The following is a 65,918-nucleotide window of genomic DNA, read 5'->3' as shown; positions in this document are numbered from 1 at the left end:
GGGTGTGTGTGTGGGTGTGCTGTGAGTGCGTGTGGGTGTGCGTGTGGCTGTGCTGTGGGTGTGCGTGCGGCTGTGCGTGTGGGAGTGCGTGTGGGTGTGCATGTGGCTGTGCTGTGGCTATACGTGTGGATGTGCTGTGAGTGTGCGTGTGGCTGTGCGTGTGGGTGTGCGTGTGGCTGTGCTGTGGCTGTGTGCCGTGGGTGTGCACCTGTGTATGGGACAGGGAGATGCCGGCCGCCTGCTCAGACTGCAGCCACCGTGGGCTGAACACAGGAGGCCACGGGTGGAAGTTTCTGGAATCCGACCACCTGGGATCAGATAAGAGCCGCTCGGGGAGGCGGGCCGCGAAGTACGGCGGGGGAACAGGCGTTGGGAGGGGGCAAGGCTGAGGCCACGGTGGTGCTGGACACTGTTGGTGAAAAGTGACAGCTGACCCGGGCTCCAAGCAGGTGACCACCCTGTGAGGGCAGAGGCACAAGCAGGAGGCTGCCCCGAATGTGCCGTCCTCCTGCCTCAGCCTCCTGAACGGCTGGTGGCAGGCGTGGCCGCTGCGCTCCGGGATCAGGAAGGCCGGGCAGCCCAGTGATGGGGTCATGCCCAGGCGCTGCGCGGCCAGCCGTGCCGGGGAGCCAACTCCCTCCCAGCCACATCGGCCAAAGCTCAGAGAACCGGGCTGGCCTCTCCCTGGCTCCCTTTTCCAAGAATCAGTCACTACCTGCAAAGGGAGGGACAGTGGCGATGGACGACCCGCTGCAGCTGAGCATGTCCCACGAGGAGGCTCGCAAAGTCTAGGGGGACACTCAGTGAGCAGGGCTGCGGGGGGCAGAGCAGGGTGCTGCCAGGTCAGCAGAGGGCACAGCCGTGCAAAGGCTCCGGGGTCGGGCCCAGGCCCAGGCTGGCGGGTTGGAGGCCCAGGCCAGGTGGCACGGGGAGGTCTGAGCTGTGGCCCGTACCAAGGTCAGGCCAGGGAGGTGAGGCGGGAAGGGAGGCTGTGACCCCCATGCAGACTGGCTCGCTCTGCGAGGGGCCGATTCCAGAGGTCGCGGAGGACGACGGCATTCCCGGGGGACCTGGTGGTGTGCGTGTGAGGTGCGTCAGGAGAGGCCCCAGCGGTGCAGCTGTCGAGGGGGGACGCGGGGAGAGAGGCCATTCAGGAGCAGCCTGCCATCCCCAGGCTCCCTGGGCTCAGAGCTGCCTGGCCCTTCCCGGTGGCCAGGTGGCTGTGGGCGTGGCCCCTCTGCTCCCACAGTGGGGTGTGGAGGACGCAGGTGCCCCTCAGGAGGGGATCGAAGTGCTCCTGGGCTCTCTCCACACAGTCACCCCAGGGAGGCCCCGGTCCCCAGGTGGACCTGTGTCAGCAATTCTGGTGACAGGCTGGAGCTGGCAGACATTAAAGACTGGGTGGGGCGGGGCAGGGGGGCCCAGGTGCAGGTGTCCTTATTTTATTTTGAGACAGGTTTTCACTGAGTAGCGGGGCTGGCCTCCAACGGCAGTCCTCCTGCCTCAGCCTCCGGTCGAGGGGTGGGAGGTGTAGCCCTGCTGCCGGCACATGCTCTATCCTCGCCCACACCTTCAGCTCTCGGCCTGCCAGGTGCCTAGCTGAGGCCTCGGCCCCGCTGTCCTCATGGAGGCTGGTGTCTCAGGGTCCCTCTGTCCCTTGTGAGAAAGGACTCTGGCAAGTGTCGGTGGCATTAGGACGTGGGCTGGCCTGTCCGTTCCCGCTGGTCCACAGTCACAGCTGTGTGCCTCCTGGGGCCCAGTGGCTCCAGACCCTCCACGGCCAACAAAGGCCAAAGTGGGACCAGCCTGGGTGGCCCCGACTAGGGTCCCGTGGGACGGAGGGTGCTTGTGTGCCGCCCCTGTGGCGGGGCCTTGCCTGGCCCTGGGCACTGCTGCGGGCTGGCCCCGGCCCCCAGGCCCGTCTTTTCCCCGCGTCCTGGTGCAGGGCTCTCGGAGGTCCCTCGGGAGCCCGGTGGGTCACCCTGCGGCGTGTGGGCGCAGCCTCCCTCCTGCCCGTCCCTCCTGTTTTCCAAGGCGCTTTCTCTCGGACTCGCGGGCGTCCTCACGAGTCTCTCGGGCTCCGGCGGTAGCTTAGCCCGTGTGGCTGCAGCCCTCAGCTGGCCGCCGGTGGCCAGGCGCCCTCCGCCCACCCTCCTGTGCCCCCAGCTCTGCCAGCAGTGGGAGGGAGGACCTTCCAGGAGGTGTGTGTCCTCTGCGGTCATCGGCACGAGGTCTTCCAGAACCTTCCCCGCTCGCCTCTCAGGCAAAACCGCTGTCCAGAGGGCTGTGGCCATCAGGTCTGGGCGGAGGGAGCGCCATCCTCGCGACCCCGGGGGCTGGCATTCGCCTCGGCCACCAGATGCCCGCGTGCCGGCTCCTGACCTCGGAGGGTTTCGGCCTGGCCAGCAGCGTGTCCAGCAGCAGGGTGCTGCGGGCGCTCTGGAGGAGCCGGCTGTGCCGACGGGTCAGGACAGTCCAGCCTCCCGCTGGGCCGGGTGCCCCCCCCCCGGGGGAGCTGCTGGAGGGCATCTGGGTCGGCTTTCGCTGCTGGGGCGTCCTTTAGAAAAACTCGGGTCTCCCCTCAAGACCATCAGACCTTTTGGTACCCATGTCTGCAGAGGCCTTTGGGGACCCCGTGAAGGAGGCTGGTGTCCATCCTGGGGAGGTGACGGGAGCCCAGGAGTTTCCCAGGACCCGGCGCCTGTGTCCTGCCCGCGGTGCTGGATGACCGCTTCCCAGCCAGGGCGCCTCCCGCTCGGGCAGGGCTGTGGCTCTGGCCCCGACGCCTGGCCCCACCCCTGCAGGTCCTTGCTGGGCCCCAGGTGGCCTGGCAGGGGACTCGCCACTTGACCGAGTATGAGCACAGTCCAGGGGCCCTGGGCGCCTTGACACTGTGCTGCTACCCAATGTCCATCTCCAGGACTTTCTCCGCTTGGTGGACTGAGACCGGGTCCCCTAAGAAGTCCCTCCTGTCCCTCCACGTCCACTTCCTGCTCCTGCGACTTTGCTCCTGGGTCCGCTCGGTCGGCGGAAGCACTGGTCTTCGCCTTGGGTGACAGTGGTTGGTGGTCCTGGGCCCAGTGTGGACCAATCGCTGATGGGGAGGGAGGAGTGGGCACTGCGACTGCAGGTCTGTGGCCAGGTGGGTGGACACCGGTGGACACCTCACTGGACTAGCCTGGCCTGGACGGGCCTTCCTCAAAGAAAGGGAGGCCAGGCCGACAAAGTGGTGTTGTCCTTCACGGGCCCCAGGAGTCAGAAGCCGACACCACCCCGGAGGGGCCGAGGCCACCCCGGGCAGGTTGCAGGGAGGACAGGACACGGCCTTCTCATGGCCAGCACCTTCCACCTGCCCCAGGACAGAGGGAGGCCAGGACTGTTGTCAAGGGGCTTCTGCCGCCAAGTCATCAAGTGCCCAGTCTGCCTGCCCAGCCCCTGCCTGATGGCCACGGGTACCACGGCCAGACAGTGGCCATCTCCGCCAAACCCAGGTGCAGCAGGCTCGGCCTCCCAACACCCCAGGGGCAGTCCTTGCCCCTCAGCTCCCCAGCCCAGGACAGTCCCCGTCCCCCTCTCCAGCCCCTGGGCCAGCAACACGGTGTCCAGGCTCTGACTCTGGCCCTCTGGCCTCTTCTCAGGAGGACACCATGGGGCCCTTGGTGACCCCAGCTTGGGGCCCTTCACTGAATGCCGTCTGCAGAGTCCCATCGTCACAGGGGATGTGTCCGCAGTTCTGGGGATTGGCACCTGGACGCCAGCCGAGGCCCGAGCCAGCGGCACCCAGGGAAATGCCCACAGAGACCCCAGCTGTCCTGGTCTTGCTGAGCTGGCTGCTTGAAAGGGGGCAGTTGTGCCCGAGCCCCGCCTGCTCTCCCCAGGCTGTGGCCGCCGGGAGGTGACCCCTGCCCTCCGTGGGCCGGGCAGGCAGGAGCGCAGTGGCATGCGGTCAGGAGCCGCGGGCAGGACGGCCCCGGTCTCCCTGGGTCTCCTTGCTGGTCCACAGGGACCGGCTTCGGTGCTCCACATTCTGGGTGGTTCTGGATGGAAAGAGTCCCTGGGTCCCAAGTGCAGTGGCTTCAGGGTCACCCCGGAGCCCTCCCTTCTCCCATGTCACCGTCTGGTAGTGGCCCTGCGTCTTCTCTTTATTTTGCAGTCACGCACACACAACACAAAGCTGACCATCGTAGCTGGGCTGAGCGCACAGCTCGGGGTGTGGGCACAGTCACAGTCACGCAGCCGCCCCCAGCACCACCCAAGCGCCCCCCGTCTCCCCACAGTGAAGCTCTGTCCCCTGCCCTCCAGCACCTGCTGAGGCAGGAACCACCAAGGGCACTGGGGCTGAACACTCCTGGGCCTGGGCCCCGCCTGGCAGCAGACCCAGAGGCTTGGCACAGGCCACCCGTCAGGGTCAGCTCTGCCTGGTGCCAGTGTTGTCCTCTTCCACGGTGGCAGAGATGTCTTCAGTACAGGGCAAAGGGCCTGAGGTGGGCACACCAGAGCCCACAGGCTCCACCCCGGCCGGCAGCATGGGGCTGGGCCAGCCTTCATACATGGCTCTGGGGAACTTTCCAGATCCAATCTAGGTCACCCTTCCCAAAATCACACGTGGACGTCAACCCTCAGGACCTCAGCTGGAACCTGAGTGATCCCAGTGACTCGGGAGGCTGAAGCAGGAGGCTGGTAGTTCAAGGCCAGCCTCAGCAACCTGTTTCAGAGAGAGAAGGACTGGGGACGCGGCTCAGAGGTGGGCCCGCACGCGCACACACGAGGGCCCACGTCTTCCTCCTGACTTCAGTTTTACTCCTCCCCGAGGACATCCTGATCAGCTCTTTTTGGCAAAGTCCATTTGAGGCCAGTGCCTCGGTCTGTGCCTTCGGGCTGGCCGGGTGCAGCCTGGCTGCGGACACCACTGCCCACTGGGCCCCTGGCTTCTGTGCATCTCCTCTCCCCTGCCCTCCCTCTCTCTACGGGCTCTCGCTGCTGCCCAGGATGGGCAGGAACTCCTGGGCCCAGGGGCTCCCACCTCAGCCTCCTGAGCTGCTGGGACCCGGGCAGAGGCCGTGGCGCCCGGCTTGGTGCCCTTTGCTTCTGGCGAGAAGCGGCGGCCCCTGTCACCAGCGCCCTCCGGCCCTGACGCCCGCTTTCTTCCCCAGTCTCCTCTGCGTCTTCCCGCTGCAGGGTTCAGCTGAGGAGCCTGTCATCTTCCCGCACCGAGGAGCTTTCTTCCCCCCCAGCTCCGGGGGTCCCCGCTGCTCTCCCGGCTCCGTCCGCCCCGGGTGACCGGAGACTTCTCCCCATCCCCACCTGCTGCTTTCCAAGAGCTAGACCCCCTCCGCCGCGGGCAGCCCGTCTGTCCCCTCTAGTGGGACTTGGTTCTGTTCTGGACTGTGGCTCGGTGGCAGAGCACCTGGTTCAACCCCCGGCGCCCCGTGGAGAGCTCCTGGCCCCTAGAAGCTCTGCCTTGTTTTCTGGTGTCATGTTGAATGTTTTCAGAGTCATTTTGCGTCTGTGAGAATTCTCACGTCTTCCACGATCCCTGGTACTTGATTTCGGAATCGCTAGGACGTCTAAGGCGACTTCCAAGTCGCGGCTCTGCTCCTGGATGCTCCCCCGGGTCGTGCCTGTGGGTCGCCTCCCCGGGGGCTCATTGCTCGCGGCAGGGGTGTTGAGAGGTCACTCCAGCCCTAGTGCCAGTCGTGGCTGACAAGGCCAGGTTGTGAGTCGCTCAGGTGAGAAGTGGACCTGACCTGTGCTGGGGGGTCAAGACCAGGCTCCCAGACCAGGCTCAGCACCTGTGGGGCGGCTGCATCCAGTCTGCGCCAGCTTTTGTTTTGCTTTATTTGTTTTTTGTCCTGGGGACTGAACCCTCGGAGCCACCTCCACAGCCCTCTTTAACACTTTGAGTGGCTCAGGGTTTTGCTAAGTTGCTGAGGCTGGGCTTGACCTTGCGATCCTCCTGTGTCAGCCTCTCCGGTGGCTGGGATGGCAGGCGTGCGTGCTGGTGCCTGGCAGCTGCCCACTTTCACGAGGAAGCCTGGTGGGAACGCTGCATGCCCACTTGGTGGCACATTGGCTGGGCTGCTGGTGTCCTACGTGTGGCGGTCAGAGTCGCGTGGAGACCCTGTGACCAGAGCTGAAGATGGTTACCCTTGGCATAGATGTCTGCTGACCCCAGCCCCAGAAACCCTGCGGCTGCCGGCCTTGGTGATGGACAGGGTGGAGGGGCGGAGGAGAGGGCGCCATGGGCTTGGGCGGCCGGGCGCGCAGAGGCGTGGACTCTGGGAACGTGTGATTCCAGATGGACCGTGTCCGGGCACGACCGTCAGGAGTTAAGGGCTTCTTTCCCTTCCCCAGTCCCAGCTGGAGGTGACGCGACGCTTCGGTTCACTTATGTGTTGGAAACTGGTGCTGAGGGTCCCCGCCCTCGGCCCTGAGCCGCCCGCCGGCCCTCAGGGGCTTTCTGAGTCAGCACCTTCGTGCAGACGGTCGTCCTGTGCACCCTGGGCTGTGGGTCACCTGGTGTGGGCGGGAGGGTCAGGAGCCGTGGGCAGGAGCCTTCTATGCAAAACTGAGCGTCCTCTAGCCGCAAAGCCCGGCCCGGGCACTGACCCAGGAGGTGGTGTGCGTCCTGCCCGCCCTGGCTCCTCCTGGACCCGCCCCTCCCCAGCCCAGCAGCCCAGCGCCCCGGAACCTTCTAGAGCCCTCGTCCCCTCCCTGCCCCTTTCGGGCTGGACGGGCAGTAGTGAGGCGTCCCCCAGAGAACCCCAGTGGGGTGCAGGGCCGTGGCTCCCGGGGTCCGTTCCCGGCCTGAGGGTGGTGGGCAGCGTCCCCGCCTCCACCTCTCCAGGCCGGGGGCCCCCAGTCGTGACACCCCATACGTCCCCAGTGTGGCTCAGGCCCAGGGGACAGTGTCGCCCTGTGAAAAGTCCCTGGCCCAGCTGGGTGCCGGGCGGCCGCACCCGCCATCCCGTGACTCAGGAGGCCGAGGCAGGAGGACGGCAGGTGTGAAGCCAGCCTGGGCCACTTAGGAAACATCTGTCCCCAAAGATAAGAAGAGGGAGGGAGGGAGGGAGCCGGTCCGCCGAGCCCCTCCCAGGCGCCCACAGTCTGGCTCCGGCAGCCTCCCCGCCGCCCAGGTCAGGGCTCTGCGCACAGGTGAGGCGGGGGCTCTCCCGGGGCCACTGTGCGTCCCGCCTGCCCGCTGCCCGCCGGGGGCAGCGTCCCCCACATCCCGGGCGCGAGTACCGGAGGGGGCGGCTGAATCAATGGCGCGTCTGTTCCCTGCTGAATGGGAGCGGCGTCCATTCTGTGGCCAGCGAGGTGACGACAGGACGGTCCAGAGAACACAGGTGTCCTCAGAGCGCCCGGGCGGGGAGGGCCGCGTCGGGTGGCGGTGAGCACCGCCGGGAACTCGAGCTCCCAGCCCCAACCCCACGGGGATCCTGGGGCCTTTGTCCCTGAGACAGCCCCTCAAGGCCCTCAGAGACCCGGCCCCTGTGAGAGCCCCCTGCAGGGTGAGGTGAAGGCCAGGGGCGTGCCCCTTCTCCCTGCCCTCACGTCCACCCTGGGACGAGGTCCCCGACGCAGGAGCAATCGAAGGGACAGCCCCCCACAGCGCCTCAGCGCCTGTGGGCCCCCCAGCAGCCCCACGAATGCCAACTGGACACTCACACCTCGTGCAGTGCCCACCCCGTGAGGATGTGTCCCCTGGGCGGCTCGGGGACATGTTCCGAGATTCCAGCCACCCGAGGTCGCCGATGGGGGAGGGGCCGGGCTCCCGCGGCCTGTGGGCTGCGGGCCTGGGCTGTGCAGGGCGGGCCCGCTGCCCAGGGCCCCGGGACAGAGTTGGCCATTTGGGTACCAGGGACGGAACCAGGGCTCTCGGCCACGGAGCACGCCGTCCCCGCCCTTTTTATGTTGTCTTTTGAGTCGGGTCTCGCTGCGTTGTGTAGAGGTCCGCGGCACGGCTGAGGCTGGCTTTGAACTCGCGATCCTCCGGCCTCGGCCTCCCGAGATGCTGGGGTGACAGGAGTGGCCGCTGCGCCTGGCTGCCCGTCGTGTCTTAGAGACCTTGGTGGGACACCCAGAATGTTTTCTGACCACACAACTGGGCCCCGGCTCCCAGGATGGACACACGGATTTACCGTCCAGGGCCACAGCGGCTTCGACGGGTACCAGGCCTCCCAGGGGCCCGGGGCGCCTCTGTGGGTCCCATCGGGGAAGCAGAATGGGCTTGCTCCCTGGGTTCTGGGGTGTCGCAGGCCAGGAGAGGACTGTCCCGCCACGGGCAGGGCCAGCTGGGGCAGGCACTGGGCCCCACCCACAGGCCTCACCCTCGTGCTGGACAGGGACCGTCTGGGCGAGGGGCACAGGTGGGCAGGATCTGGTGAGTGGACGAGGACGGGGCGGCCAACACTGGCGAGGCCCCGTCCCAGGCTCCCGACCCGCCCAGCAGACCCAGGGCTCCGCACAGCGGCCTGGCCAGCAGGGAGCGCCGGGCCCGGGGGGAGCCGGAGGCCAGGGCTGCCAGTGCTGACCCTCGGGGCCTCACTGGTCCTCCCCGCCCGCCTGCCCACTGAAGGCCGCCCCTGCCTGAAGATTTTCTTTCCTCTCCTTTGTTCTCAGGGCGGGGTGGAGCCCCGGCCTGGTGCCTGCTGGCCAGGCGCTGACCACTGGGCCACCCAGCATCACTCCTTTCCTTGCCTTTGGTCAGGGTCTGCGTGGCCGGTCTGCAATCCTGGCTCAGGCGAATCCCCGCCTCTGAGTATCTGGAACTGAGAGAAAGAAAGGGTTAGAAAGCAGGACTCTTGTGATGGCTCCGATTCTTCATTCTCTAAAAACCAGGGGACACTCTCTCTTCTCTGATTGAAGTGCTACCCGATTCTAGAACTGAAAATAAAGCCAATCAAACTCTTTAAAAAAATCTTTATTTTTCATTTTTACGTGGTGCTGAGAGTGGAACCCAGTGCCTCCCACGTGCTAGGCACGCGCTCTGCCCCTGACCCCAGCCCCGCCCTAAACTCTTTCAAACAAAATACAGATACCAGATTGAGTGGTCACGCCGGTCATCCCAGTGACCCAGGAGGCTGAGGCAGGAGGATGGGAAGTTTGAGAGGCCAGCCTCAGCAACTTAGCAAGACCCTGTCTCAAAAAATGGAAATGGAAGGGGGTGTGTCTCGGGTGCAGAGCTCCCCGGGGTCGCCCCAGGGCTGAATGCACGACAGGAAAGGAGGGCAGGCGGGCGCCCCCCAGGAGTCGGGGAAAGCACAGGTGACACTCCCCTCGATGTCACGGTCTCTGGGGTCGGGCATCTGGCTGAGCTGGGCCCTCTGCTCAGGTCCTCTGTGGGGTCATCGGAGGCTGGACTCGGTTCCTTGGGGTTGGTGGACTGAGGCTCGGTTCCTTTCTGGCTGTGACGGTGGCCCCCTGGGCAGCATGCCACACGGCTTCCTGACCCCACGGGCCACCAGCGTCGTCGAGGCAGCTCGAGGGGCCAGGCTGGACGCTGCTTTCCTGTGGCTCTGCCTGGCCTCGGAGGGGAGGGACTCACCCCGGTCCTCCAGGCAGAGGTGCTGGCCCTGGCCGTGGCCTGAGACTGGCCGCCTCATCAGCTCTCGGTGCGGCCAGCAAGCTCAGGCCCCGTCCCAGCTGGCCCGGCGCCCATGCTGGTGGCCGGACGCTCACCCGGGGAAAGCCACAGCCCGCGAGAATCGGCTCCTTCCTCCCACCAGAGAGCCCGTCGCTGGGCAGTGGGGGCCGCGGAGACCCGCGGGGGGGAGGTGACTGGGGCGGGAGGGGGCGCAGGACTGAGGGCGGCCGGGGAGTCTGCAAAGCAGCAAAGAAGGCTGATGGGGGGCGAGTGGAGGGGACCCAGGGAGGTGGCGTTGGGGACAAGGGGGACGCAGGGAGACGGATGAGGAGGACGCTGGATCTTGGTCCCCGGGGAATCTCAGAAAGGTGGGACGGCGTGCCCCAAATTCCACTGTGGGGAGCCACCACAGGGACAGAGGGAGGAGGGGACCCTCTGGGGACACAGGGCTGTCTGCAGAGGTGGCTGCAGGTCAGGTGCTGGATGCAGAGTCCACTCTGAACACAGAGCAATGGGCGTCACTGGTCCAGGGACAGAGTCTGGCTACAAATCCTTCCCCGGGCCTCCCTTTCCCAGGCCTCCCTTCCTGAGCCTCCCCTCCCCGAGCCTCCCCTCCGAGCCTCCCTTCCAAAGACACGGCTGGAACCCCCTGCCAGGATCCCGGGCTGGACTTGTGCAGCAGGAATGACTAGGTCACCATGGGTGCTGTGGCCCCCTTGCTCTCTGCTGTGGCCCCTCAGAGGACCAGGCACAGCGAGGGTGCTCACACAGCCCGGGGTCACATCAAGGGAGAGTTCAGGGCACAGGGACAGCAAGCGCCCAGGGACGAGGAGGCCGCCCTCCTTGCATCAGCTCATCCGTCCTGTGACGGGCTGAAAGTCCCCCTGCTCCTCCCAGGGCCTGTGGACGTGGCACCCCCAGGGCAGAGGGCTCTGAGGTGGGATCGGGGGAGGCCCTGGGCTGGGGTCACCCAGGGTCACCTCAGGGTCCTCATGGGAGGAGGCAGGAGGGTGAGAGTCAGGAGCCGGGGGACGCTGGGCTGCTGGCCCTGGAGCTGAGGAGGGGACGGGACGACCCTGGGGGGGGGCAGACTGTTTCAGACTCCTGGAGTCTGTCACTGTGAGACGGCCAGTCGGTGTCCCTCAGAGCCACTGAGTTCCTGCAGGGAACACACAGGCCCTCCCCCAGAGGGTGCCCTGGCTGCCCTGGGCGGGGGCTCTGCTCGGAGAGGGAAGCGGCTGAGCTCTGACGGGGTCTCTTCCTGCGGCATCCAGGTCGCGTCCGTCCGTCCGTCCGTCTTTGCCATGGAGCCTGCGGCTGACTTGCAGCTGGTGCCTGGGGCAGCGGAGGACGCGCGGGCTCGGGACTCCGCGGGCTGCCGGGCCGCGATTGCCGCGGTGGCGGCCACCAGCCTGCTTGCTGTCGCCCTGGGAGCCCTTCTGGGTGAGTGGCGGGGGCTGGCCGGGCTCACAGAGCCAGGGACCCTCAGGAGCCCCGCCGTCTCCGGGAGTCCCTGCCCCCCCCAGGATCGAGGCTGAGCCGCCCAGCGTGGGTGGGGGCTGACCCTTGGGCCAGTCAGGGCAGCTCTGAGGACCACTCAGGGCAGCACAGGGCTCCTCTCGGGGCCGATGGGGGGCCTGAGATCTGCGTCCCCAGCTGGGGCTGGGTCTCCCGGGGGGGGAGGTGGGGAGGCGCCAACAGGTCCCAACAGGGTGGTCCACCAGACACCAGGCTCAAAGCTGCAGGGACCTGGGTGGGCGTGACACGGGCCACGCCTTCCCCTGCTGGTGGCTCTCACCCTGCCTGTCCTGGGGTCCCTGAGGGGCAGAGCCAGAGCAGAGAGCTCGCGAGAACGTCCCCACGTGTGCCAGGCCCGTGTGGGGCGGAGCTTGCTGTCCCCCGGGGAGGCCCCAGTGGCACGGGCTGCCTGGTGGGAGGGACAGTGTACCCAAGATGCAGTTCCCCAGTCCCTCCAGCCACGTCCTGCTGCCCAGGGGCCGCCTGTGGCTCAGGGGCCACCACTGGACAGGGCGATCTGGGACATTCTGTCGGAAGGGGGCAGCGTGTGGCCGGCGCGTGATGAGGTCTGGGTTGTGCGGAGGTGAGACCGTCATGTTTCTTCCGTATGTCGATGAAGACAAATAGCAGTTTGGGGAACTTCTCTGGCATGGCAGGATGGTGACCTGCCACAGTGACCCTGTGCCTGTCCCTCCACATGTTTGTCTGAACTGGGGGCAGCGGCTACACCTGCCATCCCTGTGGTTTTGAGAGGCTGAGGCAGGAGGATCCCAAGTTCGAGGCCAGCCTCAGTGACTTAGGAAGGCCCTGGACAACTCAGCGAGACCCTGTCTCCAAATAAGCCTCGGAGGGCTGGGAGGTGGCTCAGTGGTCAGCGCCTGGCTCCAGCCCCAGCTTGGGACGCCCCCTCCCCGGCGTCCCACAGGGGCCCCCTACTGGCCACCGTGCCAAGTGCAACACACTCTGGACCGTGTGTAGTGCGTGTGTGGTGCATGTGTGTGAACGCGTGTGCAAGGATGTGGGTGTGCACACATGTGCATGTGTGTGGACTGCAGGGGTGTGCATTCGGGGAGAGAGTTCCTCACCTGCGTCCAAGAGGCAGCCGCGCTTTGGGCCGCAGTCCCTGGGTCACTCCCGGGACTTCCTGGACGCTCACTGGGGACACTGGACACTTGACGTGGTGTCCTTGGCCCCTCCCTGACGGCTCAGGAGCCCTGGCCAGGCGGGAAGAGCTCGGCCAAGGACCGGGACCCTCGGGGTCACTTCTGCACCTTCCTGAGCCTGGGTCACGGGGGGTCACGGTCACAGCGGGTTGTCCTGTCTGCGCTGCCCGCGGGGCAAGCCTCCTCCCTGTGGCTGCCAGGGCCAGACGCCCCAGGAGCCCCTGAGACGGGGGGGCGGGCAGAGGGGACGCCATGCTGCCCCGTGGTTGCGGCTGTGACCGGCCAGGCTGCTGTGGAGGCCCCCAGTCCCCGTGGGAGGTGCCTCCTGGCCTCTGGTGGCCGTCGTCCGTTCTTGTCCCCGGTCCTGCTCTTTGGGCCCAGTGACTCCCACGGGTAGGACCCAGGTGTTCCTGGAGGCTCCCGGGGACAGTGGCTCGCTCAGGCCCTCGGGAGGCGGTGGGGACTCTTGCAGTCTCCTGGGAACTTTCCCGGGGCCTTGCCCTGTGCCCAGGGGACCTGAGGGCCTGGCCGTGGGCGGCTCTCACGGGCTCTGGGCTGCCGCAGCCCTCCTCTCCACACAGGGCGTCCAGGTGGAGCACAGCGCCGAGCTGCGGGGCATCCGCTACGCCAGCTCCCTGCTGCGGGAGGACTCCGACTACTACCGCACGCTCACGCCCGCGCTGCAGGCCCTGGTGAGGGCGGGAGGGAGGCTGGGGCTGGGAGGCCAGGGGCTGTGCCCTGGGTGGGCGAGGTGGGTCCCGAGGTGGAGGAGTCTGAGCCACTGAGCCCGGCAGGGGGCGGCAGGAGAGGCTGCAGGTCCTCCACGTCTAGCCCCCGAGCCCGGCCGGGCTCCCAGGAAGGTCCCTGGCGCCCGGTGCAGCTCGGGGACGGGGGCTCACTGCCCACTCGGCTCCGCCCCCGCCCGGCGCACACAGGCAGTCCGCACAGGAATGTCCCGGGCGGGATTCAGGGTCCCCCTGCGCCTGCCGCTGCTCACTGGGTGCCAGGCCGGCAGGTCCCTCCTCGCCGGCTCTGGCTGAGGACGCCGCAGGAGGACGGGCGGCGCTGTGTGCCCTTCATTTTCAGGGGACACTTGTTCTGTCTGCACCTCCACTTGGTGGCTCCCTGGCCTTGCGGCCCCCTGAGCTTCGGGGCGAGGCTTGCTGCTTGGCCGTCCCTGCGGGGAGGGGCCGGGCCCACCCTGTCCTCTTGCTGGGCCTCACCTGGTGGCCTCCCTCTCTGCAGTTCGTGAGCAGCTTCCGGGAGACGGAGCTGGAGGCCGTCTGCACGGGCTGCACGGTGCTCAGCTACCGGTGAGTCCTCCTCCGAGGGGAGGGGCCCTGGTGGACAGCCGGAGACCCCTCAGGGCCTGTCCCCACCCTCAGGGACGGGAACGCCAGCGTCCTGGTGCGCTTTCGGCTGCACTTCCTGCGCGCGCTCCGGCCACCCGGCCTGGACCTGGAGGAGGAGCTGCTCCGGCAGGGCCTGCGGGCCAGCCTGCGGGGTCGCGGGGTCCCCCTGGCCGCCTACGGCACCATCGTGTCGGCAGAGCTCACGGGTGAGTGGAGCTGGGGACCAGCCGCTCTCCAGCGGGCAGGACCGCCGGCCAGCTGTGCTCGGGTCAGAGCCACGGCTCCCCTTCCCACGTCCCTGCTGCCCTGGGTCACCTCCCAGGTTGAAGGGACACTCCAGACGCAGCAGCGGCAGGCCTCAGGTTTGCCCTGGGAGCACCGTGGGACTCTGACCCACCCCGTCAGTCACCTCTGCGTCCAGAGGGTCCACACTGTATGTGCTGCCCGCCAGGCCGCCCTGGAGTAGCCACCGTGGTCTGCAGGCTGACCGCCGAGGGGTGGCCGTGCCTGCCGTCACGTGGGGCACGGCTGTGCACACCTGTCACCTGCTACCCGGGAGGCCAAGGCCAGAGGGTTGTTTGGGCCCAGGAGCCCGTGACCAGCCGGGCAGCACGGAGACCTGTCTCTTCCTACATAAGGGAAGCGCTTGTGTTGACTCATTTCACTGGAGCCAAGGTGCCGGCCAGTCCCCCGCAGGGTGCGACTGCAGCGCTCTTTCTGGTGTGTGTGGCCCAGGAAGGGCCCAGGATGGACCGCTGGGCACACCCCTGCCTCGTTTTCTTTATTTAGAGACGGGGTCGGGCTAAGCTGCTTAGCACTCACTGAGTTGCTGAGGCTGGCCTCGAACTTGCCAGCCTCCTGCCTCAGCCTCCTGAGCCACTGGGACTCCCGGCGTGGCCATGCCCAGCCCCACCAGGACGCCGTAGGTGTGCGTCACCACGCTTGGTGTCCTTGTTCCGTTTTGTGATCCGCCTTTCATGGAGCTGGGTGACCCCAGGGCCTGGCAGGTGCAGGCTGAGCTCTACGCTGAGCCACTCCGGCTAGTTCCTGTCCATTTCCCAGCTGCATGTCGCGGGTGAGTGCGGGGGGAAGGCCTCCTACGTACCGGTCATCTGGCTCCAGGCGTCCACTGGGCTCTGGGACCGTGCCTCCCAGGGAGAAGGATCCTACTGCACAAAACAGGGATGGGCGTGGCCGTGTGTCAATAAAACTTTATTGACCATCACAAGCGGGGGGCGGGGCGGGGCCCACCCTGGCCACAGAAATAGGGGCAGACTCAGCACTCGAAAGCCACAGGGTGGGGACGGTCTCTCTGGAGAGTGGACTGGGAGCCATTCCGGCTGCTGAAGGTCAGATTTGTCAGTTGCTGTCCAGGACCTCCGCGGTCCCCTCTGGCTATCCCAACGCGCTGTCCAGGCTGGAGTGACCACACTGCAGCACCGTCCATCAGGACTCTCCTCCGTGGCAGAAATGTTCCCTCTGCCCCGTCCATAAGGCAGCTGCCAGCGCTGGTGGCTGTTGACGAGCTCCCAGGCGGGGGCTGGGCACAGCTGCTGCCCCTGACCCGAGTGGGCAGCTGACCTTCAGGGTGACCTTCAGTGTGAGTTCGCAGGGACACCAAAGAAAACACAGACGGCCTTACCCAGCCCCAGGCGGCTCCTCCACCCTGGTCTCAGGCTCCGAGGGGCCGGGAGAGCGCGGTCATGGGGGACCCTCGTTCTTGGAAAGTTCCATCTAAAAGAGGCCAGGAGGGCAGGGTCACAAGGACAGTGAGTGTGACTCAACCCGGGGTGACTCGACATCGGAAGACACGCCCTCAGCTCCTGGACCAGGCCATGGTCAGGGCCTCGGGGCCTCTCGCGGCAGGACGGAGGGCGCGGGCCTCAGAGCGGCCCCCGCGTGGCAGGGGGCAGGCTGGAGGGGCAGCTCCCGGGCCCTCGGCCACCGCGCAGGGCCACTAAGGGAGCCCGCGGCCCAGCCAGCGCCTGTCCTCTGCTCTTCCTCAGGCAGCCGCGGGGGACCTGGGACAGCCACCGAAAGAGACTTAAAGTCAGGTAGGCGCCACGGTCAGCCCCTCCGAGTCCACGGTGGCACCCTGTCCTGGGTGGCTCCTGCGGGAGGCTCCAGAGGGCCCTGAGGACCGGCCGTGCCGCGCTGGCCGTGCGGAGGTGTCCACACGCGGGAACCAGTTTAAAAGGGGCCGGGGTCACGAAGCTCCCCACGTGGCCTGCCCGGCCTCCGCCCCTGCCCAGGTGCATCCTCCGTCGGGGCCGGGTGGACCCTGGGGACCCTGGGCCATGCCTGGGGACATCCATGGCTGTCAGCAGTGGGGAGCTCCTGGCCAGAGAGGTGGAGACCAGGGACACGGCCCAGCACCCTGCAGGGCCCAGGACACCCCCGGAGGTGGACCGCTCTGGGTCGCAGCACCCAGGTGTGGAAACCCTGCGCTGTCTGAGGACACCCGCCTGCTGGCCCCAGGCCAGGCGCACCCGGGCCTCGCCCCACTCAGCACTGGGCCTCAGGGGGCCGGTGATCGCGGGGCACAGGGCTTCTGGGGGGCCAGGGATCCCTGACCCAGAGGTCTCACCAGGTGGCTCTGTCCCCAGGGAGGCTGAGCCACACCTGGGGACATGATAGCATCACATCTGGGGTGTCCTGGCCGTGTGTCCTGGCAGGACACACCCCAGGGAAGGACCACGGCCACAGAGCCCAGGGTGGTGGCCCTGGATGTCCGGGAGCAGCCCCTGTGAAGAGTCCCGCCGTGGGCATCGTCCACGGGAGGACAGGCCAGCTCAGCAAGCTGGGGTGGAGGCTTTGGTTTCTGGGGTGCGCCTGCGCCCCCCTGGCCTGGCCCCACAGAGGTGTGGGCTGTGCCCAGGGCCTTGCTGTCCTGACCCCCCGTGGGAGACCTGGGCTCGGGAGCCGGCTCCGCCCTGCTCCCCCCTCGGCCCTGGGGGGATTTGTTGTTGACCCGTGGTCTCAGCCCCACGGGCCGAGGCTGGGCCTGGCATTCACCATGTCACCGTGGCCAGCAGCCACCTCAGCCACGTCACCTCCTAGCCACGCCCTTGCTGAGGCCAGGGGGCGCCTGCCCAGGGCCTTCCTGCCCATGAGGAGGCAGCTGGCCGTGGGTACTGCCCCCGGCCCGGTGGCCAGCACTCAGGACGCCTGTCACGGAGACCACAAAAATCACAAACAAGAAATAGCTTATGGGGGGACGGGACCACACTGCCGGTCGCGTCCCTGTCCTCTTTCTAAGAGGGTCACTGGCTGTCCAGAGAGGCCGAGAGCTCAGAGGCGTCTCCTCGGTGGCGGCCCCAGCTGGCCAGCTCTGGGCGAGGCTGGGAACTGGGTCCTTCTCTGCCCTCAGGCCACTGCCCGGGGAGCTCCTTCTCCTGCCAGAGCCAGCAGTGTGTGGACACAGTGAACCCCGAGTGTGACGACAGGGTGGACTGCGCGGACGGGTCCGACGAGGCACACTGCGGTCAGTCCGGCCGGGCTCCAGGGCACGTCCCCGTCGCAGGGCCCACGGCCGACTCTGCGTCCACAGCGCACACGGCACAGGGGCACCCAGCAAGGGAGGGAGGGGGCCCGGGCCCGGGGGGGTCCTGGACAAACTGTGGGAGCCTGAAGGCCAGCAGCTGGACTCGGGAGAATGTGACGCGCAGCCGACATTTTCCTAGCAGACGTAGCCCATGCAGAAAGGTAAGAAAGGGGACAGGGACACTGCACGGGGCGCCCGGGCGTCGTGGGGCCAGGGTTGCCCAGGGAGGTGCGACAGGCGCAGTGGGAAGAGCCTCGCTCGTCACCGTCACCGTCACCGTCACCGTGGCATGAGGCCCAACCGAGCTCCTGCTGCAGGTGGCCGGGTGGGCATTTGCCTACAGATGACGAGACGTGGCTTGGGGAAGGGACACGGGTCGACCCAGAGCCCTGCCCTGTTTCACGACTCCTCAGACGCACGGCCGGAGCAGCGTCACACAACACGGTCCCTAATCTTGACACCATGCGGGGGCGGGACCTTCCCGGGTGCCTGGAGGGACTTCAGGCGTTTGGTGAGGACAGTAACAGGTGGCCCTGGGCCGGCTCGGAGTGGGGCACCTGCCAGCGTGTGTGAGGCCCTGGGCTCCTTCCTGACCCCTCCATAAATTTTTTTAAAACCCTGGACCCTGTGAGCTGGGCGCAGTGGCCACTCGTGTCATGCCAGCGGCGGGGAGGCTGAGGCAGGAGGATGGCAGTTCAGAGCCAGCCTCAGCCAGAGCGAGGCGCCAAGCAGCCAGAGAGACCCTGTCTCTAATAAGGTGCCACCCAGGGCTGGGGTGGCCCGGTGGCTGAGTGGCCCTGAGATCCGTTCCTGGGACCAAAACAAACACTTGGTCCTGGTGGAGCTCTGGGAGGAGGGGCCCGAGGCTGCCCGGCCGTGGGGCAGCGGTCAGGGGAACGGCCCTCGGCCATTGCACCTGTGGACCCTGCGCTGGGTACTGTTGGCCACAGTGGGGGGTCCCCGAGGCCCCCTCAGGTTCCGTGAGCCCCAGCAGGTCCTGCAGCCACAGGGGACCCAGGAAGCCGCCGGGCTCCCTGGCCCTCCCCACAGCGGACAGGAAGGCGGGGGCCGAGGCGGCAGTGGGAGGGCCCGAGCCGGCCAGCGGCACCTCTTGAGCCTGTGACGAGTGTCCACACACACCAAGGCTGCAGCGAGGGCCGTCGTCTGGCCCAGGAGTCCAGGGCTTCTGCTGGCCACTCACAGAGGCCAGGCCTGCCCGGCGGGTCGTGGCGTGTGGGGCGTGGGCCGCAGTCTGCAGGCGGCCTGGCTCCGAGGCCCCTCCCCTGCCCCTGTCCCCTGGTGCCCTTTCTGTGAGGACCGGGCGGCTTCTCCGGCCCCACCCGCACTGACCCCATTTGCCAATGCGGCCACCCTCGCGGCGCTGGGCTCAGGGTCCAACCAGGGCCGACCCGAGTCTCACTGGCCCTGCCAGGGCAGGACCTGGGGGCCACAGGGCGGTGCCGGTCACCCTCAGCGCTGGGCGGGGAGGTGGCAGAGGGTCCCACCTGTCCCCACTCCTGGCACCGACAGAAGGCACCGAGCAGTGCCGGCCGTGGGGACCCACCCGACACTTCCCCTCCAAGGGCCTGTGCCCTGTGCAGGGGGGGACACCGCGTCCTGGGCTCGGGCACAGGAGTGACGGGCGCTGGCCCGCGTGGCCGCCTGTGTCTTGCAGACTGCGGGCTGCAGCCGGGCTGGAGGTCAGCGGGCAGGATCGTGGGCGGCGTGGAGGCCGCCCCCGGGGAGTTCCCCTGGCAAGCCAGCCTGCGCGAGGACCAGGAGCATTTCTGCGGAGCCACCGTCATCGGGGCCAGGTGGCTGGTGTCTGCCGCCCACTGCTTCAACGAGTGAGCCCTGCCCCCTCCAGAGTTGCCATGTCTCTGGGCTGGGCCTCTGTGCCCTCCAACCAGTCCTGCCCCTGGCTCACCTGGCTCTGCGGCTGGGAGGCCCTGGGCGTCCTGAGAGCGTGTGGGCGGTCCCCGTGCATGTGTGTGCGTGTGTGTGGGAGGGTCCCGCGTGCGCTCGTGTGTGTGTGTGTGTGTGTGTGTGTGTGTGTGTGTGTGTCGGGCGGGGCCTGTGTGTCCTCAGCTCTGTCCTGTCCTCCTGAGGCGCTGCCGGGTCCTGCCCTGCCCGGGAGGCTCTGTGGGAGGTGGCGCTCGCCGTGGTGTCTGCGGTGCCTTCCGGGGGCTGCTGTGGACCAGGCCGGCCCGAGGCCAGGTGCTGCCAGGTCCCCTGGTCCCCTGGGTGCTCCCCGGACGCAGGACTGCTGGGCTGCATGGCCGCTGGCTCTTGCAGCCCCAGGAAGGCCCGACTGCCCACGTGCCACCGGCGCCCTCAGTCTCCGAGCCGTGGGCAGCGGCCTCCTGGTGGCTCCCCTGCGTCCCTCTCAGGATGAGCGCGATGGTGGATGTCTGACCCCTGTGGACTTGGCTGCATTCACTTTGGTTTGTGTGCCCACGTGCGTGTGTGTGTGTGTGCATGGGGGTGGTACCGGGACTTGACCCTGCTGTTCCACTGGGCCACACTCCTGGCCCTTTTTAGTTTTTCTATTTTGAGACAGGGCCTCCATAAGTTGCTGAGGCTGGCCTTGAACTTGAGAGCCTCCTGCCTCAGCCTCCCAGGCGCTGGACAACAGGCTGGCCACCGCGCCCAGCCATCGGGACAGCTCCCCCTGAGCCTGTGTGGGGTCCTGTCCTTGGTGCGCTGATCAGGCTTTGTCTCTGCAGATTCCAGGACCCGTCCCAGTGGGTGGCCTTCACGGGCACCACCCACCTCAGTGGTTCGGAGGCCAGCGCCGTGCGCTCCCGGGTGGTCCGGATCGCCAAGCACCCCTCCTACAACCCGGACACGGCCGACTTCGACGTGGCGGTGCTGGAGCTGGCCCGGGCCCTGCCCCTGGGCAGGTACATCCAGCCCGTGTGCCTCCCGGCCCCCACCCACGTCTTCCCGCCAGGCAGGAAGTGTCTCATCTCGGGCTGGGGCTACCTCAAGGAGGACTTCCGTAAGCACCTGTGAGGGTCCTGCGGGCGGGAGGGCAGGCGGGCGGCCACCAGCCTCGGCCTGGGCCAGCAAGCCGGGCACTGCTGTCCTCGCCTCCCGAGGCTCTGCCTTTGCAGACTCCGAGTGACTAGTGGGACTTCCGGGGTCAGCCACAGACTCCGCCCGCCGGGGGCGAGCCGGGGCGGACCCCCACCAGCCCGGCCTCCCCCAGGGGGCACCCCAGCCTCGCATATTTGATTTTAAGGCCAGCAGAGTCTTGTGGGTGGCTGAGGGCCTCTCTGATTTGCTGGGGCCGGCCTTAGCCTTCAAGCCTCCTGCCTCAACCTCCCAAGGGCTGGGAGACGGGCGTGGCCGCTGGCTCAACTGCCGGCTGCTCAGGTTCCGGCAGAGCCCAGCAGGGCGCGCGGGGGGCTTTGCTGGGAACACCTGCCTGTCCTGGGGCTCATCCCCCAGGGACAGGCCTTCCCGCTAGGCCACCGGCCGAGGCCACCTGGTGCCTTCTGGCTCTGGGTCCTGGTGATTCACGATGGGGAGTGCCCCATGGCGCTGGGGGGCGTCCAGGGTCCTGGAGAGCAGCCTCCATGAACCTCAGGGAGGCCCGGCACTGGGTCGGGGAGCTGCCACGGGGTGCGGGGACGTGCGGCCAGGCAGGGCCTCCTGGTGGGCCACCGTGGGCAGCAGGTGCCCTGAAGCCCCCAGCAGGCCCCGGGCGGCTGCCGGTGGCGAGGGCTTGGGGGGCCTGACTGGAGCCAGGCCTCCAGGCCGAGTGGACGGCAGAACAAAAGGGCAAGTCCGAGGCCTGGGGCGCCTCCGGAGAGCCGCTGGCCAGGGCAGTGGCCCAGGAGCCCGGAGCTGAGGCTGCGCGTCATTTCACTTTAATGCATTGAAACCTCCATTTAAACACTGCAGGTGGCCTGTGGCTGCTGCCTTGGGGACAGGTCCAGGGACACAAGACCAGGGCCTCCCACAACCCAGAAAAGCCAGGCAGGACGGGTGGGGGCCGGGCAGGGGTCCCGGGAGGGTCCCTGGGTGAGAAGCCGGAGAGCAGGCCGGCCGACCTGAGGACCAGCACCCGGGCCGAGCAGCCCAGGCCGGAGCCGTGGAGGACAGCCAACTGCATGGCGGGGCGGGTCTCGGCAGGGTGGGAACAGAGACCCAGGGAGCAGGGAAGACATGACAGTGAGGTGCCAGGCAGGACCGGGGCCACCAGCATCTGAGGGGGCGGGTGCTGGGCAGAGCGAGGGGTCGCGCAGACGGGACCAACAGCGGCCTGAAAGGGGGAGCCGAGGTCCCCAGGAGGAGGCTGGAGGCAGAGCCGATGGGGAGGGAGGAGCACCCGACCTGTCCAGGGGGAGAGGGGCCTCTCGGCGCAGCTACCTGTGGCTGGTCTTAGCCGGGTGCTCCCGGATGCCCCACTGACACCGGGAAACAGGCTTGGAGAGGAGCCGGTCTTCAGCCTCCTGGCTCGGGGTGGCTGCTGGGGCACCAGAGCTCTCAGCTTGCTTTTCTCTCCCCATCGGGGCAGTGGTCAAGCCAGAGGTGCTGCAGAAAGCCACTGTGGAGCTGCTGGACCAGGCCCTGTGTGCTGGCCTGTACGGCCCCTCACTCACCGACAGGATGGTGTGTGCCGGCTACCTGGACGGGAAGGTGGACTCCTGTCAGGTGAGCTCCCAGGTTCTGCCCATCCCCTTCCCAGGGAAAAGTGTGAGGGGACAGGAGCTTGTCTGGAGGCCCCCGGTGGACGGTCCTGTGGGGAGTCACTGTCAACCTGGTGGGGATGAGCGTCCTTGGTGCTGGCTGTCACTGGGCAACACACTGCCGAGCTCATCGAGTGCGTGCCCAAGGCGTTGACGCAGCCGTGACCCACGCCCTCATGCTGCCCAAGGCCCTCCGCCCCCATGGACACCTGTTCCCTGGGAGCCTCTCCCCCCGCGTCCAGCTCTCCTGAGCTGTGTGGCCCAGGGCCCTCGAGTCGATGCTCAGCACAGCTGTGGAGCCTGTCCCCGCGTCTGCTCCCATCCCTGAGGGGTGGAGAAGGAAGGCAGCTGTGGCCCCCAGGTCCCCGTGGTGGCTGCGCTAAGAAGGAGCAACAGAGCTGCTCAGAGGCCCGGGCAGGAGGAAGGCAAGGTCCAGGCCAGGCCTCCAAGGAAGGCTGAGCAAGATCTCAGGAGGCCTGTGTGCTGGGCTCCCTGGACCCTGCAGCTGGGCTTGTGGCCTGACTGCCTCCGGGAGCCCAGTCCGTGCTGAGGTGTGCCTCCGTCTCCTAGGGTGACTCGGGAGGGCCCCTGGTCTGTGAGGAGCCCTCCGGCAGGTTCTTTCTGGCTGGCATCGTGAGCTGGGGCATCGGCTGTGCAGAAGCAGGGCGTCCCGGGGTCTACGCCCGGGTCACACGGCTGCGGGACTGGATCCTGCAGGCAACCTCCACGGCCAGCAAGCCACCAGCCCCGGTTGTGGCTTCTGTCCCCACCGCCCCCAGCACTGCCTGGCTGACCAGCCCTGAGAGCCCTACGGTTGACACTCCCGCCCAGCCCATGCAGGCCACCAGCCCTGCACCCCTGGGCTCCTTCATGGCTCCTAAACCACAAGGTAACTCCCAGGCAGAGCCGCAGGCCAAAGTCGGCTGCTATGCAGGGCTGGACTGGCTGGTACTGGCTTTCTGAAGCGCCCAGTGGGAAGGAGATGGGGACCGATTACTGATGTCTGCCATGTGCATAGGAAATTTGGCAGGTTGGTTATCCTCCAATTTTACATTGAAACTTTTTATTTATTTCTTTATTGTTTTTTGGTACCAGGGATTGAACTCGGGGCACTTGGTCACTGAGTCACATCCCCAGCCCTATTTTGTATTTTATTTAGGGTCTCACTGAGTTGCTCAGGACCTTGCTGTTGCAGAGGCTGGCTCTGAACTTCTGTCTCAGCCTCCTGAGCTGCTGGGATGAGAGGCGTGTGCAGTGCACCGGCTCCTGTAGATTTTGTAACCAGTTTTCTGATGTAAACTATGCAGTTCACTCTTTCAAAGTGTGTAGTTCAGTGGCTATTGGTACATTCGCAGAGTTGTGCAGCCATAAGCACTAGTTCCAGAATATTCCAACAACTCAAAAGGAAGCCCACCCCATGAGCAGGCCCCCACCCCCCCAGCTCTGCACCCACAGTTGCACATCCTGTCTGGACTCTCCTGTCACTGGTCACACGCTGTGGCCTTGTGTGTCTGACTCTCACCAAGCACAAGGTCCTCAGGTACCTCCACACTGCAGCTGTGTCACCTTGCTCCTGCCCGTGAGGGTTGCTCCAGATGTGGGTCCCTGTATCATTCAGAGACACCTGGACTGTTCCTCGGGGACAGGATGGGAGGGCGTGCCTTAGCTCCTGGGGGTGTATGTGTAGGAGTGGGATTGCTCTGTTGCACGGTGACTCCTGTGTAAGACGTGAGGACCCCTCACTGAGGCTTCTCCTCACTGAGACCTCGTTCTTTGATGACAACCGTGTTGGGCCCCTGGGAGGACACATCGTACCTGGAGGGCCAGAAGCCTGGGTGCAGAGGCCCACAAAGGCCCCCTGACAGACACTGCCCAGGACTAGGTCCAGCCTTAGCTGACCATGTGCTGACCTGCTAGGCCTCTGAGCCCATGACACCCATGCTGCATCTCACCGTCACCTGCACCTTGTCCCCAGATCCCAGAGAACCATCTCCACTATCTCTGAGCGCCCTGGGCCCCCAATGTGTAGCCTGCTCTGTGGCCATGCGCCTGGTGCCTGGGAAGCCCACGGGGCTGTCACCACCTGCTGCCCAACCCCAGGCAGGACACCTGGGGCCTCCACAGCGTACTTTGCAGAATAGGGTGACTCAGCCAGACGGCCGCACTCAGGCATCCCAGGGCCCTGCACGCCTAGGGTGCTGTGTCCGCAGTGGACAAGGGCACTCGGACCCCTCTCTCTTGTCTCCTGGCAGAGTGCGGGGCCCGGCCTGCGATGGAGAAGCCCACCCGAATTGTGGGTGGGCTTGGGGCTGCGTCTGGGGAGGTGCCCTGGCAGGTCAGCCTCAAGGAAGGTCCAAGGCACTTCTGCGGAGCCACCGTGGTGGGTGACCGCTGGCTGCTGTCAGCTGCCCACTGCTTCAACCAGTAAGGCCCCGGGATCGCCCACCCCCGATCTGACCCTCAGCATTCAGTGCCTACCACCGAGTGCGCACGCGCAAGCCGCGTCTGAATGCTCGGGGCACCTGGGCCGGAGGACTCAGGGCCTGTGGGGACGGGAGGAGGGCGCCTTCCCCACTTGGCGGTCAGCCAGACAGCCGTCCATCTGTGACCCTCATAAAGCCACAGGGCTCTTCGTGATGTAGAGAGCTAAGCCCCAGCGCCTCACTCCTGGCCCAAGCTCCCTGGTGGGGGGCTGTTTGTCCAGCCGCCCTGAGGCCCAGCATGCGAGCCCATCCTTAGCCCCACCCCTCCGCCCTGCCCTCCCTATCCATAGCCCTCCCCCACCTCCCCTGTCCTCCCTACCCTTAGCCCCTCCCCTCTACCCATGGCTCCTCCCCTCCATTCTCCCTACCGGTAGCCCCACTCCCTCACCTACCCCTCCTCCTGCACTGCTCTTACCCATAGATCCTTCCCACCTACCCTCCCTACCCGTAGCCCCGCCCCTACCCTGCCCCACCCACTGTTCCTACCCAGCTCCTCCCTCCACCTCAGCCCCGCCCCTCCCCACCCATAGCTCCTCCCCTGCCCACTCTACCCACAGCCCTGCCCCCTCTACCCACAGCCCTGCCCCTCCCATAGCTCCTCCCCTGCCCACTCTACCCACAGCCCCGCCCCTCCCCACCCATAGCTCCTCCCCCGCCCACTCTACCCACAGCCCCGCCCCTCCCCACCCATAGCGCCTCCCCTGCCCACTCTACCCACAGCCCCGCCCCTCCCCACCCATAGCTCCTCCCCCGCCCACTCTACCCACAGCCCTGCCCCTCCCCACCCGTAGCGCCTCCCCTGCCCACTCTACCCACAGCCCTGCCCCTCCCATAGCGCCTCCCCTGCCCACTCTACCCACAGCCCCGCCCCTCCCCACCCATAGCTCCTCCCCTGCCCACTCTACCCACAGCCCCGCCCCTCCCCACCCATAGCGCCTCCCCTGCCCACTCTACCCACAGCCCCGCCCCTCCCCACCCATAGCGCCTCCCCTGCCCACTCTACCCACAGCCCCGCCCCTCCCCACCCATAGCGCCTCCCCTGCCCACTCTACCCACAGCCCCGCCCCTCCCATAGCTCCTCCCCTGCCCACTCTACCCACAGCCCCGCCCCTCCCCACCCATAGCGCCTCCCCTGCCCACTCTACCCACAGCCCCGCCCCTCCCCACCCATAGCGCCTCCCCTGCCCACTCTACCCACAGCCCTGCCCCTCCCCACCCATAGCGCCTCCCCTGCCCACTCTACCCACAGCCCCGCCCCTCCCATAGCTCCTCCCCTGCCCACTCTACCCACAGCCCCGCCCCTCCCCACCCATAGCGCCTCCCCTGCCCACTCTACCCACAGCCCCGCCCCTCCCCACCCATAGCACCTCCCCTGCCCACTCTACCCACAGCCCCGCCCCTCCCATAGCTCCTCCCCTGCCCACTCTACCCACAGCCCCGCCCCTCCCATAGGTCCTCCCCTGCCCACTCTACCCACAGCCCCGCCCCTCCCCACCCATAGCGCCTCCCCTGCCCACTCTACCCACAGCCCTGCCCCTCCCATAGCTCCTCCCCTGCACTCTGTACCCATAGCCCCGCCCCTCCCCACCCATAGCTCCTCCCCCACCCGCTCTACAGCCCCCCACACCCATGGCCCTCCCCCTCCACCCACCCCGCCTCCCTCACAATTTCTAGCCAGTCCCTCCCCTCCACCTCAATCCCTCCCCTCCCTATCCATAGCTCCTCCCTTGCCCTCCCTACCCTGCAGCCTCACACCCAACCCTACGCCCGTCCATCCCCATGGCCCGCTGTCCTCCAGTTGGGCGCATGGGGCCCCTGTCTCACAGCACCAAGGCCGAGCGCGTGCAGGCCCACCTGGGCACCGCATCACTCCTGGGCGTGGGCGGGAGCCCTGTGAAGCTTGGGCTGCGCAGGGTGGCACTGCATCCCCGGTACAATCCTGGCATCCTGGACTTCGACGTGGCGGTGCTGGAGCTGGCCAGCCCCCTGGTCTTCAACAAGTACATCCAGCCTGTCTGCCTCCCCCTGGCCATCCAGAAATTCCCTGTGGGCCGCAAGTGCGTGATCTCAGGCTGGGGTAACACGCAGGAAGGAAACGGTGAGTGCCAGCCCCCGGGGAAGATGGCCTTGTTCTCCAGGCCAGGCCCAGGCAGGGTGGGATCACCTCTCTTCCCTGCGCCCTGGGCTCTGCCTACTCAGAGGCCTGTGTCCACCCTCCGGCCCACCCCTGCTGGCTGCTTCTCTCCCTACACCTGGGGCCACGTGGGCATGCCTGTTTGTGGAGATTGACAGGCTCACAGTCCACAGCGTTCATGCGGGTGCCACAGTGGCCAAGCTGAGTGGTGGCAACAGAGGCCGCCTGGGCTACAGAGCAGAAAACACTTAGTCTCTAGCCCACTATGGAGGAGCTGTGCTGGCCACTGCCGCCCATTCAGAGCTCCTGCCCCGAGAGTCGGCGTGTCCTTCAGAACCCCAGGATGGCCTTCCCATTGGGGCAGAGTCAGAAGACCGGCCTGGGCTCTGAGCTGGGGGTCTGGATCTGCCTCCTCCTCCCACATGACTTTAAACCAACTGTGACGCTGTAGGCCCCATCTGTTCAACTGCAGCTTGGGGACAGCACCTCCGTCTCAGGCCGTCAGCACTAGGCCAGGCAGTTGGTGGCCACTCACTGAGTGGCGTTTGGACTCTCCTTCTCGGCAGCCACCAAGCCCGACACCCTGCAGAAGGCCTCCGTGGGCATCATCGACCAGAAGGCCTGCAGCGTGCTGTACAACTTCTCCCTCACCGACCGCATGCTCTGTGCAGGCTTTCTGGAGGGCAAAGTCGACTCCTGCCAGGTGAGTCAGGGGAGGTCTCGGGCCTGGGGGACAGGAGGAGGCTCTGCGCCTTCCCCACTTGGCGGACAGCCCGTCTGCCTCCCCCTGGCCATCCAGAAATTCCCTGTGGGGTCTGGACTAGGTGCCAGCCTACTGGTGCGGGGCTGGTGAAGCACTCAGCGCGATCTGCAAAGATGAAGCGAAGGGGTTTTCCGTGCAGGGAGCCTGGAGGCATTCCGGGTGCCCCTCGTAGGAGACTGGTTGGGCTGTGGGGTGTGGCTCAGTGGGAAGCACTTTCACAACATGTACCAGGCCCTGGGGTCCATCCCCGGGGCTGGACAAAGATGAGTCAACAAAGCAAAGAATGAAAAAAAGGGCAGGGCAGTGGTGCCCACCTGTGATCCCAGGGGCTGAGGCAGGAAGATTGTGAGTTCAAGGCCAGCCTCAGCAACTTAGCAAGGCCCTAAGCAACTTAGCAAGACCCCGTCTTAAAATAAAAAATAAAAGGGCTGGGGACGTGGCTCCGTTTGGTTAAGCACCCTGGGTTAGGCAGCCGTGTGGAAGTGTGGGCACCACCTGAAAGGGGAACCCAACCAGCCCTGAACCTGGGTCCAAGTCCGGCTCACTGTCTCCGTCGTGCCTGGCAGACTGCGGGGACTGACTGAGCACGCCAGGCAAGGGCTCTACTGCTGAGTGCACACCCGGCTCTTCCCCTCTATTTTTATTTGGGGTCAGGGTCTCACTCAGTTGCCCAGGTTGGCCTCCAACTTGAGGTCTTCCAGCTTCAGCCCCCTGAAGAGCTGGGATGACAGGCCTGTGCCCCTACACGGGTATCTGGCCCAACTTTTATCAGTGGTCACCCTGGACAAGTTACCTCTCTAGACCCCAGATTCTCATCTGATCATAGCAAAGCTCCTCTCCGAGAATCGCTGTGAGGACAGGCCTGCACGGTCATCTCCCACTTACCTTTATGTCTATAACTACAGAGTGAGTGCCACACAATACCGCATCTACCTAGTCTACATACAAATGGCCAGTTCACGTGGGGCAGGAGGCAGGAGGCCACCTTTGGCAGCCACAGTGCTGCCAGCCTCAGGCTCTTGGCGGCACAGTCCTGGGTGAGGCAGAGGGAGGGGCCGCAGCCAGGAGCAGGGGCTCATGGGCGGGGGGGGGGGGGGCATGGCTGTTCTTGTTTTTTTCTGGAGATTTCTGCAGTTTTTATTTCCACTGCAACAAAAGCAAGATGGATGCGGCCTGGAGAGGGCAGCAGACAGAGCCAGCTTGAGGGCACTCACCAGGCCCGGCTCTGCAGCCAGGTCTCCTGTGCCCAGGCAAGGCCCACCCCTCATTTGACGGATGCTGGTTGGTGCTCTCCTTTAGGGCGACTCCGGGGGACCCCTGGCCTGCGAGGAGGCCCCAGGTGTGTTTTACCTGGCAGGGATCGTGAGCTGGGGCGTTGGCTGTGCTCAGGCTCAGAAGCCCGGAGTGTACACGCGCATCACCAGGCTGAAGGGCTGGATCCTGGACACCATGTCCTCAGGCTCCCCGCCCAGGCCTCCCCCCACCACCTCGAGGACGCCGGTTACTTCCAGCTGCCTCCCCAGGACGACAGCCAGCCTCACAGTCCCAGGGGTCACCACCAGCAGACCCACCACCCCTGGGGCCAGCAGCAGGGCAACTGTCCAGCCTGCCGACATGACGGTGTCCGTCACAAGCTCAACTGCCCCGGGAAAGACACTGCCTGCAGACACCCCTGAGTCCACCACGCGCTCCCAACTGCCAGGTACAGGGAGCAGTGAGTCGGTGGGAGCTGCCCGAAGGGGACAGCCGGAGCCTGCAGCACAGCTGCTTCCTTCCGAGCCCCCCCTCCCTGTTTCTCCCGCAGTCCTGACTGCCCATGCACTGGGCCACGCTGCGCCCTGGCTGCGCTAACGGGCCTCTCTCCACACAGGGCCACACCTGTGCTCCTGGGGTTTTGTATCAACATAGGAATTCGGGGGACCTGACTCACTGTCAGGGCCTGGCCGACTAGTGGTCAATCAGCGACCCCTGGGTCACCCAACTTCTATTTCAAAAAGGAAGCTGCTCCAGGCCCCTGGGGTGTGCGCCAGGCTATAATGGGGAGGGACTTCCACATGGGGAGGCAATGGGGACCCCAGGACACAGCAGTTGACATCAGGCTAGGTGTGAGGGGAAGACAAGCAAAGTGGAGATGCGGGGGCGTGGGGCAGCTGCTGGCGGAGGTGTGGGCTGAAGGGGACACTTGCACTGGACCCAGGCTGCCAGGCGCAGCAAGCCTTGGCCACGCGTGGCCGGGAGAGACCACACCTTTGCCCTCTGCTCCGTGGCGGGCGCTGTCAGCAGAACCACAAGAAGCTGCAGTGTCGGGTCGGGAGTAAAGCCCCCAGCCTGGGGCTGCAAACGACCCAGGAGAAGCTGCCTCCTGCAGCGCTGTCCTGAGGGGCAACTGCACTGGGTGGCCCCGCTCAGCTAGTGAGCCCCACGTGGTTTGGGGGATGCTGGGGTGACCATCCACATGGGGCTGCGGTCCTGTCTGGGAGCCAGCTGGGGGACACTGTGCCCTCCTCATCTCCTGCCTCAGTTTGCCCAGAAGCCCCACTGCACCCTGCACCTGAGCTCCCTGGTCCCACTGTCACCACGGGCAACCGGGGGTCTCCCCATCCCCAGACCAGGCCTCCAGCCCTCCCCCAGCACTGCCCTCCCTCCAGCTCACGGGAGGCTGGGGAGGTCACTGCGAGGTCACTGCCTGTCAGGGCTGTCATGACGGGCCTGGGGGCAGGTGGCCCTTCACCCCACACGCATTTATACGGTACCCTGGACAAGTCCGATGGGGCCCACAAGGCCAGCAACACAGCCAGGGACATTAGGGTGGGCGCAGCGAGGGAGTCTCTAACCGGGGGTGGCTTGCCAGAGGGAGAGAGGCCCCTGCAGGCATGGAGGACATGGGGTGCTGTTGGTCAGAGCTCACCCGCTCAGAGCACATCAGTGTGGGTGGCCCTGGCCACAGCAGTCTGCCCTGCGAGGCAGAGCCAGGTCCTACCTCTGTGAAGACAAAGGACAGCGCAGTGTGGGTGGTCACAGCAGAGCCCTTATCGGAAGTTTGTGCCTGGGTGGACCAGGCTTTGGACAGCGCCATCTCGGCGAGTAAGAAGGCAGAGATGGCTTGGGGAAGGAGCATCTCTCACCCCCACACACTGGCCTCTTGGGGCCTGGGCACTGACCTAGCTAACCTTTGCCCTCTCACTAGCCACAGCCTGGGAGGTCCTAACTGGGGTCCCCAAAGGGGCAAGGAGCTCCCCTAAATGGAGACACGGCCCTCACAGTGCAGGCCACCTGCATTCCTAAGAAGAGGGGCAGTGCTTCCGTGGGGTCCCAGGCCTCCTGGGGCTGGGGTCTCCGGTGTCCGAGGCCGGCAGGGAGCACCGCAGCCAGCCCTGCAGTCTGCCCCTTCTTTCTGTGGGGGACGCCAGCCCTTCCTTTCCTGGCCACCTTTGTGTTTGCTGAGGCAGGGACAGGACTCTCCCCAAGCCTCCAGGGCAGGGTGGCCACCTGGGTGGTGGGAGAGGGCCAGGGAAGGGGGTCTTGCCAAGAGAAAGTGCCCTGCAGGAAGGTGGCTACTGGCCCAGGGGTGGTTCCCTGCAACCCCCCCAGAACCACCCTGTCCCGAGTGTGCACTTCATCAGGGATGTCATCCCCATGGGGATGGGGACGATCACAGCCTGGGGAAAGGATCCTGGCAAAGAAGGGTGCACAGGGCACCAGGAACCACAGGGCTGTCCCCCAGGGCAAGAGGGGACTCAGTTACCATGGGCTTGAGACACACACAGGTGGCCCCGGGATGGGCCCAGGAGGTGCTGCCCTACAGCTGAGCTAACCAGGAACACGACTTCAAACGTCATTAGAGAGGCCAGAGGGCTCCCTGCAGGACCAAGAGCCAGGCCTAGCCTCTTGGGGCAGCCGCCCACTGCCCACCCCTCTGCCCCAGAGGTGGCCCCAGTGGTCCCCTCACTGCTCACTTTGCCTCCCTGCAGGTTGCGGCCTGTCGCCTGCCAGAGCACTGGCCAGGATTGTGGGTGGCAGTGCCGCAGGTCGAGGTGAGTGGCCGTGGCAGGTGAGCCTGTGGCTGCGGCGCAGGGAGCACCGCTGTGGAGCCGTGCTGGTGGCAGAGAGGTGGCTGCTGTCGGCTGCACACTGCTTTGACGTGTGAGTCCGCGGCCCCGCACGCTGGCACTGTCCACACCACTGCCTCCCCTTCTGGGCCGGGATGCCTGCCTTGCCATGGGCCTCTGCTGGCCAGGTCACCACTCCCCAGGGCATCCGCTGGTCCACACCTGGCGAGGCAGAGCCCATGGGGAATGTCGCGCTCACTTCTTTCCCTCCCCTTCCACCTTAGTGCCCCTCCCCAAGAGGACCTCTCCCTGGCAGGGTGCTCAATGGAGTTGAATAGTGCTCCAGAGGGGACGCCCAGCTCAGGACACGCCCCCCCAAGGGACTTGGAGTCAGAGGGGACAAGCAGGCTGCGGCAGGGGACCTCATGGCCCCCACAAACCCCCTTCAGAGTACCATTTTGAAAATAGGTCCCCCCCGTGGTAGCAAACAGTGGCTGACCACATTCCGGGTGTGGGTTCCCCTTCACCTAAAAGGGAGGGAGCACCCTGGCCCCATTTCCAGAGGAACTGCCTTGGGCAGGTGTGGGGGCACGGGGACACCGCAGAGGCAGGGCTGTGCACCAAGATCTGGGCAGATGCCTATGCTGGTGCATCCCACAGCTATGGGGACCCCAAGCAGTGGGTGGCCTTCTTGGGCACGCCATTCCTGAGCGGCGCCGAGGGGCAGCTGGAGCGCGTGGCGCGCATCTACAAGCACCCCTTCTACAACCGCTACACGCTCGACTACGACGTGGCGCTGCTCGAGTTGGCCGGGCCAGTGCGCCGCAGCCGCCTGGTGCGGCCCATCTGCCTGCCAGAGCCCACACCGCGGCCCTCCGAGGGCACGCACTGCGTCATCACCGGCTGGGGCTCCGTGCGGGAGGGAGGTAGGCGCCGGGAACAGGGTGGCGGGGCGGGGGGCAGCCGGCCAGGCGCAGTCGGTCGGCCGACCCTCCCCCGCTCCCCTCCCAGGCTCTATGGCGAGGCAGCTGCAGAAGGCCGCTGTGCAGCTCCTCAGCGAGCAGACCTGCCGCCGCTTCTACCCGGTGCAGATCAGCAGCCGCATGCTGTGCGCTGGGTTCCCGCAGGGCGGAGTGGACAGCTGCTCGGTGAGCGCCCCAGGAGGGCGGTCCCACTGCCACCCCACTCCCGCATTCTTCTCCAGGGCCTTGACCACAAGGACGGGCAGGCAGGGCAGAGGCAGCTGTGAAAGGGCCCGTCCACAAACACCCGCCAACAGTACCAGTGGACTACCCTAGTGTGGAACCCATTTCCCCGATGAGTGAGGCTCTGAGGAAGCCACTCACTTGAAGTCATTCCTGTAGTGGTCAGTTGTTGAGGGGTGCCCAAGTCAGATGGGCCCTCCCATGGCCTAAGGGCAGAGAGGGGAGAGATTGGCCTGAGTAACCCTCTCTTCTCTCCCACAGGGTGATGCTGGGGGACCCCTGGCCTGCAGGGAGCCCTCTGGCCAATGGGTGCTAACTGGGGTCACCAGCTGGGGCTACGGCTGCGGTCGACCTCATTTCCCAGGTGTCTACACTCGAGTGGCTGCTGTGAGAGGCTGGATAGGACAAAACATCGAGGAGTGACCACCATGTGGCTGTCCAGGCCCAGGACGTTAGACAGGGAGGAGGAAACACTGTCCACCCAGTCTGCAGAGAGGATGCTGGGTGGTGGGCAGGCAGCGAAGGGTGGAAGGGTATGGGGAGCAGCTGGACTGTGTACTTTGTTCCAATAAACACAGCCTCTTGCCCCTGGCTCTGCACCTCCATGGCACAGCAAAAACCTCATCCCGTCCTTTCCCAATGGAAGGGAGGGAAATAAGCCCTAGAGAGAGGGGCAGCTCCCTTACCTGGCTGTGGGCCTCACCTGGGGTGTTTGGCAACGCCACCCATGAGCCAGCAGCCCAGAAGCAACAAGGGGGAGCGGATGCCCCCACGGAAGCTGAGGTCCACTCTGAGCAGGGCGCTCAGAGGCATACGGCTTCTCCTCCCACATAACCCTCAGGAAGGAAATTCACGGATTTTCTGTCCCTCAGTCAGCAATTTATTGGCCCATCCTCAAGAGACCACAACTTGAGTGGGGCCTGACCACCTCCCACCGCACAAGAGGTCCAAACAAAGGATTCTCGGCCCAGGAAAGGCGGCTAACCTGGGTACTCCAAGAGAGAGGCCGTGGATTCCCAGGCCTTGGGAAGGGCACAGACCCAAGTTGCACTCGCTGGCAGAGGCACACCTCAACTGTCCCTGCACTGCGCCGCCCGCATAGACCATGGGCGGTATGCACTCGTTGGCTCCCGCCTCGGAAAGCACGTTGATGGATATGAGCCCGGGTGGGTGACTCCCGTGGGTGGACTCCCCGGATGGTGGCGTGCCTCCTGATTACATATTGGCTCGTTCCCGCTGCAGCCGCGAGTTGTAGGCGCGGGACACGGTGTTCCAGGCGTCCATATAGCGGTCCATGCACATGGCGATGCACTTCTGGGGGCGGGGAGAGGACGCAAGGCTCGGTTCTGGCCGTGTGTGCAGCGGTTCACCCGCCCCAACTCTAGGCCACTGGGCTGCAACGGCGCACGCGCAACAGTTCCGCCCCCACCCCGCGCACGCGCAGACGCCTCGCCACCCGCGGCGGGACCCGGCGATCCCTGATCCAGACCCCCGCGTGGGGTCTCACCTGCTCCGAATTGTCCAAGGAGCCCCCCGGCTTCCCAATGCACTTCCGGAAACACTTGTCGGTCATCCTCTGTGGACACACGGGAGCCCTCAGTCGCGACGCCACCCCGGGGCACCCCCAACCCCGGCCCCCGCGGGCCCCGCACCTGAAGCAGCTCCTGCGCGTTGGCCACGGCAATCTGCACCTTCACCTGCTCCATGATGAGCCCCGGGTCCAGCTTCCCGCCGCCGGAGCCACCGAAATCCGAGCCGAATCCGCTCTCCATGGCTTCGCAGTCCACCCGGCCGCGGCCGCGCGCGCCGACCCACAGTCGCCGGAAGCCGGGCCGCCCAGGGCACCACGGGAAACGGAGCCAGCACCTTAACTCCCACAAGGCCGCGCGGATCCCTACGCGCACGCGCCAGGGCCTAAGTCCCGGCGTCGCTCCGCGTCCAGGCCCCGCCCCGGCCCGCCGCGCGTGCGCACCGCGCGGTGGGCGTAAGCCGAGCCCCGGGCTTCGAGCGGGAACCTGTCTACCAACGCCAAAGAGGTCTGCGCGGCGGGCGGAGTCACGACGGACGCTCGCCTCGGTGGGCCCGACTCTGCGCTGGTTAAAACCAGTGTTTATTGGAGAATCGTACAAAAGTCACTGGTCACAAAATGTGCGTCGCAAACTAGTGGAAGGGGACAGCAAAGCCGCACATCCGACACGCAGCTCAAAACCCAGCCACGCACGCCAAAGGGCCCGCGTCTCCCGGAGTCCAGAGTAGACGAGGGGGATCACGCGCCAGCCGGCGGGGCAAGCTGTCTCCCAATAGTGGTAGCCAGGTCCTCAGCTACAGACCACCTCCTGTTGGCCCCGGGTGGGCATTGGGCCAGTCACGCACCTGGGCTCCAGGAGCCCAGGACTCTACCTTGCGCCCACCCCTTCGGGAGGCTGGCTCCAGCAGGCGGCCCTGGCAGGGCAGGCAGTGGTGCTGAGCATGGACAGCAGCCTGCCCTGCCTGGACCTTGAGAGGAACTGTCAGTAAGTGGTCACCACGTGTGTGGCCAGAGGCTTCTGAAAACAGGGCAGCTGGACGGCTCAGGAGCAAGGGTGGCAGCAGCAGCAGCACTGGTGCTCTCCCTGCCTGGGGCTCAGTTCCCAAGGGCAGCCAGAGCCAATGACCAACGAAGCACCACACCTGTCCAGACTGCAGGGCAGGGCTGTTTTGTGTCCGACCGCTGCTTTCTGGGGACAGCGCATGAACGTGGCTCAGCATCAGTGTCTGAACTCCAGCTGCACTTTCCGAGGGAGATCAGCCATGTGAAGGACTGGGTGCTCATGGAGATAGGTCCCCCACCCCATGCCATCCCTGGGAGGATGACCTATCTGCCTGTCCTGGTGGCCCTGGAAACCTGCATACTCACAAATGTAAAAATAAATATCCATTAAAAAAATAACATGTGCCTATGAGGGAGTAGGTGAGTGTGACTGTAGAAGGGGCTGCTGGGTGGGCAGAAGCCAGGCGTGGGCCATGGAGACAGGACTCCATTTTCATCTGCATGTCTGAGAAACATTTTGGCACGGATGTGTGCACATGGGAGGCAGCAGGGGCCTCTCCCCCAGTCTCCAGCCAGGATGGAGACCCATGCTCCACTGGGAGGGCTGGGAATCAGCTGTCATGCACTCAGCTTTCTAACACTCATGACCTTTGCTCCCGAGGTCAGCAGTGTCCCCTTCTGAGCAGTGTTGACCAGTCTTGGGAGCGTCCTCCTTTCCTGCCCTGCTAGCCCTGCAGGATCAGGGTGGCAACTGGAAAGCTTCAGAATTGAGGCCCAGAAAGCCAGGTCAGAGTCCCAGCCTGCTGCCCACAACAGGACGGAGGCCAGACCAGCCCTGCAGGCCCTGGCTATGCCAGAGTGCGCCCCCAGCCCCTGCTTCAACGCACTCAACGCAAGGATGGCTTCCGGGTGGCTGAAGTGGAACCACCAAATCTTGATGTGACAGTGACAGTGCCCCCCCAACCAGGTCACAACCCAGATTCTGAATTTGGTTTTTAAAAAGCGTTCAAGGAATCCTATAGCTATAGAATCCCTACAGTTTCACATTCTGTCCACCTCGAGCCCCCAGGGGTGGCTTCTGTCCCTCCGCAGGCCAGGTCCGCCACTGAGGCAGAGGCGGCCGTCCACAGCACCCAGGCCCAGCCCCTCGGCCTTCAGGGTCCCCGGGGGTGGAAGGCAGTGGAATGGGGAGGGTGGGAGTCTGAAGCGGCAAGGTGTGCCCAGGTGAGGTCAAGGCCACGCTGACCCGAGTGAGTTGGCAGTTTGCTTAAAAATCAGCTAGAAACAGACCAAAGACTAACGAAAGCCAATGATAGAAAAATAGTTTTCAGTGGCTCTGGGTGAAGAACAGTGTGTAGATGCCGAGTGCTCAGTTACATCAGGCAGCAGCCCCTCGAGGTGGTCCGTGGGTCCCCCTGGGAGGAAGGAAGCAAGGATGGCAGTCATGAGGCCCAGCCCGGGAGGCGGGCCTGGCTGGGCGACCCAAGGAGGGGGGTGTGGTACCGGTCCCTATTTCTAGAACCTTCTATCCCTCCACTACCCTGAGCTACACGAGCACTAAACTTGGCTGCGACTCTGGTGCCAGGCATTCTGCAGGCAACTGGCACCTGAGCCAGAGGGAGTGAGACACCCCATGTCTTGGGGACCCCACAGCCAGCTGCCCTGATGTCACAGAATTTGCACAGCGGGAAGGAGGCAAGCAGACCACCCCAGCCCTGCCTGGGTGGCTGCACACCAAGGGATGGCGGGATCCGGGCCCTGCAGCCCAGCAAGCATGTGAGCGCACGCATGCGTGTACCCAGGTGCTCTGCCCAGGCGGCAGGTGGGCACAGGGTCACTACCTGCTGGTGGAAAAGATCCTCCTCGCCAAACTCGGCTTCCTCTTCCTCTTCCTCCCCGTTCTCGTTCTCCCGCACCACAGAAGACTGCTTCACTGCTCTTGTGGCCACTTCCTGCACCAGATGAGGACCACCGACACTCAACACTGAGGCCGGAGTGTCCCGTGTGACAGGGTCACTGCTGGGCTGCAGCCTCTGTGCCGCGGGTATGGCCCCGGGCTCTACCCCAGGACTGTGGCACGTGGAGGGCAGGTGTGGGGACGCGCGGTGCACCCCACCAAGGCTCACACCCACCTCTCCGTCGGCGCTGACCAGCACAGTGCGGAAACTCTCGCCGGAGCCCCAGCTGCTCTGGCTCTTCCACACCAGGGTTGCGGGGGGGCTGTGGGCCACCCCTGCACCAGCTGCCCACACCTGTCAACCCAAGAACGCCCCACTCAGCCTTCTGGATGTGGATGTGGACAGCACCTGGTGCCCAGCCTGAGGCCCTTCAGTGCCCGAGCACTGCAGCCTCACTCGGGCTTGCTCATGGATGGCGGCCCCCAGGATGCAGACGCCACCCGGGCTCACGGCAGCTGGGCAGTCAGTTGAGGGGACCTAAGGTCCTCCGTGGCCACAACTGCCACTTCTCACCAGTGCCCACCAGCCCAAACAGCCAGGACTCAGCCCTGGCACCTCTCCACGACCCACAGCTGACCCTGGGGCAGAGCTGGACCCGGCGGCACCCAGCCGAGGCCGCGGCCAGCCTCCCACCTGCCCCTCCCTGATGCACCTACCGTGACTGTCTGGCCGGCCCGCAGGACGTACTTGGGTGTGAACTTATAGGCGATCTCATCGCCCTCGAGGACCTGCCTCTTGATCCTCCAGTTCCCCAGGGACTGATCCTGGAAAGGGCACACACACAGGTGACCCGCAGGCCACCAGTACGCGGCACAGGGCTGTGCCCTGCCCAGCAGCTCACCTTGTCCGAGTTGTTCTTGAGCCGCACGAACCTGCCCTCCAGGTCAATCTCCTCGATGCTGACGCTGCCGGTGGCCGAGGCCTGCTGGGCCAGGCGGAAGCTGCTGCTGCTGCCTGAGCCAATGCTGCCCGAGCCAATGCCACTTGAGCCGCTGCCTGGAGGCTCCTCCGCCTCCAGACGCCGGCGCTTGCTTCGGCTTGAACGCCCAGCTGTGGACATGCTGCTGCTGCTGCTCGAGGTGGCCCGTGAGATGGTGACCCGTGAGGATGGGCTGGGAGACAGCTTCAGCCTAAGGGTAGTGTGGAGAGGTATGACTGGTGGCCCCGAAAACGCCAGGCCCAGTATCCACGACCGCCCTGCTCCTGCCGCCCACCTCTCCTCCTCGCCCTCTAGGAGCTTGCGGTAGGCGCTGATCTCCATGTCCAAGGTCAACTTGACGTCCAGCAACTCCTGGTACTCGGCCAGCTGTTGCTGCATCACATCACGCATCTCCATCATCTCCTGCTCCTTAGCGTCCAGCATCTTCCGGAACTTCTCCCGCTCCCCAGTCATGGCCCCTTCCAGCTCTCGGATGCGGTCCTCAGCAGCACTGGCCTGGGAGGGGCAGGTGACCAGGTCAGCCCAGCCTCTTCTGGGGCTGCCCCTGGTGGGACAGCAGGCGAGCAGGCCCCTCAGCACAGTGGGGACAGAGGCTGGGCTGTTGAACAGGCTCCGGAGAGCTGGCCCGGTCAGCGCTCAGCGCTCAGGGCTGCCCCCGCCCAGCCCGGCCCCAAGGCCGGACACGGGCCTCACCTGCTTCTGGAGGCTGGAGAGCTGGTAGCTGAGGGACTCGACCCGCATGCGGGCCTCCTTCAGCTCCTCACGGGCTGCGCTGGCCGCCTTGTCATTCTGGTCGGAGCTCAGCTTGGCGTGGTCCAGCTAGGAGAGACGGGGAGGTGAGGCCAGGGGCGGGGGAGCCTGGGAGGTGAGGCTGGGGATGGGGAGACGGGGAGGGGGGCCGGCCGCACCTTGGCCTGGTAGGTCTGCTCCAACTCCAGGCGGTAGAGCCGCACATGCTCGTCCTGCTGGCTGCGCAGCTCCTCCAGGGCCTGCGCCAGGCGCACATCGTATTCCTGCTGCCGGCCGCTGTCCACCTCCACCAGCCGCCGCTCGTGCCGCCGGCGCGTCTCCCGCACCTCCTGCGTGGCGACAAAGCCCGCGGTCCTGCAGCACTGTGGCTCTGAGGTGGCCACCGAGAGCCCAGGAGGAAGGCAGGGGCCCCCTGTCCCACACCCCAAGCGCAAAGCCTGAGTGCTTAGCAGTGCCTCTCTCAAGTCCAAGGCCAGACCCTGGCTCAAAGTGAACGAGAACTGAGCTGGGGGTGCGGCTCGCTGATGGACTCCCCAGTGGCCTCGTCTCTTGTCTCACACCGAACCTCAGAAGCTCCAGGCGTCTCCCTGCTACTTGTTCACACATGTTCACAGGAGCAGCCCTGCTGACCACCAAAGAGTGGACACAGCCCAAATGGGCCTGGGTGGATGAAGGAACACGGTGTGGCCATCCACCTGGAGCGTCACTCAGCCACAAGCAGGAGCCAGGTGACACGGCTGCACTGCACATGGGCTGAGGACCTGGTGCCGAGAGCCCGACAGACAGGTGACAGAGTCAGAGCCGGATGTGGACTCCTAGGCGCTGGGCTACGAGGGATGGGGGATGCTCATGGTCTGGGCTTCCTTTTGGACTGATGGAATGTTCTGGAATTAATGGGAAGAATTGATTCTAAAACACTTAATTCTACACTTCTAAAAAAGGTGAACTTTCTGTCACACGGGGATCACTTCTCTTTAAAGTCGCTCTTTGACTGTAAAACAGATGGTCGGGCTGGGGCTCAGCGGTAAGGAGCTTGCCTAGCACATGAGGCCTGACGAGGATCTCAGCCCCGCAGAAAGACTCAGAAGACATGGCCATCGATGGCTGCGACTGCGGGGGCCCAGAGCCACGCCTGCATCCCGGTGCCTCGGAGGCTGAGGCAGGGGATGCAAGTTCAAGGCCATCTTGAGCAACTTCGTGAGACCTGGGGAATGGCCTGGGTGAGTGCCTGGGTCCAGTCCCCAGGACCCCCCAACACACAAAAAGACCACGAATGGCTCGAGCCAGAGGCCTGGGCCTTGACAGAGGCTGGGATGGGACGACGGCAGCAGGCCCAGCCAGGCATCTTCGCTGGCCACACCAGGAGACCTGCCCGGGCACAGAGTCGGAGCCCTGGCGGCTGGCGGCCTAGAGGGACCTTCTGAGGGCGGCCGGGCAGACACCCACCTGCACCCGGTGTGCCCGCTCCTCGGCGCCCCTCCTGCGGGGGCCCTTCCCGGGTGCCTGCGCGGCTCCCCTAGGGGGTCTCCCCAGGTCTCTTCGTGGGTCCCCTCACAGGTCCTCCCACAGGTCCCCATCCGAGTTTACTCAAGGACGCCTTCACAGGTCTCCTCAGCGGATCCCTCAAGGGGATCTTCCCAAGTCCCCTCAGGAATCTCTTCACTGCTTCCCTCAGAGGTCTCTTCACGGGTCCCCTCATGGCTTTCTTCACAGGTCCCCTTAAGAGCTCGGGGTCCCTCATGGTTTTCTTCACCCTTAAGACCTCGGGGCCCCTCATGGCTTTCTTCACGGGTCCCCTTAAGACCTCGGGGTCCCTCATGGCTTTCTTCACGGGTCCCCTTAAGACCTCGGGGTCCCTCAGGGCTTTCTTCACGCGTCCCCTCACGGGTTCAGGTTCCTTAAGGGGTTCCCTTGCAGGATCTCTCACAGCCTCAGGGTCCCTGATGGATTCCTCCACAGGTCCCCTCTCAGGCTCAGGGTCGCTCACGGATTCCTTCACGGGTCCCCCAACATGCTCAGGGTCCCTCACAGATTCTTCCATGGGTCCCCTCACAGCCTCAGGGTCCCTGATGGATTCCTCCACGGGTCCCCTCACAGCCTCAGGGTCCCTGATGGATTCCTCCATGGGTCCCTTCACGGGCTCAGAGTCCTTCACAGATTCCTCCACGGGTCCCCTCTCAGGCTCAGGGTCCCTCATGGATTCCTTCGCGGGTCCCCTCACAGGTGCCTTGAAGGGTTCCTGCAGGGATGTGGGTCCTCCCTCAGGTCCCCTCCTGGGCGTCTTGAGGAGTCCAGGCTCCCTCGTGGCTCTCTTCACAGATCCCCGCACGGGGCTGCCTCCCATGCAGGCCTGCGTGGTGACTGGTACCCTCGCTGGGCCTGTCCGGAGCTGGGCACGGTCCCTCAGCTGCACGGCATCCCTTCCTCTGGCAGGCCTTCCCGGCAGTGACCACCAAGTGGCCCCGCCCGGCCCAGCCCAGCCCAAGGATTCCATGGGCTGTGACTGCAGAATCCGAGGGGGCCAGGCCCTGCACCCCGGCCCCACCCCAGAGGACACAGGAGCCTGGCTGATCTGCCTGAGGTCCCCTGTCCCCAGTGTCCTAAGAAGCCAGGAACCCCGTTAGGAGGTGGTGGGGAGGGAGCAGGTGGCTGGGCGGGGAGAGGGGTCCTGGGGTGGGTGAATGGTGGCCCCCAAAAGACGTGTGTGCGTTCCGACCCCCAGAGCCTGCGCCGTGCCTTGGGTGGCAACAGTATTTGTGCAAGACCCAGGCAGCAGGCGGGTTCTGGATCACTCGGGGCCTCAGTCCAACGACAGTGTCCTTACAGAGCGAGGCCGAGGCGGAGGCGGAGGCAGCGGCGGTGGCCCAGGGCGCGGGCGGACTCACCTCCTCGAACACGCTCTTCTGGAAGTCGAGCTCCTCCTGCAGGCTCTGGCAGCGGTTCTCCAGGTCCACGCGCATCAGCGTCTCCTTCTCCAGCTGCTTTTTAGCCACGGCATGACCGTCCTCGGCCTGGGACAGAGTGGCAGCTGAGGACGTGCTGCTCACGCCTCCCCCGGAGCCCCGGCCCCAGGAGCTGGGCCTACCTTGGCCAGCTGGGCCCGGAGCTCGGCCGCGTCGCTCTCCAGGCTGCGCTTGTCACTGAGGGCGGCGGCCAGCTCCACCTCGCTCCGGTGGAACAGGGACTCCAGGTCCTTCACGCGGCCCTGGGCCACGGAGAGCTCGCCTTCCCTCTTGCTGGCACTGCAGGTCAAGAGGCCAGGTGAGCCAGGGGACAGCGTGGCCACGCAGTCACAGGGGACCTGGCCCTGGCCTCACCCCCACGGGGACACGCCGTGCCTCTCAGGGCTGTGGCGGGCAGGCCATGCAGAGCGGCCCCCACCACTGGAAGCAGTGGCACCAGTGTCCTTTCCTGGGAGTTCTGGGCTGAACGGGGAGTTCACAGGAACAGGGGGTCTTGCCGGCGCCTGCCCGGCTTGGACATCAGGCAGCGAACACCAGACCTCAGACACGGGAGCGCCTGTGGCTTCTGAGGGCTCTGGGGACATCCCGGCTGCGCACGGCTGTGGGGAGGAGCCACTCTCACACCACGAGCCACCCGGGACCCCTCCTGGGGTCTCTGCTCAGAGGCCACGGGAAGCCACGCTAGGAGGGAGGCCGGCCCTGGGGACGGTGGGGCTGGGCCACGACTGTTTGTGGGAGAAGAGGTTGGCCTGCAGGATGGAGCTGGGCCAGGCGGCCAGGAGCAGAGGGGTCGGGTCTGCAAGGACAGGTCCCGCAGGCCACTGCAGAGAGCAGGGTTCTGGCCATGGCGGCAGCCCCTCCTCTGAGCACCAAGGGGCTGACGCAGCTCCAACCAGGTGCAAGAGCTCCCTGGGGCCACCAGGAGCCGGGCCCACTGGTGGGGTCCTCCGTGAGGCCACCTGCCTTTGTCACCATGGATCTTTGGCAACTGATTTGTTAGCAGAAGAAAAACACCAGACCAAACCTGTTAGGAAGGTGACTGAGTTTGGGGACAGTGACCGGATGAGTCAGAGAACCTCGTGATCACTGAGGGAAGCTGGGCGCGAAGCTTGAGGAAACTGCGTCAGGGAAGGGACACCCAGGTCAGAGGTCAGAAGTCAGCCCAGGGTATTTACTATTTGAAAGCATTTTTTTCCTCCAAATTAAGGTGAACTCCACATACTATAAAACTCAGTGTTGCTGCTGCAGTGCTGGGGACAGAACCCAGGGCCTCACGCACACCAGGCAAGGGCTCTGTCACTGGGCAGCACCCTGGGCCAAGACTAGCGGTTGGAGCGGACAGTCCCAGGGCCATGGGGTGGCTCCCGGGTGGTGCAGACCCCTCCAGTGTGCACCACGCAGCCCCTAGTTCCCCGAGTGCCCAGGACAGAACCAGGCCTGCGCGGCTGGGAAGGTGTCTCCCTCAGCCACACCCAGTCCTTTTATCTCAGGGGCTGGCCTAGACCTTGTGACCCTCCAGCCTCAGCCTCCTGAGTGGCTGGGATGACAGGCCTGGCCACTGCACCTGGCTCAAACCTGCTTCTTAACCACAAAGCAGGCTCCCTGGAGGTGGCAGCTTGATGACCACCCAGTGTCCACCTGGGGTCAGCTGGCAGTTGAGGGACGGGTGGGATACCAAATGGAACGTGCAAGGTCCAGGTGATCTGTCCTTGCTCATGCCTGAACTCTGGCTCGTGGTCACTGGGAGGACTCAGACAGTCCCTTGGAGCCCTGGGTCCTGGGCAGGAGGGTGAGGGGTGCCTGGGCCAACCTGGAAGGTGACCTCTCCTGGCAAAGGGACACCATGAGGAGTAGGACCCCCACACACACCACTTACGGGGCCCAGGCACCACTGGCCACGAGGCCCCCGGTGACTACTTGGGTACAGTTCAACCTGGACATAACACGGGCTGTCAGGCCACTAGCAGCACTTTTCTTCTTCAGGCCACCAGCTGCCTATCCCCAAACCAGGTGGCTGAGTTACCACCAATTCTGGGGACACTCAGATGAGCAACTCCCTCCAGGAGGCCACATGACCCTCCTACTAGCAGGGTGCGGCAGAAGTCCACAGGTGCCCCTGAAGCTGAACCAGGCCTGGGGCAAAGCAGGAGGACAGGACCGCAGCTCTGGGGGGAAGCAGCTCTGGGGGGGAGCAGCTCTGGGGGGGAGCAGCTCTGGGGAGGAGCACTCGGGGGAGCAGCTCTGGGGAGGAGCACTCTGGGGGGAGCAGCTCTGGGGAGGAACAGTCTGGGGAGGAGAAGCTCGGGGGGGAGCAGCTCTGGGGGGGAGCACTCTGGGGGAAGCAGCTCTGGGGAGGAGCACTCTGGGAGGAGCACTCTGGGGGGAGCACTCTGGGGGGGGAGCAGCTCTGGGGAGGAGCAGCGGGGGAGACGCCCCACAGGCTCCTGCTCAGAGCACTTGGGACCTGTGGGTGGTGACGCAGAAATGCCTGCAGAGCCCAACTCCAGTAAGAGCTGTCAACTGAGGGAAGTCAAGCCCCCCACCCAAAAGCCCAGGGTCACACGCCGGAGGCTAACAGGACCTCGTGACACAGGGCCTGCCCAAGGGGCAGGGCAGGAAGGCACATGGCGCAAGGCCCTCACTACTGTCCTTGCGTGTCCCTGGTTTAAGTGAGGGTGTGCGCAGCGTGCCGCCTGTGTGAGCACCAGGAGAGACCAGGTCGTCTCAGCCCCTCTCCAGCTTCAGCCGCCCAGTCACCCGCTAGTGTCCAGGCCACTCGGCCAGCCCCTGGCCCTCCTACCTCTTGTGCACCTCTTCCAGCTCTGCGCTCAGCTTGCCCATCTCGATCTGCAGCCGGGCACGCTCCCGGGCAGTCTCGTCCAGGGCCCTGCGGGCGTCCGCCAGCTCCGACTCGTACAGCGCCTTAATGCCGCTCACCTGCGAGACAGCGCACGGTGGGGGGAGCGCAGCGCCGCGCCCAGGCACTCAGCTGCCCCAGGCGAGCACACCTGGCAAGACAGTGGCGGCCAGGGTGCTGCCCCACATCACCTGGCTCACACGGGACACAGTGCCCTGTCGGGTCAGCAAGGGGCAGACTCTCCAGCAGGAAAGCTGAACAGCTAGGGCCCAGGAGCCCCCCCACTGTGACCCCTTCTGGAATGATCTGTCTCCCCTCCCACACCCCAGCTCAAGGGACAGGTGGCGCCCAGAGACCCTGGACTCACCTATGCCCGGAGCACCACATGCCCAGAGGGAACCTGACCCACAGGAAAACAGGCCTCAGCCAGCCTCCTGGGACAGCGAGGACCAACCACCTCTGGATACTCGAGCCCCTGGGCAGCAGTCATGGCCACGTCACATACATTTTTCACATTCTCAGCTTCCAAAATCCAAGAATTGGGGGAACACATGAGCAAGGGTCTCCCCTGGGCACTGTGGACAAGGGCCCAGGTCATTCTCTGAGGTGCCGTCCTGGGCACTGCAGGGTGCTGAGCAGTGTCCCTGGCCTTCGTCCACTCCATGCCAGTAACTCCCCAACCATGAAAGCCACCAGCGTCCCCAAACCTGGTCCTGGGTCCCACTGCCCGAGCTCGGCACCACTGGTCTGACACCACACTGCCTCTTCTCCAGAAGTACCTGGCCACAAAGCCACTCTGGCTGCTTTGTGGGGCCTGTGTCCCTCCACACGGGGGGACATGGGCCCTGTTAAGGTCTGGACGTGAGGGGTTCCCCAAAGCTCAGGTGAGACCGTGCTAGAAGGTTCAGAGGGGACACAATGGGTCATGAGTCCCTTCCCCCATCAGTGTTCTCACCCCAACTGGGTGACTTGGGTGACCTGGAGGCGGGGTGAGGCCGAGGAAGGGGTGACCTGGGTGACCTGGAGGCAGGTTGAGGCTGAGGGGGCCCGGGATGACCTGGGTGGGGTCCCGGGTGCGCCCTTGGGGTGCATGTCTATCTGGAGAGTGGAGTCTCAGGCCTCCTGGTCAGCACCGAGCCGCGTCCCTCCCCACACTCCCCCGCCCACCCAGGGACAGCGCCTGTCTGTGGACTGAGACCTGTGAAGTCCCGAGCCGGGAGTCCCCTTCCCCCCTCTCAGTGGTGGCCAGCCTTTCGGCCGCAGCGGCACAAAAGCTGACAAGACAGGCCCCCTCTGGAGGCAGCGGGCTGCCTCCCTCCCGTGGCTACGCTGGTGTCCTCAGGCTGGGGTCCTGGCTGGGCACTGGCCCTGCCTTCACTGTGCCCTGGGACCAGAGAGCTCTCCACAGACAAGCACAGGCCACCAGCAGGCCAGGGAGGAGCAGGGTTCCTCCAGCCTGAGCCAACCGCTGGGGACACCCGCTGGTGGCTGGAGCCAGGCCACCCGTGCCATCCCTAGAGGGGGCCTGCGGGGGCACTGGGTACACAGGCTTCTGCAGGCAGCCACCTGAGTCCCGTCAGCCCGCTGGGCCACAGCCAGCCCACACCTGGCTGCCCCACATGTGGCTTGTCCGTCCCAGCCCTGTGTGCCAGGGGAGCAGAACTGGCTGCCTGCGGGCCCTCGTGCCCTGTCCCCTGCTGCACACGCGAAGCTACGCGCTAATGTTCCGAAGTATGTGAGCCCGACGGCAGCGAGGTCCGCCTCACACCCGCTGGCCGTCAGTCAGTCACGAAGACTGACAGCCACAGGTGAGGCACGGGGCAGCTCAGCCACTGTGGGACACAGGCTGGGGCCTCCTCCCCGGGAAGCCAGGGAGCCCCTGACCCAGCAGCCCCCTGCACCCCCTGAGGGTGCACCTCCCAAGGGAGAGCACCCGCCAGGAGACCCCCTCAAGTGCTCGCTGGGCAGCTCTCACAACCACCAGAGCCTGAAGCCCAGGCGTCCACTGACAGAAGGGCAGATGGCCCGTACACCTGGAGCGTCCCTCGGCCACAGGCAGGAGCAAAGTGACAAAGCTGAGCAGGGCTGGACCTGAGGACCTGGTGCTCAGTGACAGCCAGACACACAAGGCCGTGGTTGTGACCCAGTGACGGGGGACACCAGGACAGGAGAGTCCAGAGGCAGGATGTGGCCTTTGGGTACAGGGCTGGGAAGGCTGGCTTCTCCTCGGAGTGAGGAGCAGGTCCTAGAAGCCGGCACTGGAGGCCGGGCGCGGTCGCGCACCTGTGCTCCCAGGGGCTCGGAGGCTGAGCAGGAGGCTGAGCAGGAGGCTGAGCGTCCCCGCAGCCCCAGCAGCTCAGGGAGGCCCTGGGCCCCTCAGTGAGAGCCCGACTCCAGACGAAGAGTCTGGGGTGCGGCCCAGTGGCTAAGGGCTCCTGGATTCGACACCCAGGACAAAAAGTAAGAGACCTGGTCACTGAGGAGGGCTGTCCCTGGGCGAGCACACACGCAGGGCTGCGTCACAGCAGGACCGTGCTTGGCTTCAGCCCACGTGGCGACCTCGGGGCCTGTGCTGACAGCCGTGGGGTCAGACGGAGCCAGGCTGCTGGAGACTGAGTGGACTCTGAAGGCCAAGCTAGGGCACCCAGGACACCAGGAGAGGACTGACGGCCTCACTGGCCCTACTACTCTGGGCAGCAGCTCCAGGCCCTCCCCCATGCCAGGGTGGCCAGGCCCACTGCCCAGACACAGGAAGGGCCTCCTCCGGACCCCTGGGCTCAGGGCATGTCAAGTCTGCGGGACATGGTGTGGGTGACAGAGCACGCCTGCCCGCCGAGGCTCTGGCCACCCTCTCCCTGCTTCTGCCCAGAGGCCATCTGGGGCCACCCTCAGCTCCTTCCCGGGAGCTAACTTGCAGAATGAGCTCTGGGTTGACAAAAGTGCCACTCCGGCCTCAACCGGGCACATGCACATGCACAACCCTGCCCTCTGCCCCCAACCCCACCTCCCAGCCCAGGGGTGGTGTGACAGGACACCCAGAGAAGGGTGCTAGGTTAGGTCCCCAACGTCCCCAAAGGCCCATGTGTTAAAGGCCTGGCCCCAGGGTGGAGCTACTGGGAGCGGGTGGAACCTTAAAGGGTGGCCTAGTAGGAGGTCTGAGGTCACTAAGGACCCATCCTGTCCTCAGGCTGGAGTGACGGCACAGGTGTGCTGCCCAACCCCAGGAGCCAGACCACCCAGCACGTGCGGGACCCTCAGAAGGTGACCATGTCTTTAGAAGGCCCTCTCCTCAGGCCTTGTTACATGGCGGAGCCGGCACACGGCATCAGCGCACATCACCTCTGTGCCCACACTGCCCACTGGACCGCCCCAGTCCTGCGCTCCCTCACCACTCCCAGGACATGTGGGCCACCAGTTACCAGCAAAGACAAGCTCAGCGCTGGGCACACCAGCAACTCGGACATGCGTGTGTTTAGACTTTTGATAACTTTATTCATCATGGGTTTTCAAATTTTGCTTATTTTAAAAAACATTCCATCAAAACGTTATCTACCTCACCCAACGAGCGAGGGCCGCCTACAAACCCTGACCATCCTGTTTAAGGCTGTCCAGGGCACCCAAGTCGAGTCTGGGAAACACTCAGAAGAACCCAAGGAGATGTGATGCCCAGGGGCATGTCAGGTCCTAGACAGCGCCCTGGGGCAGAAACGGGCATGGGGAGGGCATCAGAGGTCTGCACAAGCCACGCTGCCTTGATGAGGCCATCTCCGCCCCACCTGCTTGGACAGCCTCAGGAGACCTGCACCTCTCCATGTGCCCAGGGAGCCCCTTGGGCACAGAGCTCTGCCTGCTGTCCACTCCGCATCGCCTGCAGTGGCTCCACCCTCAGCCACAGCTGAGTGGAGGAGATGGAGGCCATCTGGTTGGCCCGACCTGCAGAGCCAGGAGGGTGGGAACAGGTGCGCTCCTGGCAGGGCCACCCGCCCCCTGCCCTGGACACCAGGACACCGGCCATTTGTCTTGTCTTTCACGGGATCCTGCCAAGATTGAGGAATCCCAGCAACTGTGGGTGCATGCACTGGCCCGAAGGTGGGGTCCAGACAACCCAGTGGGCTTTCCTTCCCTGGGCAGCATGGACACAGGGTGGCGCCCCTCAGCTGGAGAGTCACTGGAGACCAGCCCCAGTCCCCCAGCAGAACACCGGGCAGACCAGGTGGGGGAGAAAGCCCAGGCCAAGTTCCTCCCAGCTCCTGAAGCACCTGCCCCCACATCTGGGAACCCCACACCTGCACAGGCACGGGTTCCCCTACCCCCCCAGCACCCCGAGACCCTTCTCCAACAAACTCTGATCTGGAGCCTGCAGGGCCAGGCGCATGTGGCCACCCATAGTGGCACTGGCCACTCCACCAAAACAACACCAACCAAGGCAGCCCGGGGCAAGTCCAGAATCCACACTGAGCCCAGCACTGGTTTCTGTAAGGACAGCGGAAGGTGTGCACAAGGCGTGTGGGCAGGAGGGCTCAGGCACCTCACAGCCCTGCCTGCCAGCTCCTACAGCTCTGCAGGCACCCTCAGGGGACGTCTAATCCCATCTCCTCCAGGTCTCAGCCTGACACTGTGGAAGGCAGTCCTGGTCTGAGCAGCATGGCCCCCCCGCTGTGACAACCTCTGGTCCCCAGAGTCTGCCAAGCTTGCCCTGGAGGCAGCCTCCACCAGGTGCCAGGAGCTGCAGAGGCGAAGCGGGCACCCTGCATGGCACCCCAGTACTCCTTAGTGGGTCCACTTCCTCTGGACCCCACAGGACCGCCCCCAGCATCCCTGCAGGGGCACTACCAGCTATAGTGTGACAGGGGCACTATCAGCCCCAAGCTCTCCCCAACACTGCAGCTGGTGCTAAGGGCGAGGCAGTGCGTCACACCCCCTCCCCCTGCACAGCACCTCTTGCTCCCCTTTACAGGACTGAGAAACGAACACCAAAGCCACACCTGGACACTGATGGCTGGATCAGGTTCCCTGGGGTAGACCTCCAGTGGGGGCCAGCGCAGCACTTGCTGCATGCTTGCCAGACCCAAAGGTTCGTGGGACAACAGAGGTCCAAAGACAAGAGACAGCTGCACCCTGAATTCCAAGCCACTCTGCCAGGCAGGAACCAGGCTCCTGTCCTGAGGATAGCATGTGCTGCCCAGGCGGTGGCCCTGCCAAGTTGGGACAACTCTGCCCCCACTGGACAGATGGCAAAACCAAGGCTCAAAGAGGCTGGTGCCTGTCCAAGGTCATGCAGATTAAAAAGCAGGTGCCGGACATGTAATCCCAAGCAACTGGGCAGGCTGAGGCAGAAGGACTGCCTGTCTGAGCAACTCAGGGAGATGCTGTCTCCAAAAGAGCTGGGGGCTGGGGCCCACTCGCCTGGCATGTCTACGGCACTGGATTCCAACCTCAGCACCACATAATAAAGGCATTTGTGTCCATCTACAACTAAAGAAAATTAGGGAAAAAAAAAAGGGAGCGAGCGAGCTAGGGATGCAGCTCAGCAGTCTGTGGGCAGCACCTGACCAATACCTGACCAAGGCCCTGGGTTCCATCCCCAGCACAGGACGGGAAACAAAAGGGAACCTGGATGGGCAGCCCCAGGGTGGCACCACCACCCTTCCAGCTCCCTCCCCTCCACCAAGCAGCTTTTTGTGTTTCAGCATCCCTGCCCCCAGCTCCATCCAGCAGCAACAGGGATACATGCCTCTGGGCACTGTCCTGTTTTATTGCTTCATTTTGTAAAACATCTATTCTGTTGTGGCCCCACTAACAACCACCCCAGGGGAGGTAGCGCCCAGAAACCCACCTTGCCCTAACCCAGCTTCCCCAGAAGCCCCCCACTTCACCCCCTCTCCAGAGGGGGAAGGCAGGGCCCCTGGTAAATCTAGGTTTCAGTGGCAGCTCTCAGGAAGAGACCCTGGGACTCAGGGACCCAAACCTCAGAACAGAAACCAAGTAGTGGGTGCTGCTCCTGCCCTCTGTGTTGACTTGCCCTTGCACTGCGAATGGTGGGTGGCAGGGAGAAAAGAGCTTCCAGGGGAAGGCAGGGGACAGCATCCCCTCCCCAGGATAGACCCCACCCCGGACCCTGGAGAGACAGCCCTCACCACCCCCAGGGCAGAACTTCCAGAGCCCAAAGCCTCCTTCTGGGTTGGATGGACACCCAGGGCCTAGCCCTCCTTCCCAAGCCCCAGGTGGTGCCTACGAGGCCAGTGCTGTCCTCCAGGCCAAGCTCCGGGCCACCCAGATTCCCCATGGGACCCGGGGAGTCCCCATCAGAGTCCATTCCTCAGATCCCCACCCCTCTGCAGGCCCACCCACTCCAGCCTCCCAGCTCCCACCCCAGAGTCCCTCCAAAGTCCCTGAGCTCCGGGACCACTGTGGAGCCCCCCTCCAGGTCCCAGAGGCCGGCCGCCCCGTTTCCCCAGGAGAGTGCAGCGCCCAGATTGCTCCTGCACACCTGGGTCTACCGGGCCACCGAGGTGGCGCTAGGGCGCCAGGCCGCCCAAGCCCCCAGGACCCCTTCCTGGAGGGCGGCCCGGGCTGCACCCCTGCCCCGCGGCACCTGTTGCTGGGAGTCCCCCGACGGCCTCCTCCCCGGTGCGCGGCCTGCTCTCTGCCCCTGTCCCTCAGGGAGCCCTCAAAACGCCCCTCTCACCAGGGGGACCCCCGGCCACCGCGGGCGGCAGTCGCTCCTGGCCGGCCGGTCCCCCGAGACCCCGCGGCCCGCCGGCCGGTGCCCGCCCCTCGAGCTCCCGCAGGTCCCGGAACAGGCCCGGCCAGCACCGCCGCGCGGCCCCCCGCCCCGGGAGCCGCGTACCTCGCGCGTGGTCACCTCCTCCTTCTCGGAGATCTTGAGCAGCAGCCGGTCGTTCTCCAGCTCGAGCGCGCGGACGCGGTCGATGTAGTGCGCCAGGCGGTCGTTGAGCTCCCGCAGCTCCTCCTTCTCCTGCAGCCGCGACAGGCGCGTGGGCGACAGCGGCGTGGCGGGCCCGCCCGCGCGGCCGGGCAGCGGCGAGGCCATGGCGGCGGCGGCTCGCGGCCTGCGCGGCTCCCGACGGCGGCCCAGGCTCGGCGCGCTCATTCAATCCGCGCCGCGCAAGATGGCGCCGCCGCCGCCCGCGGCCCGCCGCCGCGCGGGGCACGCCGGGAGTTGTGGTCCGACCGCCCCGCGCGGGGCACGCCGGGAGTTGTGGTCCGACCGCCCCGCGCGGGGCACGCCGGGAGTTGAAGTCTCCGGGCGCCGGGAACCCAGGGCCGCGCGTGGAGTCTCCCGCCTGCTCCCTCCGGGGTTTTCGCTGGAAAGACCGCTCGAGGCCTTCCTTAAAGAGCCACTGCCCGCAAAACAGGTGGACTGGAGCAGTTCATGGAGGTGCGCGAGGAAGGCCGAGAAAGACTGCATGTTCTCACGTGCGGAAGCTAAAATAGCTGGGCCAGTGGCGGAGCGCTCCTGGCCGGTGCCGAGGCCCAGCCGGTACTGGGGAGAGGGGTCACGGAAGGCCAGGGGCGGGGTGGCGGAGGGGCAGAGGGAGGGTGAATGGCAAGCACGAAAACAGGGGCAGTTGCACCGTTTATATGGTGCATTCTATGGAGGACTTGGAGAGAGGGGCCGGGACTCCCAACGCGGAGGGTCAGGAGGTCAGGCAGCGGCGCCCCCGGCACCCGGGGAGGCAGGAGGGGGCCTTCCGGGCCGGCTGGGCAGCTCGGCCAGACTCTGTCTCCGAATAAAAAGGGCTGGGGGTGTGGCAGGGTGGTGGAGAGCCTGGGGTTCCATCCCGGGTACCAGGGGGAAAGATGAAACGCTCTGCATCCCGACTTGATCGGATGTGGGGTGTGCATGCATCCGACTACCACGTCGCAGCCCACCAATGTGTACAGTTCTTATGTGGCGACTCAAAGGAACAAGGGAGCCACATCCAGCCACCAAACCCACCTCAGCAACTGTGGGACATTGGGCTGCTGACTCGTGCCGGGTTCCCCACCCGTCTAGCCTTACTACCTCATTGGACTCCTGAAAATTGAGGTGGTGAAAGAACCCCACAAACATGCTCAGGGGAAGAGGCCGGAGGTGAAAAGCCACAGGTCACAGAGTGCCATAGATAGAAGGGCCCAGCAAGGAGGGCAAAGAGCAGGACATCACAGAATCGAGTGGTCTGATGTCATTGGCTTCTGCCAGCAGCCATCTGAATAGAGAGGGGCCTGTGAGTAGAGTCCAGGGCCTCTGTCTGCAGAAAGGAGGCCCTGGTGGGTGCAGAATGACTCCCTTGCGGGGTCCGAGCAGGGGCTTGCTCAGCCTGTTCAGGTAGACTGGGACCCTGTGGGTGGGTTGCTTTGAAGCTCCTGGTTTGGGGGAAACTGGCTGATTGGACGTGCAGTTTGGTGGTGTGGCCGGATCTCAGGGACCCAAGGCAGGAGCTTAGTGCACAGACGTGGCCTCTGCAGATGCGACTTGGGAGGTCAGTCTCCACAGTGGGCTTTCTCCAGCTGTGCGCTGCTGGCAGGGGATGGGTGAAGGGGACCTGCCCACAGTGGGGTGTGAGCGGGCTCCACCTGTTTGATGGCAGAGCCACCTCCCTCCTGCCATGACAAGCAAAATGTCTGTCACAGTGCAGCTGTCCCTGGTGTGGTGTGTCAGAGCGAGGTCAGGGACCCTGCAGATGACACATTGGGAACCGGACCCCGCCCACCCAGCCTTCCGGGGACACTGGTAGGCTGCGCTTGGTGCCCCTGTCCAATGGTCTGAGTGACCCCTTGTCCCCTCCCCACAGGGCCAGGCCTTGGAAGCCGGCTGTGCCCAGGCGGACTCCAAGTCCCAGGAGGCACCACCGAGGGCTCTGGCCTTGGTGTTGGGCAGGTGGTGCAGCTCCAGCACCGGCCAGGGCAGCACAGCCGTCCCCAAGGCGGGTGCCCACACTGGCAGGTGCGGGCCCTGGGAGACGCCCGTCCCAGTGCCTCTGCTCCACGCAGGGCTGAGTTTTGGCGCCAGATTTTCAAAATCCCAGGCCAACGGCTGCTGCTGGTTCCCGGCCCGGATCGCCTTCCGGGATCTGAATTCTGGAGCCCAGAGCTCTGGGAGGCCTGAATTCCGGCATCTGGATCTTGGAGGAGTGGATCCTGGATCTGGTGTAGACCCAGGCTTTCACGCGGAAGTCCTAGGTCTTGGGGTTCCAGAATCTGGAGTCTGGGTCTTGGGGACCCTGATTTTGGAGCCTGGAACTGTGGAAAGCCGTTCTTGCATGTGATTTGAGTTACCTCCCTGGCTGGGTGAGAGGCGCTTAGACACACTGTGTCAGAGCCTTCCCCACCCTGCCCCAGGTGCGAGGGCTTGTCCAGGTGGGAGTGTGCCTGACCACTGACCTGAAGACCAATCACTGACCCTGACCTTGGAATGCTGCCCCCCTCGACCTTCCTTGGATGGAATTTTCCCCTGAATTTTTTTGTTCCCAATAAAAGCTCACTCCCTGGCATGTTCCCCCTCTCGCTGGCCTCTTGTGTAAACCTCGCTACCGCATCAGGTGGCTGGAGGCAGGAGTGGGAGGAGCCGTCTCTGAGCTGGGCAAATAAGGTAAGAGAGTCATGTCTCTTGAATTTGAACTCACTAGTTTATTTCTGTGTTTTGAACCTCTATTATGAAGCTAGCGTGCTGGTCGCATGGCTGATGGAACCTGAATTCTAGGGGTCTGCATTTGGGGGGTCCAGATTCCGGAGCCTAAGTGTCAGAATGCAGGAACCTGGGTTTGGACCTATAATCCCAGGTGCAATCAGAGGTGGCTGATGCTGGGCTGGTGAGCCTGGAGGGAAGTGCCCCCTGTGTGGGGTCAGAGAGGCGGAAGAGCGGGACACACATGATCAGTAGCCAAGCGTGTGGCAAGCCGGAGGCGGTTCGCGTGAAGAAGAAAGGCAGCGACCACCTTGGGAGTGTGCGACGGGAGCAGGACTTCGAGCAGAAGAGGGGAGAGCCCTAAACAGCCAGGACAGCCACGGGGAGGACATTAAAGAGGAAACACGCGTGCTGCCGCATCCGTGTATCCATCAGCTGGTGCTGCATAACAAGCAGCCCCCAGTACACACGCACACACGCGGTGGTCCTGGTCAACAGGGTCAACAGGAAGGGGTGAGTTCAGTGCAATAAAATTTTGAGAGGAGAAAACCCATTTGTACTTAGAGTAAACTGTCCTGTTTATCACTGTTGCTGGTCTCTGTGCCTCATTCACACGCTCCCCTGTGTCGTAGCGGGTGTGTAGGAAAATGAGAGCGTGGGTAGGGCGGGTCCCAGCTGAGGCTCAGGCCCTGGGTAAGGGGGCCGACCCGACTGGTCGAGGCAGCGCACTCTTATGTCACCGGCACATGGTCAGCAGGAGGAGCAGCTTCGCGGGGCCTGGTGGCTCAGGGCTGCCCCCACTGTCCACACCGCCATGGGACGTGGCTCCTGGCCGGGCGCTGGGCTGAGCTGCAGCCCTCGGGGGCCTCGCCACCTGAGGAAAGGGTCTGGGGAAGCCCTCGCCGTTTGTCATCGCAGGGAGACCAACCAAAACCACCCAGAGTTCCCCGTGAGACCAGGCCACCAGCGGGGCCACGGGCAGCCCCAGAGACTGGACGGCAGGAGGATCGTGGCTCCGTGAGACCCCGTCTCAAAACAAAAAAATAGAAAGTGCCGGGATGTGGCTCAGGGTCGGCCCGCCTGGGCTCTGTCCCTGCTAGGGACAGAGATAAAAACAAGCCACGGCAGGGGGCAGCGTGTGGAGTCAGGTCCTCCAGGACACGGCGGGGAGAGGGCGTGTGCACAGGAGTGTCACGTGTGTCTGAGTGCATTCACATGTGTGCGTGTGTGGAGGTGCATGTAGGGGGGCACGCATGTAAATGCACGTGTGTGAGGACTGGGTGTGAACACGGGGACTCATGCGTGCTGGATAACAGCCACCGCTGAGCTCCACCGCCAGCCCTTTTTGGGTGCAGTTGCCCAGGCTGCCCTTGAACTTGACCCTCCTGCCTCAGCCCCCAGAATTGCTGGGGTGACAGGTGTGGCCACTACACCTGGCTCCCCTTTCTCTTTTTATAAAGCCACCAGGATCCGATGGGGGCTCCACACCAATCACCTCAGTGACCTTGTCCAACCCTGATCACCCCGGGGCCACCTCTGAACACTGTGGTCAGGTTGAAGCGCCTCCCTCCTGATACCTCAGCAGACTGGACTCCCGCTGTGTTTCAGAGGATGAACCCGGCTCAGACCCACGGAGTCTGAGGGCAGGGCAGAGCGGATGTCCCCTCTCCAGTGCCAGGGGCAGGAGGGCTCTCTGGCTCCAGGAGAACCAGCCCTTCCTTCCATTCTGGCCTTTACCTGGTTGGACCAGGCCCACCACTCAAGGGAGGCCCTCCCCAGTTACCGCGTCACCTGAACCCCTCGCAGACACATCTGGAACAACGTTGGGCCCAGCTTCTGGGCACCCGTGGCCCAGCTGTGTCAACACACAAAAGGCACCTCCACCGACTCAGGGAGGCTCGCTGGACCCTGCTGGCCACAGGAGCGTCCCCGGTCCTGGAGTCCTGCCTGCTTCATCGTCTCCGAGGGATTTTACAAGTGTGGACTTTGCAAAATACCAAAGACCATACAGGAGGTTCCCACCCAGCCTCCCCAAGGCTGGCCTTTGTCCCCAGCTGCTGGGAGGTGACCTCTAGGCCCCAGGAATGTCCCTCCTGATGGGTATGTCTCCGTTTGCCTGGAGTCTGTGGCCTGGGACAGTCCCATTTGACAATAGGAGGAACGAGGGTTTGGGCCAGGCTCTCTGGGGACCAGCCTCCAGGCAAGAGCTCAGCCAGGCAGGCCGTGTGGAGGCCAGGCAGGCCGTGTGGAGGCCGGGCCGGGCTTCCCTGCTTGGGAGGACTCCTGGGACCCCCCCGGACTTGGCTTGGGGCCTGGCCTTCCTTGGTCAATTGGAATTTGTATCCTGTAGCCACAATAAAACCGTGAACGTAGATGGACCATTTTTCTGGTGCTGAGAGGATCTGAGGAGTGGTCGTGGGGTCTGTGAACTTGGTCAGCTGCGCTGAATGGAGGGTCCAGGGAAGCCCTGAACCCTGTCTGCAGAGAGAGACCCTCCGACCAGGCAGTCGGTCAAACTCTATACATGCACAGAAATCCAAACTGTCAGCTGAGCATGGCAGCCACTCGGGTCATTCCAGACGCTCAGGAGGCTGGGGCAGGAGGACGACACGTAGGAGGCCCGCCTCAGCAATCTGGGGAGACCCTGTCCCAAAATAAAAGTGGCTGGGGATGTAGCTGAGGGGTGCAGTGCTTCCAGGGTTCTGGGCTTCATCCCCAGTCCAGGAGAGAAACAGAGGAAGAGGAAATAAGGCAGAAGCCGGCTGGGGTTGGCTCAGGTGGAGCGCTCGCCCAGCACGTGAGAGGAGCTGGGTTCCGTCCTCAGCACCCCAAAAAAGTTAACTAAACAAAGGTGTTGCGTCCAACTACAAATAAAAAATATATTTAAAAAAGAGGGCTGGGCTGGGGCTCAGGGGCAGAGCGCTTGCCGAGCATGTGTGGGCCCTGGGTTCGATTCTCAGCACCGCATCTAAACAAAGTCCATTGACAACTAAAGAAATATTCAAAAGAGAAAGAAAGAAAGAAGCCGGGCACAGTGGCACATGCCTGTCATCCCAGCTCCCGGACAGGCTGAGGCAGGAGGATCTCGAGTTCATGTCCAGCCTCAGCAACTTAGCCAAGACCTTGTCTCAAAATAAAAAGAGAAGCCGGGCCCCGTGGCCCACGCCTGCCGTCCCAGTGGCTCAGGGGGCTGAGGCAGGAGGATCTTGAGTTCAAAGTCAGCCTCAGCAAAAGTGAAGCGCTAAGCAGCTCAGTGAGACCCTGTCTCTAAATAAAATACAGAATAGGGCTGGGGTGTGGCCAGGGGCCGAGGGCCCCTGGGTTCAATCCCCAGAACCGAGGGGGGTGGGCAGCCCGGAGGACTGTGCCTCTGCAGACTGGAGTCCATGCTGGCATCCTGACAGCCTACAACGCAGCGCCCTCTGGACTCTGACCAGCTGTGACATTGTCCTGCTCTCCTCGCTGATGGGTGGCTGGGTCCCTCTCCGACGCTGTCCCCTGGTGTGTCTCTGGGAGGCTCCTGCCTCTCCCTCCTCTAGGTCTCCAAGGGACCCTCTAATGCCCGCTGGGACTGGAGTGTGTCGGGACTCAGCCTCGGGCCCCAGGCACAGGGCACGGAGCAGAGGGGGGCTGGGCGGGGCTGCCTGCCCACAGGGGCTCAGCGGTCACTCTGGTGGTTTCAGTGCTGAGAAGAAAAACCAGAGGGAGAGAAGCCCAGCCGCTCAGCAGCACGAGGCCCGCGTCACCGCCCAGCCCCAGAGGACCACAGAGGAGGCGGGTGCGAGGGCCAGGTGTGAGCGCCGGCCAGGGCAACCCGCTGCAGTGGCCAGGGGAAGGCCACGGGGTGGGGTGAGAGGACACAGGCCAGGACACGGAGGACGCATCCGAAGGTTTGCATTGTGCTTCACTTCTGGAGGGTGCATGGAGGAGGGACCTAGGCACAACTTAGCTTTTGGAAGAGGCTGTGGCAGGGAGAACCAGGGGGTGGGGGTTAGCTTAAGGGTGTCCAGGGAGGGATGGGTGACTTCAGGTAGCCACAGAGGGGAAGGCAGAAGGAACACTTATGCCAAAGACATTCTCAAAACACCATTTTGAGTAATCCTTCCCACAACCTGACTTTCCCATGAAAAGAAGGAGTACAGAGAGGTTAAGTCACCAACTCAAGGACACACAGCCCATAGTAGGCGGAGGTAGGAGAGTGTCCTACAGATGTCTTGCAGCGCGAATGATCTCAAGCACAGCCTCTCCCCAGGCAATCCCCTAGTGGGCACTGGCCCAACCTCCAGCCCCGAGTCTCCCCACTCTGCCCTGTAAGGGAGCCTCAGCCTTCTAGCGCCCAGGCCCTGCCAGCCACCCCACCACCTGGCATGCCGCTCCCACCTCCTCCCAGCCCTTCCTGCCTTACAAACGTCTGGACCTTCACAGGATGAGTCACCCCCACCCGGAAACTTCTCCTTGGGGACAGGAATCTCGTCTTGTTCATTTGTACAAGAAAACATGATGTCATAGCCCACCCTTCCCTACTTCAGTCTTGCCAGTGGCTTCCTGGCCACACCCGGAGGCCCACCCAGACCTCCCCTGCAGCCCCCAAGGCTGGCCCCCCTTCTCCTCCCTCCCTCCTCCCTCTGCTCCACACAGGGGCTCCTCAGTGGGTCTCCAACACAATCCCCATCTCTCCTGCCCCAGGGCCTTTGTGCAGCTGTGCCCACTGCCGAGAGTGTTCCTCCCTCAGAGCCTCTCAAGCCTGGATTTCCCCAGCCACCAGGTCTAGCTCAATGTCACCTTCCCAGAGGGGCCACCCTGACCCCCTCTGAAGTAGCCCCATGCCCCCCCATGAGTACCACATTGGAGACACAAGGGTTCCTAAGTTCTTTGACTTGCAAATTCAGAGGAGATCCACGATCCACAGCAGGAAGGGGCAGGGAAGCATCAGGACCCACTAGAGCACCAGAGAAGAGCAGCCGAGCTCTGCGGGGAGGGGTCCTAAGGAGGTGGCCAGGGTGGCCAGGGTGGCCGCGGCACCTGCCATCTAGAAGTGCACATGATCAGGTTGGAGGGGACCAAGGTGGCCTGGGCACAGGCTGGAGGCTTCAAAGAAGGGGGTCTCTGAATCCAGTCGTAGCAGGACCCCTGGTGTCCTGGCCCCTGTCCAGTCGGGGGGCTGCTGGGGCCACTTCATCCCAGCTCTGGCTCCAATAATGCATGGGTCACGAGCGGCCCCGCACTGCCAGCTCCTGGAGTGCTGGACCTGTCTGCCGACCCCCTTCCTGCCCTGCTGGTCAGCGCCCAGAAGCTCCCACCAGTGTCTGAGGTCAGGTGGCGCCTCACGTGGACAGCCCCCAGCAAGGATGGGGGAGACAGGGTCTTGGCCAAGTTGCTGAGGCTGGACATGAACTTGAGATCCTCCTGCCTCAGCCTGTCCGGGAGCTGGGGTGGCAGGCATGGGCCATGGGGCCCGGCTTCTTTCTTTCTTTCTTTTTAATATTTCTTTAGTTGTCAATGGACTTTATTTGTTTAGATGCGGTGCTGAGAATCGAACCCAGGGCCCACACGTGCTCAGCTCTTCCCCTGAGCCCCAGCCCAGCCCTCTTTTTTAAATATATTTTTTATTTGTAGTTGGACGCAACACCTTTGTTTAGTTAGTTAACTTTTTTGGGGTGCTGAGGATGGAACCCAGCTCCTCTCACGTGCTGGGCGAGCGCTCCACCTGAGCCAACCCCAGCCGGCTTCTGCCTTTATTTCCTCTTCCTCTGTTTCTCTCCTGGACTGGGGATGAAGCCCAGAACGCTGCCCCTGAGCCCCACCTGGCCCAGGCCCCCTTCTGAGCTCTGTTCATCCCACCGGACTCCCCCCGAGGCCCTTGCCCTTGAGCAGCCTGACATGGAGGGTGGAGCAGGGCCTCAAAGGGGAATGTCCCTGACCCTTCTCAGGAGCGCCCACAGCAGCCACAACAGCCTTCCCCAGGCCTGGCCTCTGTCCCAGCGGCTCCCGCACCCCATGCCATATCCAGCCTGCGCCAGCCAAGCCCTGAGCGTCCTAGGCAGCTGGCCTTGCTGGCCGCCCCGACCTATGGTGCCCACAGCCCGATCCCTGTCCAGCCCCTGACAGAACCTCCCTCTCCCCAGCCCTGCCGGGGCTCTGGCGTGTTCAGAGTGCCCGGAACCAGCCTCCTCCCGCTGTGCAAGCCCCGAGGATCACACCAGCGCTGCCGCAGGGGAAGGGCTGCAGGGGCCACGGGGGAGGTCCCATCACTCCTGTCGCCCACACACCATCGGGTTTTAAAAGGGGCTGAGCTGCTCCATTTTAGCAGCAAGAGATTCCAATTGCAAGACTCCCTTTCAGGCGGACGGTGGGCTTCGGGTCCCAGAGAAGACAGGGTGGCCTCTCATCGGGCTCCCAGAGGCATTTCAGGGCAGAGACTATGGTGAAACATCTGGCGGGTGGTGACAACTCAACCCCAGGATCATACTGTGATGCAGAATTTTCAAAAGTCACCATCAGGGCTGGGGGTGGCTCAGGGTAGGGCTGGTGCTGGGTGAGGTCCCAGGTTCACTCCTCAGCACCCACTCGGGGAGAACACTCAGGGCTGGGCTGGGCGGTAGAGCACTCGCCTAGCACGGGCGGGACCCGGGTTCGAGCCTCAGCACCACATAAAAATAAATAAAATAAAGGTGTTGTGTCCACCTACGACTAAAAAACAAATATTAAAAAAAAGAAAGAAAAAATTCACCGTGAGGACCAAACTTCTGTGCCCAAGACAAGTGCCTTGCTTGCTTTGCCCCCACACCGGCCCCGGGTCTAACAAAACTTTATTCACAGAAGCAGGCATCCACAACAGTCCAAAGCCAGCCAGTGCCACGGAGGGAGGAGGTGGTCCTTCCAAAGGATGGAACCCTGTCATTCACCCTGGAGCAGAAGGGTGTCCTGGCCGATGCGCCACATGGATGAGCTTCCAGGTGTCCTGCGGATGACCCACGCCAGTCACAGAAGACAGCACTGGGCCTCCTCTCCACCGGCGGAATAGGCAGCTCCATGCGGATGGAAAGGCCGTTCAGGGTCCAGACACTGAGGACAGGGCGTGAGCGATGAGTCTGCAAGGCATGATGGGAACGCACCACCTGCACGGGTGGCGCTCAGAGGGAGGGCACTTGCCTAGCAGGCACAAGGCCCCGGGTTCAGTCCCCAGCACTCATTAGAAAAGAGCTGTGGGTAGAGCTGGTGACGATGGTCACACAACATTGTGACCCTATTTTTTGGTATGCCAATTTGCACTTAGAAACGGTTGAAATCGCGAATGTTCTTACGTGTATTTCACCATAATAGTAACCGTAATGATAAAGATTCCCAGGCAATAGTTTGCATATTTGATTTTTTTAAATTACTGCATCAGCCGAGGGCGGTGGCGCCCGCCAGTGATCCCAGCGGCTCGCGAGGCCGAGGCAGGAGGATTTCAAGTTCAAAGCCAGACTAGCAACAGGGGGCGCTAAGCAACTCAGTGAGACGCTGTCTCTAAATAAAATACAGAATAGGGCTGGGATGGGGCTCGGTGGTCGATGCTGCTGAGTTCAATCCCTGGTACAAAAAATTAAAAATTTTTAAAAATAAAATAAAACACTGCAGGGGCTGGGGATGTGGCTCCAGCGGTAGCGCGCTCGCCTGGCATGCGCGGGGCGCTGGGTTCGCATCTCAGCACCACATACAAACAAAATAAAGATGTCGTGTCCACCGAAAACTGAAAAATAAATATAAAAAATTATCTATTTAAAAAAACAAATAAATAAAATAAAACACTGCATCTACAAAATAGAAAATAGGCGCCTCAGGCCACACTGCAGGGACCCTCCTCACCTCCCTCACCCCGCCCCGCCCTTCCGGCTCCGCGGGCGCCGGGACCTCGGCGGCCACCAGGTGGAGCCGTCGCGCCTCGCCGCGCCAGGGACCTTTCGCACCCCCCGCGGTGGGCGGCGCGGAGGCGGCGCGATGCGTCAGCTGGACCCGCGGGCCGCCGAACCGAGGGAACCGAGCCGCCGGGCCGAGGCCAGGCCGGAGGATGGCGGGGGAGGGGACGCAGATGTGAGTCACTGGGAGCCCCCGAGGGGCCGTGGGAGACAGTCCCACGCGGGTCTGCCCGCCTAGCTCGTGCAGTGCCTGGCCCACACGGTGGCTCCGACTGGGCTGCGACAGCCTCTCCAGGCCTCGGCTTCCCGTTTTGCATAAGAAGCATAGCCTCGGCTTCCCCGCTCCTTGATTAAATAAAGACTCTGCGACACGGGGAAGGGGTCGGTTTCACACCACGCCTCGATAAGGGCCACCTGGGGGCGAGGAAACGAAAGTCACCCTCATCACTGCGACCAAGTCCCAGTCACTGGCGTGCAGCGCCAACCAGAACCGCGCTCCCCACGCCTTCTCCCGGGCCCAGTTTCTCCTCGCAGGCCGGCGGCGAGACGCGGTCAGAGGGTGGACCGAGAGGCGGCCGGCAGGGGGCGGGACCCGCCAGCACAGCGCCTCCGGGCCGCGCCACCTGCGCCTCCCACGTCACCCCACCCTGAAACTTGCCCGGGGTGCGGAGGGGGCGCCCGGTCTCTTCCCCAGGGTGCCCAGGGCTTTGCAGCCCCTGCATTTGGGAACTTCCAGGTGCTATCGCGACCTCCAGATGACACTTATTGAGCGCCGTGTACACTTAAGGCTCCCTCCAGCCCCATGAGGCCGGTGTGCATTGATTCTTAGGGGACAGGTGGGGACCCAGAGGGTGCCTTTGCAGCCCCCGCTTTTGTAGAGGCCTCCTGAGAACTACCAAGCTTACGGGGTGCTTATTGTATGCCGTAATTTTACACAATGCACATGCCAACCAATGAGGTCGGTGCCGCTTTCCCCAGAGAAGTGAAGTCAGCCTGGGTGTGGGGTACCCACGGCCCGGAGAGACCCACCTAATGACCTCCTGGGAGGGATCAGTGTGCAAACTGAGCGCCTTCCCCATGAGATCCCCCAGCACAGCTTGGAAAGGCTCAGGCCGGGACTCTCCGGGGATAAGGAGGGGATTCCAGGTCCCCCCCCGGCGCCCCGCCCCGCGAAAGTCCAGGCAGCCTCGCGCGCTGGAAATCCCGCGCGCGCCCCGAACCGCGGCGCTGCTGCCGGGAAATCAGGAGAAAACTTCTGTTTTTTTTTCTTTTCTGGCACTCGCGGGCTCCCACCCCGCTCCCTCCTCCCAGCTCTCGCCCCCACGTGGGGCATCCTAGCGCAGCGCTCCGCCCCCTCCACGGCGGCGGCCAACCGAAGCGCTTGCTGCTCTGGCCTTTGTTTTTCCGCGAATAGAAGGGAAGAATAGTCTCGTCGAGGCCACGCCCCTGCCTTACAAGTCTATAAAAAGCGGCGCCGGTGGCCGCGGGCTCAAATCGCCAAGCTAAGGTACGGAGCGTGGATCTTCAGCCTCGTGGATTATTTCTCGCTGAGGACTTTTGCTGTCTTTTCTTCACCCATTTTTACTGAAGGAATTCTTTTACTTCTCGAAGTTCTTGGACAGTTCCGGCTCCGTGGGAAGGTTTTGGGCTCTCTGGCTCCGGTTTTGCAATTTCTCCTTGGGATTTGTCGTGGGGTTGCGTCCACTGTGGATTATAACTGCAACATGACGCTGGAAGAGCTCGTGGCGTGTGACAACGCAGCTCAGAAGTAAGTAGCTGGGGCCCCGCCGCCTGAGGGGTGGACTGTGCGGCGGCGCTAGGTGGCCCGCCCGGCGCTGACTCTCCTCTCCCTGGCTTCAGGATGCAGACGGTGACCGCCGCGGTGGAGGAGCTGTTGGTGGCCGCGCAGCGCCAGGACCGCCTGACGGTGGGGGTGTACGAGTCAGCCAAGCTGATGAATGTGTGAGTCAGACCCCCTTCCTGGGCTGGGTGCAGTGGGGGCGCCCCTCTGCTTTGCAGGTTCCCTATGCCCCTGTCTCGAACAGCGCTGAGACTTAGCGAGTGCCCCCCCCACACACACTATGCATTCGGGGTTCCTCTGCTTTTTGGGGGATAGGAGTTGCAGCGTCCTGACATGACAGTGCATGGCTTGCAGCCCCCCTTTTGAACGTCCTATTCTCCATATTTTGAATCGTGCCCCCCTCCCCAGTCAGCATGCGGATGCCAGTCTCCACCTCCTGTAGTTTCTCTTTGCTCTTGCAAACTCCTCGTGCTTGGTGGCCTTTCCATGATCCTCACTTGACCCTCTCTCTCTTCAACTCCCTCAGGGACCCTGACAGCGTGGTCCTGTGTCTCTTGGCTATTGATGAGGAGGAAGAGGATGACATCGCCCTGCAAATTCACTTCACCCTCATCCAGTCCTTTTGCTGTGACAACGACATTGACATTATGAGGGTGTCCGGCATGCAGCGGCTAGCACAGCTTCTGGGAGAGCCCACTGAGGTGCAGGGCACCACTGAAGCCCGGGACCTGCACTGCCTCCTGGTCACGGTGAGCTGGGTCTCTTCCCCGCCCTGCAGGGCACCTGGGCCCATGTTTGTCAACAAAGTCGGGCTGACCAGTCCCGTACCAGCTCAGGGCTCAGCCATGCTTGGCATGTCCCGTGGGCAGCCCTGCCCCTGGCCTCATCACCCAGGCAGCTATTTTGAGCTGGCCTGTTTTCCCCAAAGGGGCCCCAGGAGAGGGAGTCTCCCCATCTCTTCCTGGGGCTCCCACTAAACCATTCCTTTTTCCTCCCACAGAACCCTCACTCAGATGCCTGGAAGAGCCACGGCTTGGTGGAGGTAGCCAGTTACTGCGAAGAGAGCCGGGGCAATAACCAGTGGGTCCCCTATATCTCTCTCCAGGAGCGCTGAGGCCCTTCCCAGCATCAGGACCTGTTGAGTTGCTGCCAAAAAAATAAAACACATTTGACCCTCCCCCCCAGAACAAATCCCCCAGAACAACCCAACCCATGAGACCATCGGGGGCAGAGTCACTGAGACTGAGGACCAGAAGGGGGAGTGTGCGGCCACCCCGGCGGCTATCCAGGAACAGCGCCAGAGGCGGCCTCGAGAGAGGAGAAGAGGGGACCCAGGCGAGCAGGAGAGGGGACCCTGGACCAGGTCTCCTGAGCAGAAGCTGGGCGGGGAGCTGCTGCCTCCCCCATCGTGGAGGACCTGGACTCTACACTGCAGGGTTGGGTGAGACTTATTGTCCCCCACCCTCCTTGAGACTGTGGCTTGCAGGACTGAGGGCCCACACCCTCGCGGGAGCTAGGGCTGATGCCGCGCTGTGCCCTTGAGCTCCCAGGTTGCGAGCGACAGAGACCATGTGTTACGTGCACTCGTTACTCAACCACTGAGAGACTGATGCTCAGACAGATTTTTACTTCTTTGATGGCCTTGTAATAAATTTCTCAAGCCTCTGGGTCCTGGTGTGTATTTTCGGCTTCTGCGAAGGAAGACGGCCCCGCCCCCCGCGCTGCGAGCCGCGGCGCCCTCCCGCCCCCAGCGCACCAGGAAGTGTGACTTAGTCCCCATTAGAGCTCCCGGCTTTGCAGGAACAGTGCCTCTTCTCTCTGCAGCAGGCGCCACCACCCAACTCCGGCAAATCTTGGCCTTTTTTCCCCCTTCTACCCTGTAGCAATTAAGAGACCGGTTTATTACGAAACCTGGCCGCCGTGCCACCGCTGGTACCGGCCGTCCTGGAGCCTGGCCGGGCCCTGGGCGCACTGACGCACCCCGGGGCGGGGGGGGGGGGGAGCTGGCTGCAGCCCCCGCCTGCGCGGCCACCACCGCAACCCAAGGTCCGGAGGGGTCACGGGGGCACCTGGGACCACACAGCGAGGCGGGC

General features: G+C 64.3%; 4 protein-coding genes and 2 long non-coding RNA genes across 10 annotated transcripts; 3 read left to right on the top strand and 3 right to left on the bottom strand.

The window, feature by feature from the left end:
* The first annotated feature begins 10,893 nt into the window (after positions 1-10,893).
* Tmprss9 (transmembrane serine protease 9) lies at positions 10,894-33,065 on the top strand. The gene is made up of 18 exons (XM_071604197.1): positions 10,894-11,032; positions 12,835-12,962; positions 13,516-13,583; positions 13,656-13,828; positions 15,629-15,676; positions 16,993-17,106; positions 18,842-19,013; positions 19,893-20,167; positions 21,692-21,828; positions 22,434-22,752; positions 24,116-24,287; positions 26,173-26,444; positions 27,047-27,183; positions 28,543-28,945; positions 31,215-31,386; positions 31,953-32,218; positions 32,304-32,440; positions 32,759-33,065. The coding sequence occupies exons 1-18, from the start codon at positions 10,894-10,896 to the stop codon at positions 32,918-32,920; spliced, it is 3,294 nt and encodes a 1,097-aa protein (XP_071460298.1). The 3' UTR covers positions 32,921-33,065.
* LOC139702658 (uncharacterized) lies at positions 29,259-32,818 on the bottom strand. The gene is made up of 2 exons (XR_011705219.1): positions 32,639-32,818; positions 29,259-31,514 (listed from the first exon to the last, which is right to left on the bottom strand). It is a non-coding gene; the product is annotated as an uncharacterized lncRNA (long non-coding RNA).
* A 289-nt stretch (positions 33,066-33,354) lies between the features above and the next one.
* Timm13 (translocase of inner mitochondrial membrane 13) lies at positions 33,355-34,352 on the bottom strand. 2 transcript variants are annotated; one of them, XM_027952624.2, is made up of 3 exons: positions 34,195-34,352; positions 34,005-34,073; positions 33,355-33,811 (listed from the first exon to the last, which is right to left on the bottom strand). In XM_027952624.2, the coding sequence occupies exons 1-3, from the start codon at positions 34,267-34,269 to the stop codon at positions 33,713-33,715; spliced, it is 243 nt and encodes an 80-aa protein (XP_027808425.1). In that variant the 5' UTR covers positions 34,270-34,352; the 3' UTR covers positions 33,355-33,712. The 2 variants fall into 2 exon arrangements, with proteins under 2 accessions (XP_027808425.1, XP_027808424.1); XM_027952623.2 differs by having other exon boundaries at positions 34,150-34,347.
* A 1,980-nt stretch (positions 34,353-36,332) lies between these two features.
* Lmnb2 (lamin B2) lies at positions 36,333-51,621 on the bottom strand. 3 transcript variants are annotated; one of them, XM_027952460.2, is made up of 13 exons: positions 51,346-51,417; positions 44,863-45,070; positions 44,439-44,575; positions 41,761-41,917; positions 41,561-41,686; positions 38,834-39,004; positions 38,619-38,744; positions 38,200-38,420; positions 37,827-38,115; positions 37,642-37,749; positions 37,160-37,279; positions 36,869-36,979; positions 36,333-36,442 (listed from the first exon to the last, which is right to left on the bottom strand). In XM_027952460.2, exons 3-13 carry the CDS (start codon positions 44,477-44,479, stop codon positions 36,401-36,403), a joined length of 1,512 nt encoding a protein of 503 aa, XP_027808261.1. In that variant the 5' UTR covers positions 44,480-44,575; positions 44,863-45,070; positions 51,346-51,417; the 3' UTR covers positions 36,333-36,400. The 3 variants fall into 3 exon arrangements, with proteins under 3 accessions (XP_027808261.1, XP_027808258.1, XP_027808260.1); XM_027952457.2 differs by lacking the exon at positions 44,863-45,070 and having other exon boundaries at positions 51,346-51,621; XM_027952459.2 differs by lacking the exon at positions 51,346-51,417 and having other exon boundaries at positions 44,863-45,626.
* A 150-nt stretch (positions 51,622-51,771) lies between these two features.
* LOC114105981 (uncharacterized) lies at positions 51,772-56,498 on the top strand. 2 transcript variants are annotated; one of them, XR_003585123.2, is made up of 3 exons: positions 51,772-51,999; positions 53,294-54,639; positions 55,587-56,498. It is a non-coding gene; the product is annotated as an uncharacterized lncRNA (long non-coding RNA). The 2 variants fall into 2 exon arrangements; XR_011705218.1 differs by having other exon boundaries at positions 53,294-56,498.
* A 7,015-nt stretch (positions 56,499-63,513) lies between these two features.
* Positions 63,514-65,490, top strand: Gadd45b (growth arrest and DNA damage inducible beta). The gene is made up of 4 exons (XM_027952608.2): positions 63,514-63,792; positions 63,885-63,986; positions 64,352-64,574; positions 64,826-65,490. The coding sequence occupies exons 1-4, from the start codon at positions 63,749-63,751 to the stop codon at positions 64,937-64,939; spliced, it is 483 nt and encodes a 160-aa protein (XP_027808409.1). The 5' UTR covers positions 63,514-63,748; the 3' UTR covers positions 64,940-65,490.
* Positions 65,491-65,918: the final 428 nt, after the last annotated feature.

This window comes from Marmota flaviventris, chromosome 1, assembly GCF_047511675.1.
Source record: "Marmota flaviventris isolate mMarFla1 chromosome 1, mMarFla1.hap1, whole genome shotgun sequence".
Taxonomy (NCBI): domain Eukaryota; kingdom Metazoa; phylum Chordata; class Mammalia; order Rodentia; family Sciuridae; genus Marmota; species Marmota flaviventris.
Note: the sequence above shows the minus strand (reverse complement) of the source record. Positions and strands in the feature narration are given on the sequence as shown.

Bases quoted from the DNA above. Each gene is read 5' to 3' on its own strand.
- Tmprss9 (XM_071604197.1), top strand. From the start codon at position 10,894: ATGGAGCCTGCGGCTGACTTGCAGCTGGTGCCTGGGGCAGCGGAGGAC. The intron at 13,584-13,655 runs GTGAGTCCTCCT...CCCCACCCTCAG, and splicing joins TGCACGGTGCTCAGCTACCG to GGACGGGAACGCCAGCGTCC. The intron at 32,441-32,758 runs GTGAGCGCCCCA...TCTCTCCCACAG, and splicing joins GCGGAGTGGACAGCTGCTCG to GGTGATGCTGGGGGACCCCT.
- Gadd45b (XM_027952608.2), top strand. From the start codon at position 63,749: ATGACGCTGGAAGAGCTCGTGGCGTGTGACAACGCAGCTCAGAA. The intron at 63,987-64,351 runs GTGAGTCAGACC...CAACTCCCTCAG, and splicing joins TCAGCCAAGCTGATGAATGT to GGACCCTGACAGCGTGGTCC. The intron at 64,575-64,825 runs GTGAGCTGGGTC...TTCCTCCCACAG, and splicing joins TGCACTGCCTCCTGGTCACG to AACCCTCACTCAGATGCCTG.
- Lmnb2 (XM_027952457.2), bottom strand. From the start codon at position 51,609: ATGAGCGCGCCGAGCCTGGGCCGCCGTCGGGAGCCGCGCAGGCCGCGA. The intron at 44,576-51,345 runs GTACGCGGCTCC...GCTGTCTCGCAG, and splicing joins AGGAGGTGACCACGCGCGAG to GTGAGCGGCATTAAGGCGCT. The intron at 37,280-37,641 runs GTAGGTGCATCA...TTGGGTTGACAG, and splicing joins GGGCCGGCCAGACAGTCACG to GTGTGGGCAGCTGGTGCAGG.
- Timm13 (XM_027952623.2), bottom strand. From the start codon at position 34,269: ATGGAGAGCGGATTCGGCTCGGATTTCGGTGGCTCCGGCGGCGGGAAG. The intron at 34,074-34,149 runs GTGCGGGGCCCG...GTGTGTCCACAG, and splicing joins ACGCGCAGGAGCTGCTTCAG to AGGATGACCGACAAGTGTTT. The intron at 33,812-34,004 runs GTGAGACCCCAC...CCCCGCCCCCAG, and splicing joins CCTTGGACAATTCGGAGCAG to AAGTGCATCGCCATGTGCAT.